The following is a 60,948-nucleotide window of genomic DNA, read 5'->3' as shown; positions in this document are numbered from 1 at the left end:
GGCTCTGACCCCTCCCAGGCTGGAGGCGGCCTTGAGTGGCGGGACCCGTGGGAGGGCGGGGGGCTCGGCCCAGGACCTGCGTGCGCACATGTGTGCTCTTCATCCTGCCTTTCCGGGGCGCGCGGGACGCCCCATTCCAGCCCCCAGCCCACGGCACTGAGCTGTGGACGAAGCACTGTGTCCACCTTCAGGGGGCTCAGGTCTCCCTAGGCACTGGCGAGTCCAGAAGGGGTCTTGTGTGTTCGGCACATTGGCAAGGGGCTGTGGGAGACAGGAACCCCTTCCCCTAAGAGCCCCTGGGCAGAACTGGGCAACATCAAGAAGGAGCGGGCGCAGAGCCCCGGAGTCACACAGGGCGGGCATGAGCTAGGAGGTGAGCCCACCAGCTGTGCCACGGCCAGGGGTCTCACCCAGCTTCCTGCCTCTGCCTCCCTTGGCCCGCCTGGCTTCCCTCACCCCTACGGGCTCACAGGGTAGGGGCGCCAGTCACTCCGAGCTCCCAGTCTGGCACCATGCCCAGCTGCAGAAAGTAACCCAAAAGGCAGGAAGGTGAGCAAAAAGGGAGCTGGGAGGGGGCGGGCCTGCTGGGGGACGACTGTGGGCAGCGGAGGGGCAGGTCCTGGACCCTGCAGGTGCCCAGGCTGCCAGGAGCACAGCCGGGGATGGCGCTGCAGGCCTGGCCTGGGCTCTCATCACCCCTGTTCCTGCCCTGCAGGATGCCTGGACTGTTGCCCTCCAGCTCCCCGTCGCCAGCACCCAGGGCTAAGTGCCCCCTTCCCCAAGAGCAAATGCCTTTGCTTCCTGCCCTGGGCAGGTGTTCTGAACTTTAACAAGCTCAAAGCTTCTTTTAAAAGAAAAAAATACATAAATAAGCACCCAGAGGGAGGCTGAGCTCTGCCGGAACTGGGTCCCAACAGCCGGCGAGGAGGAGGGGGAGGGGGCCTGGGGCCGCTGTGGGAGGCAGGAGGCGTTCGTGGCTCTCCGCTCCAGGCTGGGTCCAGGCTGGGTGTGAGCAGGTGGTGGGCAGGCTCCGTGCATCTTTGTCATTAAAATTAAATCGCCTTGGAAACCAGAGGCCCTTTTTGCACACATTTAGGGGAAGACAGCTTGCTGGCCTGCTGGGCAACAACGCCCCCCATCCCAGCCACAGCTCCGCATGGCGGCCGGAGGCGTGGAGCCGGCCACGGCGTTGCCCACGGGAGCCCTACCACAGCAGCATCATGTGCTTGGCAGCTTTTTCTGCTGCCACGATGCGAGAGGGCTCCGTGCTCTGTTCATGGTGGCTGTGACCCCGGAGCGTCCCACAAGACTGCCTGCACCATGCCACACGTGCTGTACCCCCATCCTGGACCACACTGCCAGCTGCACCCACAGGCTAAGCACCCTGCCAGACCTGGCTCAGATCTGATCCTCATGGGCTAACCAGCCGCCAAGGCTTCCGGGGCCCACCTGCCCGAAGGGTCCACAGCAGGGGCGGGGGAGACAGGATCCTCCCCACCGTGTCGCCCAGGGCCTGCCTGTGAGCTCAGACAGGCTGCTCGGAGTTTCTCATGGTGAGATCGGGCCTTTGCTCCACCCTCCATGGAGGGCAGCAGGCCTGTCCTCTGCTGGGTCAACACGCTGGGGAGCTCAGGAGGCGAGGCCACAGCAGGGGCGGCCTGGTGAGCCCATGAACACCCCGGGAAAGGGCATCCCTCGTGCCAGCCTCCCCAGCCCCACTGGACCAAGCACACCCCAGGGGGTCCCTGCCCCTCACGGAACTCTGATGGCCTCTCCTGGCCGGCCAGCCACTCCTGGTCCTTTGCAATGAGCAGTGGCTGGGGTCTCAGAGGGAAAAGTGGAGGAAGAGGCTCAGCACAGTGGTCACTCAGGCCGTGTGGCAGAGCCTGGTTCCTGTTCCAGCTCCCCCCACTCCCATGTCCCTGCTGGTGCACCTGCCCTCAGACCTTCCAGCCATGTGCGAGGCCTGTGTGAAGCACTGAGCCCCTGGCTCCGGCCGGCCCGGCCGTGCTGTCACAGGCTTTGGGGGGCAGCAGAGCAAGGCTAGAGGATGGGTGCAGTCAGCTGGCTGCTACAAGGAGCTGTTCGGGAGCTGCCCCTGCAGCCACTGGGAGCCTGCCGGGCCCAAGACGCCTCAGCTTGGGAGCCCTGTCTGGGCCTGGGTGGACCCTGAAGGACACAGCCCTGCTGCCACTGGGAGCCGGCCGGGCCCAAGACGCCCCAGCTTGGGGGCCCTGTCTGGGCCTGGGTGGACCCTGCAGGACGCAGCTCCGCGTGGGACATGGGGTCTGTACAGGGCTTTCCTTGCCCTCCTCCTCCCAGCTGGCAGGGTGGTGGGGCCTGCTGCTAGGTCCCGGGACGCAGCCCAGTCCTTGTGAAGCTCCTGTAGGACCAGGCGCAATATTGGTCCCTGCTCTCCTGGGGCCGCCGTTCCCAAGCACGAATGAGGCTGACAGTGAAGACACAGCAGGTATGCCGGGAAGGCCATGGGTGGGGCGTCGAGCAGCTCTAGGCTGGAGAACTGCAAGGATCCTCCCCTGTCCCTGGGACCACCACAGCAGGGACCAGGCGGAGGAACATGGCAGACACCAGGCTTCCAGCTACGCAGGGGGGGAGCCTCCACACCCAGCCAGCTGCCTGCAGAGCCACTGCCTGCTCCCCAGCAGACTCCTACAGAGCTGCACGTGGGACTGGGGCGGAGGAAGAGGGTGTGTGTGTGTGTGTATCCGGTGTGTGTGTGTGTGTGTCTGGGGTGTGCCTGTGTGGTGTGTGTGTGTGTCTGTGTGTGTTTGGAGGGATAGCAGCACATCAGGCCACAGACGCAACCAGGGGGAGGGAGCAGCCACAGGGTCTGAGTCAGCCGGGCCCCATCACGCCTTACCAGCAGGTGTCTCCCACCTACCCAGGACAAGCAGGAGGAAGGGCTGCCAGGATCCCAGGCTGCTGCTCCTGCCAACCAAGCACTCTGACCAGGAGCACGTGGGCAGTGGTGTGCACGGCTGTGAGGCCAACTTTCCCGTGTGAGTCACTCAGGAGTGCGCTCCAGGGCCTGCCAGCGCAGCCCCCCTTCCCTGCCAGCACAGCCAGAGCTCGCCTGACCCACGAGCCCACACACACCCTCCAGGCCCCCGGGCCTCCTCTGATGCCAGTCAATTTGAAGGGAGAAAAAAACCAGAGCTGCTGCCATCTGCAGAATTCGCCCCAAGCCGTGTTAGCTGGAGCTAATTAAATGACTCACTTTGCCGTGAATGAAGGCAAATCGGCCCTTTCACACTGAGTTAATCCTGTTCCTTCCACAGTGGCGGGCTGCAGGGCAGGTGGGGCGGGAGGCAGGTGCATTGCCCAGGTGTTTCGTGGGTGAGCCATGTCCCCCAGCAGACGTCCTTGGCTTCACAGGGGGCTGCGACCCACCTGGCCTTCAGCCCACCACATACCCAATTTCTGTTCTTAATTGACCCCAGACATCTGCTGCATCCCATAATAGGCATTTCCTGGATTCCTCCTGTGGGCCACTGGGGCTCACCATGGAGAACTGAGCACCAGGAGAGGGGTGAGCAGAGGTCACCTCCCAGGACACGGGCTGGGGACAGGAGGACCTTATCAGGATGGAGGCCAGGCTGGGCGGGGCAGGAGGGCAGGCCGGGCGGGGCAGGAGGGCAGGCCAGCCGGGCAGGAGGGCAGGTCAGGCAGGGTGGGAGAGCGGCCTGCAGGGACGTCTTCCGGGCAGCACAAGGATCAGCCTGGACCTGGGCAGTCCCTTGCCAGCAAGCGAAGGCAGATGAAGAGTAAGGGGCAGGAAAGCCAGGGAGAGATTCGTGGTCAGCAAAGCAGAGACCCGGAACCCCGAGCAGGGCACACCTGTAGGAGGACCAGCCCTGGACTGCTGTCACGGTGCTCGCACAGCCCACAACAGCCCTGGCTGCTGGGGTCCCCACAGGCCAGGACAGGAGCTGGACATAATCGACAAGCATGCTAGATCCGGGGTCAAGCCCCAAGGCAAGCTGCCCACCGCTGCGTGGCCTGCAGGACCTGCGTGGGAGGAGCTTGTACCATGCCGCCGTGCCAACCACACAGAGGAAGAGTCCAGGAGCAGTGGGCGTGGCTGTCCCTGCAGGGAACTCGCCCAGCTGTGCTGAGCCCCCAGGGACCCTGTCCCCGTAAGTAGAGCGTCCTGGGCCTCAGGACCATGCCCAGGGCACAGGGGGATGGGCCTGGTGGTCACCTGCAGGGCTTCTGGAATGGCCACCTGAAACCTGGAACCATGACCTTGTTTGGGAGAAGCAGGTCCGCTCTCAGGGTGAGCCTTGCCCAGCTGGTGCAAGAGTGTGGGCCCTGTAACCTGTGGCAGGTACCCTTCTGAAAGACAGGCAGGGGGACCCCGGGAAGGGGAGCCCTGTCCGCTCTCGGCTGTCCATGCCCTGGCCTCTGGGACATGACCTTTGGGTGGATGTCTCCAGCCCCCCCGACACACACACGCGCACACACACTGTGTGTGCAGTCCTGTCCTTGCAGCCCCAGAACCCCCCATCATGCAGTGGCCCGGGGCAGGGACCAGCGTCCCCGTGCACCTGCCAGGCAGCCAGGACTCCCGGTCCGCCGGGGAGGTGGGGCGGCTGCAGACATGCCTTCCCTGGGGGACGCATTGCGTCGTGACACGCTTTGAAACCGCCACGAGATTTATTCGATTAAATAACCATCGACTGCAGTTTTTAATCCACACATCCACGGAAACTTGCAAAGCTCCCGACTTATTATTACATCAGAGAAATGAAGTCAGGCCTGCAGTCCGCCGCTCCCCCACCCCACCCCCACCCCAATTACACACAGGCTGGACATGAATATTTCATGGGGCATTGGCCTCTAAGTGATTTTTCTGTTTACGGACCTAGCTCGTACATAAAATATGACGGTCGTTAATCAAACATGGAACAGCTGCAAATTACGCTAGATAAATAGTGTGACCAAATCAATATTCTAGCGATGGCTCACACACGCAAACACGCACAGATGCCTCTAAGTCACACCGAGTGTCCCCGTGCGAGCCCCCTGTGCGACAGCGTCCATGTGTTTGCTCGTGGCTTAAAAATGTTTAAATATGCTGTGGGGGCCGGCCTATGGCCAGGGGGACCACAGTGACTGGGTGTGAGCTGCCTGCTCCAGCTCCCCGCTAAGGGGCACCGTGGTGAGCCGCAGGCAGCGGCTCAAGCACGTGTCTCCCCACGGCCTCTGTGGGAGGCCCGGCTTGTGCGCTTAGCTCCCAGGTTTGTATCTGAGGGAGTGAACTCACAGACGAAGGGTCTCTCCCTCTATGTCTGCAACTCCACCTGCGGAAGCGCTGGACGCGCTGGCCGTCTGCGGGGACAGGCGCTTTTCCCGTTGCTACATCTCTTGGGTTTCTGCAAAGACATGTCATCGCCCTTCAAGAAGCTGAAAGGGGTGGTGGGCTCGCAGCATGGTGGTGTGGCCGGTTAGGTGCTTGTCTGAGTCCTGCCTGCTGCACTTCTGGCCCAGCTCCCCGTGAAGGGAAGGGCCCACCTGCTGGGGCCGCTGCGCCCACGTAGTAGACCTCCAAGAAGTTCCTGGCTGCTGGCTTCCACCTAGCCCAGTCCTGAATGTTGCAGCCACGAGGGGATGAACCAGCAAATGGAAGCGCGCTCTAACTCTGCCTTTCAAAACTTTTTTTTTTTTAACGAAACTGAAAGGGCTTCCCTCTTGTGTCCCTCCAGCTGCAGGGGTTCCCCCACCAAACCAGGCCGCGTCTGAGGATGGTTTCGGTGCCAGGACTTCTGCTTGTACCCAGTGGAGACGGGCCGGAGCTGCTGCAGAGTACAGAAACACCTGCTTCTAAAACATCCCCAGTGCCCACACAACAAACCCGGCCCAGGCCAACATCTGGTGCCCATACAAACACAAGGCCTCTAAACCTACAGGGCGGCTTCTCCCAGCCTCCCAGCCCTGCGCACCTGCTGCTGCCACGGCATGAAGAGCTCTCCCTCACAGCTCCTTCTGAACAAGCGCCCTCTTCACACACGGCCTCAGCCTCCCCCTCAGGCCCAGCCTCCCCACGCCCTCCCCAGAGCCTGTGTCACCAGCTCCCCCAGGTCCTGGGGCTCCACACCCACTTGCCAGTTGGGCTACCCAGGGGCAGGAAGTCCAGGGACACACGGACTCCTCCTGGTCTATTGCCCTTATCTCAGAAATAAGAACAGAGTCCAGAGACATTTGCTCTGTGGCTGACCTGGTTAGCAGATGGGGATGTGGATGGATATTTAAGTGGTTTGATGGATAGCAGTGGGGATGGATGGATAATGACAGATGAATGGCTACCCGGGTGGGTATGCTGATAGAGAAACCAAGGGAGGGAGGGCAGTGGGGAAGTTGGGGGTCTGTCTGCACACCTCGCCCACACTCGCTGGCCAAGTAGCCCCACTCCATTCCGTGGTGGCAACTGTCTGTCAGGTGACTTAGAGGGGACTGGGCTTGTGTCCAGCACAGTGAGGCTTCCGACAGCTCTGAGCAGGTGACTGGGAGCTGAACTGGGCCGGTGGTTGGGAACTGCCCTGGGCAAGGGCCGGGGGCTACACTGGGCCGGTAGCTGGGGGCTGTGCTGGGCAGATGGCTGGGCGCTGTGCTGGGCAGGGGTCTGGGGGCTGCACTGGGCAGGGGGCTGGAGGCTGTGCTGGGCAGGTGGCTGGGGGCTGAACTAGGCAGCTGGCTGGGGGGCTGTGCTGGGCAGGGGGCAGGGGGCTGTGCTGGGCAGGGGGCTGGGGGCTGTGCTGGGCAGGTGGCTGGGGGCTGTGCTGGGCAGGTGGCTGGGGGCTGCGCTGGGCAGGTGGCTGGGGGCTGAGCTAGGCAGGTGGCTGGGGGCTGTGCTGGGCAGGGGGCTGGGGGCTGGGGGCTGCGCTGGGCCACTGGCTGGGGGCTGCACTGGGCAGGGCTGGGTGCTGCGCTGGGCCATTGGCTGGGGGCTGCACTGGGCCATTGGCTGGGGGCTGTGCTGGGCAGGTGGCTGGGGGCTGTGCTGGGCAGGGGGCTGGGGGCTGCACTGGGCCACTGGCTGGGGTCTGTGCTGGGGGTTGTGTCGGATGCTGCGAAGTTTCCTGGTAGAATATTGGGCTCCCAGTTCCATCTGAATTTCAGTAGAACTGCAGGAGCTTCTTCCATGTGAGTGTGCCCTGAATACTCAGGCGACATGAGCCATGGCAGTACGGGCTGTTTGCCTGCGTCTTAGCTTGCGTTGGAAATGTTATGTACTCAGCCTGTGCCCCCAGTGGAGGAGGGAGAGGACGGAGCCTCGTTGTGTGAGGCCCCCGTGCACAGCTGGGGCACTGCTGGCAGGAAAGCTTCGAGGTCCCCCGTTGCAGCCTGGGGTCCTAAAAGCCTTTAGCGCAGGCAGCAGGCCACAGCCCACCGACCCCTACCCCCTCCGTCAGCCTGCTGGCCCCATTTCCAGGCCTGCCCACCTTGTCCCTCCATAGTTCCCGCTACCCTCTCTCTTGTGGCTTCACGGCCACAAGGTGCCCTGCGGCTTCTGGGGACAGCTCCAGGCCTGGCTCTGCACGGGGCTGACGGTCATTAAGTACAAAGCAAACAGCACAAAGCACTTGACGCAGTCTCGCCTGGTCTGTGGACTTCCACCACCCAGGAAAGCAACCGTGAACGCCCTGCCAGCAGTTCCTGCTGGAGGGTGGAGGGGGTGACCGCCTCAGCTTGCCCCAAGGTGGCCACCTGCCCCAGGGACTGTGAGGCCAGCGCAGAGGCACAACGACCCCCTGCCCGACTCTCTCCAGCGGGGCGTCCGGCCTCAAGGTGATCTGACAGCGCGTGTGCCCGCTGCCAGACCCTGATCGCAGGGTCCAGAGCTTTGTCGGGGTCTCCGCTGAGGAAAGGTGACAGTCCCCCGCTGGAGCTGCGCGAGGAAGCACTTGACATGGGAGTCGGGGTGCTCAGGGCCGAGCTGCCCAGGGAGGGGTCTTGCCGTCCAGGTCCTCAGGTGGAGGAGGGGCTGTGGTTCCGGCCGGCAGCAGGGAGCTCTGGGAGAAGGACACCTCAGCCTGCAGGTGCCCCGGGAGGCTGGCAGCCACAGGAGACACTGCCCTTCTGCCCCGTGAGCTGGGGGGCACAGGGTCCATGCAGGACACAGCAGGTAGCCAGAGCGTGGAAGAGGCCACCCAGCCGCAGGTGAGGGTCACCTGGTGTGCCCCAGCCAGGCGCACCTTGACTCGGGCGTAGGACCCAGCATTGGCCACTTCCAAAGCCCACGAGGGTAAGGGCCCCCTGAGGCCCCACCAGGCCTCCCGGCTAAGCCCCCAGCCTGCCCTGGCTGAGCTCTGCCCACACCAGGGCCAGTCAAGGTGACCGTCACCGCAGGCGGCCCCGGGGCCGGCTGCAGATGCTCGCTGCGTGGGGCCAGTCCCCGCGCCGCCTCCAGCACTTGCAGATGGAAGGCAGCTGTCGCTGTCCGCCTGTTTCTGGCCCTGCTCTCTATTCCGGGACTTCACGGCGACCCGCTGAGCCACGGGTAATGGGAATTGAACCTGACATTGGTGAGCGTCTTTTCTCAAATAGATAAGTCAGCTTGAGCCCTGTGAGCTTCTAAGTGCGCGGGGCGGGCAGGGACAGGAGTCAGTTCCTATCACTGATGGCTGAGGTGGGGCCAACAGCCCAGGAAAGTCTCCCAAAATAGCCACAGTGGCAGATGCGGTGTGCCGTTAGGGATCGTCAAAATCCCTCCTCACGGGGATATTTTTCACTTGACTGAAAACGACCTCCCCTGCAGTGTGGAGACGGGGCCTCAGGACCCGGGGTAGGTGAGAGGTGTCTGCGACCAGGGTGGCCTTCCGTGTGGTCCCCCGGCCCCGCCCCAAGCACGTGCCGGGATGGGGTTGGGTGAGGCCGGCCAGAGCCATCAAGTGCTCACCCCAAGCTGCAGCCCCTGCTTGTCTCCCTCCTGTAGGCACCAGGGGAGCTAGAACTGCCCAAGCCAGACTAGGGACAAGGCGGGGGTGGGGGGTTGCCAGGTGGGAGGGAAAAGACACACCGTCCAGGACAGAGGCTGGGAGTGTGCTGGTGGGGCAAGGCTCAGGTGTGACCTCCACCACCTGAAATCGGGGTTAACAGTGTCCCCCGCCATGGGTGGGGTCACCCTCGGCCCTGGCACCTGCAGGTGTGGTGTCTGCCCTGAACAGAGTCTTTGATGACAAGAGCCATGCTCATGACGTCACTGGAGCAGGAGCTCCTGCAGGACAGAGAGGCCAGGACACAGGCAGGTGGCCGTATGACAGCCGAGGCAGGGCTGGAAGGACCCCAGCAGCCACCAGGAGCCAGGAGCCAGGAGCGAGGCATGTACGGGCCCTCCCTGTGGGCCTACATGAGCCCCATGCCCGACAGCCGCTGTCTGAGGCGCTACCTGCCCAGAGCCCCCAGGCTGAGGGTGCCTGGCCTCCGGCCGCTCAGTTGGGGCCCACTGATGGGCCTCCCCCTGCTTCTCCAGGGACTTCTGTGGGCAGGGAGGGCCCCAGGGCGCGTGCACAGGTCCCAGACATGAAGGCCTCAGCTGAGCCCAGGAGTGGAAACACGAGGTGGTGCAACTGTACTTGTGACATGGGAAGCCCCGTGGACCCCGACTGCCCAAGCTAGCCAGCAGGTGCTGCACGGCCAGCACCCACATGGCTGCCCAGGGTCGCTGTTCTCCAGCGAGGTGACACCGCTGACTGCTCCCTGTGCCCGCTGGGAGCACGCAGGTTACCACTTCTGTCCCAAGGAGGCTGCGGGCCATCCTCCAGGTGGACCCAGGACCTGGCCTGCAGCCAGCTGTGCGCTGGGAGCTGAAGGGACACAGCATGAGCACGTCATACCCTTGGGGGCTCACAGCTGAGAAGTCACCGTGCCCAGATGGCAGACAAGACACCCAGGGCCCAGCAGGCGCCCTGTCAAGTGGGCGGGCCGCATCCAGGGAGCGGGGAGCCAGGGGAGGCAGGCTGGGACCCCTGAAGGCGGGCCGACTGATTCAGCACCCTGAAGCACGTGTCGTTAAGCTCACTCACGTTAAGGAGAAATCCAAGGTGTGCTTGGACACGCGTGTGTCCCGAGAAGGTGTCGGATGACGGCGAACAAGCAAGACTGACGAATCAAAAAGAAATATCAAGAGATTAGGCTGCCATCCACCAAGACTCACACCACACAGGGCACACCCAGCACCGCACGGGAGGCCAAGGTTAGCACCGGCCTGAGTCACTTCACACCTGCTGGGGAGTTTTGTGGGAGACAGGCATGGGCTGGCCTGTTGCAGCTACTGGGGACACTGCCACATGGCCTGGCCCCGGGAGAGAACCCAGGAGGAGCTGGGCACGTTCTGAAGACATCGCGAGAAGACAAAGGCTGTGACGTGGGGCATCACCCCATGGGGCGTCACCCCCGTGGGCCAGGCAGGAGGTCTGGGGGAGCCCAGCCCTGGCACCGAGCTTCACCTGTGTTTGTCCGCTTGATGGGCAGTGGGGTGGCACCAGGCACAGCGGGTGCCGAGGGTGATGGGTGGTCAGCGTTTGCCAGCCAGGTATGGTCACTCGCGCTTGCTGAAAGCCTCTGCACGCCACCCCGCCTCTCCAGGTGCTGTCGGGAGGCACAGTGGCAGCCCACCGTCACCCTCTGTGAGCAGCCTGGCCTGGCCTTCTCCGCACCGGGTCCCAGAGCTCTAGCCCAGCCTAGAGGCCTCCTGGGGCGTCAGCGAGAGCCCCAGAGGCAGCCACGTGCCACAGCCACCATGTCTGGGGACCGTGCGGGAGCAGGCCAGAAGGAAAAGTGGCGGTCAGGCCTGGGTCAGGAGCAGCCTGGTCCCTGCCCCCAAGCCTGAGGCTCCTCATCACGGCAGCCCGTCCCCCTCCCCCTGCCTGGCAGGCCACACCTTCTGTGCCCCTTTGTGCCCCCAGCCTTCACCGCTGTCAGGGCCCCCTGCGGAGGGCAAAGGCAAGTCCTGACCGCACCCCCCATGCCCTGAAGCCTACCCCCGTCTTGGTGGCATCTGTCCCAGAGGACTGCAACCCCCACCCTCCTGTAGGCTGCAAAAGCCAGCTCAGACCCCTGAGCAGACCCAGGTCCAGCTCTCACCGACTTCGGTGGTCTTCCAGAAGCTTCTAGAAGATTCCAAGCAGTATCCAAGACCACATCCTCTTGCAGGAGCCTGTTGGTCCCAGAAGCAATACCTGCTGGGGGGGCAGGCAATGCATGGACCCCTTGGGCACTGCTCTAACTCCCTGCCCGAGTCAGCCAGGGCAACCCTGTGGCAGTGGTCAACGTGGGAAACAGCAGGGTGGCGGCTCCTCAAGGGCCGAGGGGGTGGGTGAGGGAGAGAGCAGGCGCCTCACTTCCTGGGGTGAAATGAGTGCCCTAAAGGGCAGAGGGCAGGCTCCCAGGGGACCTGCTGGCGTCTCCCTGAAAGCCACTGTGGGTATCAGCTTGGTGGGCAACCCTCCCTGCCCCCACACAGGTGCCCACCCCATTCTACACAAATGGCCTCTGTCCTGCCGTGATGACAACGTGGCTGAGGGCAGGCGGGTTCTCCCAGAACCTGGAACACGGCGTGGCCAGGCTGGGCATCCCTGCGTGGCTGAGCTGGGCATCCCTGCGTGGCCGAGCTGGGCGTCCCTGCACAGCTGGGCTGGGCGTCCCTGTGTGGCTGGGCTGGGCATCCCTGCGTGGCCGGGCTGCGTGTCCCTGCACAGCTGGGCTGGGCGTCCCTCACACGCAGACGGAAAGCCAGGGCCCAGGAGAGGTGTCTCGACACAGCCCAACTCACCACGCTCTCACCAGGCTCCTTGTTCAAGGGCACCTGTGTGAGACCACACCTGGGGTTTCCAGGGGACTCTGGGCAGCAGCCTGTGTCCCCTGCCTGCACCGTGAGTCCCAGTCGGCTGGCTCACACCCCACAGGATGCAAAGGCCAGGCTGAATCCCTGAACCAGCAGCTCGGCCCATGTGTCCACAGGCTCTGCTCCAGAGCCAGGGCTGCCCCAGCTTGCACGGCAGCTCCGGTCAGTACGTGACGACATAGACCAGGGTCTGCAGCCCACTTGTTTTCCAGCTGTGGGACACACATGGCCCGGCCACACCCTGTTGACCGTCAGTGTCACCCTCCTGCTGGGCCCTGACCAGACAGGCGTGTAGGCAGGGCCCAGGGCGGGTGGGGTACCATCGTGAGGGGGCAGGGGTTGGAGTGCGTACTCCCCATCCCTCGAGCAGGCTGTACACTCAAGGTCTCACACACACACACCTGTCCCCACCCTGTGGGACAAGGTGGCTTCCAGAAGTGAATGCCCAGGGCACACGGCACGTGGATGGCCTCAGCTCCTGCTCGCAGCCATCTGGCCAAGGGCGCCCCTGGCCCTCCCATCTGGGCTGCGTCCCCAGGAGCTGTCTCACGGCCCGGGACTGCATGAGAAGGGGCAGAGGACAGCTAACTCGAGGGTGGGGACCTTCCACCTGCTCCAGCAGGAGGGGGTGTAAAGAACCTCCCACCGGCCACCTCAGTCCCCGCGTGTAAACATGTGTGCACACACAAACACACATGGGTGGGCGGCGCATGAGCGTGCACACAGGAACACACACGCCCACACGGTGCGTACACACTCAGGCAGTGCGTCACATACGCATAGGTGTGCATGCAGCCCCCTGAGTCCCCACCCGCACCCCGACATGCCCACAGACTGCACCCACAGGCCCAGGCATGCACGTGACCCCTGCGTGGAGGGTGGCTGGAACCCTAGCTGAGCACCTCCAGGCGCCCCCACCCCCTGGGCCTGGTCACTGGGGCCGGCCAGGACACTGACAGCCAGGGTGCCACCGCCACTTCCAGTCCCAGGGTAGGCCCCGCCGGGCACCCACCCTCGGGCACCCTGAGCCAAGTGTCTGGGCAGGGCTGGGGCCTCCGGCAACCCTCCCCTGCCTGGGACTCAGCTGAGGCCAGCCCCGTGTGTGGGGCCGGGCCCTGAGGATCCACCAGTGGAGAAGTAACATCCGTTCAATGCAAACTTTGCTTCAAAGTTTTCAGAACTCAGGGAGGTGCAGCCTGATGAGGTGCCAGGTGCCAACAGTTTAGGGCAGAGAGCTGGGCACATGGTCAACCCACAGGCTGCACCACCAGCTGCCCCCACACCAGACCACCAGCCAGCATGCGCAGGGTTCATGTTTGCCATCAGCAGCGTTTCTAGATGTTTCTCTGACGCTCAGTCTAAAGCTGAGTCTGACCCTGTGGTCTCCACCAGCAAGATTCATGCCCAGCGGAGGCATCGGCACCTTCACATCCTGTGGCTCAGATGTCCCCACGGCTGTGCCCAGTTCCGTCTCCACGGCAGTGCCCAGCCCTGCAGCTGAGCTGTTCCCACAGCAGTGTCCAGCCCCTGTTCCCATGACCATGCCCAGCTCCATCCCCACGGCTGTGCCCAGTTCCGTCTCCACGGCAGTGCCCACCCCTGCAGCTGAGCTGTTCCCACAGCAGTGCCCAGCCCGTCCCCATGGCAGTGCCCACGTCACACTCACAGCGCACTCTCTTCCCAGACAGCAGATTCCGCGGGCTGCTCCATCACAGTTCTCAGACTGAACCGCCATGTCCCTCAAACTCAGGTACCAACCTCTAGAAGCTACAGAGGCCCCGGGCCATTGAAAGGACAGGCTGCAGTGTGTGGTCAGCTCAGCCAAGGACACGGGGAGGGTGAGGAGCCCCAGCATCTGGCTGTGAGCACGTGGGCCACACACCACGAGCGACCAGGGAGGCCGAGCGAGCCACCGGGCTGCCCTGGTTTTGTTGCCAGGGTCCTTGCTGTAAGCAGAAATTGTGGGTGCCGCTGAGTCACAACTGCCTGCAGCTTCTCACCTCTGGTGGGGGACAGGCCACCACCAACGCCAGCTGGGGGTCCTTCCCCTCCCGGGCCACAAATCTGAAGCTTCCAGCCACGTGTCGAGAGCCCAGAGCCTGGGGCCCGGCAGCCATGCCCCTCCCGGCCACCAGCTCCCTCCAGCACTGCGCTTCTATCCAGAACCCCCTCCGGGAAGGCAGAGAGCCGACCAGGGCACACAGGGCCACGTGCACTCAGACGTGAGGCTGCACAGCGGCAGCCCATGTCGCCTGGCAGGCGCCCCTGTGGGCGGGGGCCCAGAGGCAGCGTGACGTGGGAGCTGGTGGCAGGATTCCTGTACACGTGAGGAGGCCTGCTGGCACACTATTCTATTTTAAGTCTGGTGGGGAAAAAATCAAGGAGAGAAATGGGTTTAAAATTCTGTTTCCCGCACGGACACATCACGCAACAACAGGAGGACAAACGACAAGAGCAGTCAACAAGCAGGATTCATACGGGGATCTTGCAAACAGCCATCTTGCCACACAGCCATGGGCGGGGTGCTCACTCCCCACGGGGAAGCTTGCTCATATCACCACACAGCCATGGACAGGGGGCTCACTCCCCACGGGGAAACTCACCTACAGGTCAGTCTGAATTACTGCACACAGGGCTGTTCCAGGCCCACCTGACCCTCCTAGCTCTGTCCCTGTGCCCACTGCCCACGCACAGCACTCAGCAGGGCTGTCCCTGTGCCCACTGCCCACTGGGCACAGACAAGGCCTCAAGTACTGCAACCATCCTCCACTGCTTTTCCAGGCCACATGCAGGGCCCTGAATGTGCAGTAAGGAAGCTGGGATCCAAACCAGCACCCAAATGGGATTTCGGTACTTACAAAATGAGATTCAGCCATTGAACCACAGCATCGGGCCCCAAATAATAAAGAAATACAGAAATCGCCCAATTTGAAGGAGAAACGGCTGTGTCCATGAATAACGCCCCCCCACCCCCGGGACAGGGCAGAGCTGATGCCTGCAGCGCCCGCGTCCCACGTGGGGGCCGGACTGAGTCCTCGCTGCTCCACTTCCCATCCAGCTCCCTGCCGATGGCCTGCGGAGGCCGGGGAAGACAGACCAAGTGCCTGGGCCCCTGCACCCATGGGTGGACCCGGATGGAGCTCCTGGCACCTGGCTGCAGACTGGGCCAGCCCTGGCCATCGTGGCCATTAGGGGAATGAACTACCAAATGCAGGCTCTCTCTCTCTCTCTCTCAATCCTGTATCTCTGTCTTTCAAATGCATAAATACGTCTTTCAAAAAAGATACTACAACTGGCAAAATCTTAGCAAAACTGACTGAGAAATGAGTATAATTACAAATCACCCACGTAAAGAATGAAATACTGGCTCCGATAACAGACCTTAACACACACACACACACACACACACACACACACACACACACCAAGGCCTACTACACCAAGATGTGAGCAACAGTGTGTGCGCAGAGCGACACCAGAGGGTAGGAGAACAGGGTGGTACCGCGACGCCAACACACTTGCCAACTTGGACAAATTCCTTGAAAACTGCGTCACAGCCAAAGCTACACAGGGCAGCAGGACAACCTGGCTCCTCCCTCAGCCATCCGCAAAGCACCATGAAGAAACACACCTGCCCTTCAGAACACATTCCAGGCCAGCGGCTTCCCTGGTGGCTTCCGGCTGATGTTCCGCAAAGTCCTCACACGGAGCCGCGAAAGACCCAGAATGTGCAGGGACAGCGCGGTGCATCCTGGACCACGGACAGACAGGGACATGGCCGGACAGGCCAGCGGCCAGGAACAGGGACACATGCCACTGACGGCAAAGCCTGGGGAGAAGCAACCTGAGAGGGAGCACAGGCCAGTGCTAGGGAGCACACCCTCGGGGGGAGCACTGACCTACAGGAGGAGGAGAGGCACAGACCAAGGGAGGAGGAGGAGGAGCACACACCTGAGGAGGAGGAGGAGCACACACCTGAGGAGGAGGAGCACACACCTGAGGAGGAGGAGCACACACCTGAGGAGGAGGAGGAGCACACACCTGAGGAGGAGGAGGAGCACACACCTGAGGAGGAGGAGGAGCACACACCTGAGGAGGAGGAGGAGCACACACCTGAGGAGGAGGAGGAGCACACACCTGAGGAGGAGGAGGAGCACACACCTGAGGAGGAGGAGGAGCACACACCTGAGGAGGAGGAGGAGCACACACCTGAGGAGGAGGAAGAGCACACACCTGAGGAGGAGGAGGAGCACACACCTGAGGAGGAGGAGGAGCACACACCTGAGGAGGAGGAGCACACACCTGAGGAGGAGGAGGAGCACACACCTGAGGAGGAGGAGGAGCACACACCTGAGGAGGAGGAGGAGCAACACACACCTGAGGAGGAGGAGGAGGAGCACACACCTGAGGAGGAGGAGGAGCACACACCTGAGGAAGAGGAGGAGCACACACCTGAGGAGGAGGAAGAGCACACACCTGAGGAGGAGGAGGAGCACACACCTGAGGAGGAGGAGCACACACCTGAGGAGGAGGAGGAGCACACACCTGAGGAGGAGGAGAACTCCTATTTCTGGAGCATACGTCTCTCTGGAACACAAGATTTGGGAGACAGCGTGTATTTGGGGTGTGTTTGTACGGATGGAACACTGGGAGCTGCTTGAGGCCTCGGGCCCCCCGAAGCATGGAGGAAGCCCTCATTGTTGCTTCGCACAGATGGAGAGAAGCCATTTGCCTAGACTAATGAGTTGATCCCAGCAATCATTTGGGAAGCAGCAGTGTGCAGTGGGGCGGAGTGGGGTCGGCCTGAGGGGTTCCTGACGCAGGGGGCGGGGGAACAGGGCTCCTGCCCACCCCTACCCTGCAGAGCAGATGAAGGAAAAAGCCGATGTGGCTGGAAAGCTGTGACCCACACAGTGTTGATGAATAACATGATCACTGTATTTTAAAAATATGCCGCTGGCATGTGTCCACGAGCCTAGCCAGGTCGGGGGCCCCAAGGACACAGAGACCAATCAGGCTTACAGATCAGCCGCTGACCGGAGCGTGGTGTCCCCAACATCCTGCCTGCAACAGCACATGGGTCCCCAATAAAACAAAGACAGCTGGAAAGCCGCAGTCCCCCTTCCCCGGGAGCCCCAGAGCGCAGCGGGCAGGGAGCGAGAGAGAGCTCGGGGGCCAGGGGAACCCAGCCCGAGGTGGCGGCAGAGCCCTCCCTGAACCCCTGCCAACCCACTGCCTTTGGGAAGGCCTCTCCTAGGATGCTCTCCCCCCGCCCCGCCCAGCTTTAGGATCCTTTCCCCAGACCCACGTCCTCACGTGCCATCCACAACACATCCCTTCGCTCCCTGTCTGTCCCCACTTTCAGCCCCTGCACCTGGACTTGACTGGTGACCGTGACTGTACACAGAACAAGCCGAGGCCCGGGATCCCCCACCCCCGACACCCGGGCAACCTGCAGGAGTAAGCTTCCTCTCCACCGTAAGGGATGGGCAGGGAGCCGGGCAGGCCCCAGGGACAAGTGGTGAGGCTGGGCTGAGGGCTTCTAGGCACGGCTCAGGATGGGCACGCAGCCCCTGCCAGGGACCACCTGTGACCCCAGAAGCCCGGGCGACAGGAAGGGATCTTTCCCAAAGCATCCAAAGGCACACGGCCCTGCTGACCAACCCCTCCTGAGCCCAGACTTGAGAAGCCACCTGGGGTGAGGAAGGCCACGCTGGCCACCGCAGGACCCTCCTGGTGTCAGCTCAGGGAGCCGCGTCGATGACAGTCTGCACACGGCACCTGTTCCCAGCAGGTACACAACAAGCACCTCTCACTGGATCCCGGTGGACTAGGAGCACGCAGCCCAGCAAGGGGGCAGGCACAAGGGCCCCCAGGGGAGAGCGAGGGAGTGCTGTCTACGGGCCAGCTCCCCTGGGTCCTGAAGGCACCCAGCACAGTGCCCGTGTGGGCTCCAGGGGGGCACAGCACCGTGTGGGCTCCAGGTGGGCACAGCACCGTGTGGGCACCAGGGGGGCCAGCACCATGTGGGTTCCAGGTGGGCCAGCACCATGTGGGTTCCAGGTGGGCACAGCACCGTGTGGGCTCCAGGCCCCATTTTCCAGGACATTTGCAGAGGATGGGAGAGGCAGTGCTGTTGCCTTGGCGACGCTGTCACCTTGTAATGAGGCCCTGCGGGAGGAGTAGGCTTGTTTAAAGGAACACAGAGCTCATCGATTTGCTGGTTCCAGAGGAGTGACCTCAGCAGGAGGGAGCTCTGGGCTCCTGTTCCGTCCAGAGGCATGTCAGGGGTGGGGGACATATGGCCGGTCCAGGGTATGCCCAGGGTAGCATGAGCCTCAGGGTCTCTTCCTGTCTCCCCCTGCAGCTGCAGCCAGGAAGCTGGAGATGCAAAGTGAGGCCACGAACCGTGACAGTGTCAGGGAGGGGCTGCGGCCACCCTGCAAGGTGGTGTCGGGGGGCTGCGGCCACCCCGCTTGGTGGTGTCGGGGTGGGGCATTGGCCACCCGGCATGGTGGTGTTGAGGGGCTGCGGCCACCTCACATGATGGTGTCAGGGAGGGGCTATGGCCGCCCAGCATGGTAAGCAGGGGCTGTGGCCACCCTACATGGGGGTGTCGGGGCTATGGCCACACTGCATGGAGGAGTCGGGGCTGTGGCCACCCTACATGGGGGTGTCGGGGCTATGGCCACCCTGCATGGCGGTGTCGGGGCTGTGGCCACCCTACATGGGGGTGTCGGGGCTGTGGCCACCCTGCATGGGGGTGTTGGGGCTGTGGCCACCCTGCATGGGGGTGTCAGCAGCTGTGGCCACACTGCATGGGGGTGTCGGGGCTGTGGCCACCCTGCATGGGGGTGTCAACAGCTGTGGCCACCCGGCATGGGGGTGTCGGGGCTGCGGCCACCCTACATGGGGGTGTCGGGGCTGTGGCCACCCTGCATGGGGGTGTCGGGGCTGTGGCCACCCTGCATGGGGGTGTCGGGGCTGTGGCCACCCTCCATGGGGGTGTCAGCACCTGTGGCCACCCTGCATAGGGGTGTCAGGGCTGTGGCCACCCTGCATGGCGGTGTCGGGGCTGTGGCCACCCTGCATGGGGGTGTCAGCACCTGTGGCCACCCTGCATAGGGGTGTCAGGGCTGTGGCCACCCTGCATGGCGGTGTCGGGGCTGTGGCCACCCTGCATGGGGTGTCAGCAGCTGTGGCCACCCTGCATGGCGGTGTCGGGGCTGTGGCCACCCTGCATGGGGGTGTTGGGGCTGTGGCCACCCTGCATGGCGGTGTCGGGGCTGTGGCCACCCTGCATGGGGGTGTCAGCAGCTGTGGCCACCCTGCATGGGGGTGTTGGGGCTGTGGCCACCCTGCATACAGGCAGGCTCCACAGGGCCCAGCAGGGAGGAGCCAGTGGGTGGGCAGGGCTTTGAGGAACAAACTCTCCAACTCCGTTAAGGTAAAGTTAGTGCAAGAAGGGTTGACCTCAGGCTTGGCAGCGTGGCCTAGTGGCTAAGGTCCTCGCCTTGATCCCATATGGCTGCTGGTTCTAATCCCGGCAGCTCCACTTCCTCTCTATCTCTCCTCCTCTCAGTATATCTGACTTTGTAATAAAAATAAAATAAATCTTTAAAAAAAAAAAAAGAAGGGTTGACCTCATGATGCAATAAACTAGGCCTCCATCAGAAGCAACGGCATCCTATATGGGCATCAGTCTCAGCCGCCCCGCTTCCCAGCCAGCTCCTTGCCCACACAGCCAGGAAAGCAGTGGAGGACAGCTCGGGTCCTTGAGACCCTGCACCCACGTGAGAGACTTGGAAGAGGCTCCTGCCTTCGGACTGGCTCAGCTCCAACTACTGTGACCATCTGAACCAGCAGACGGAAGATTTCTGTCTCTCCTTTCTGTAACTACATTTCAAATAAAAAGTTTAAGAAATGAATGCAAGCAATGTAAATTCTGAAGAGGAGGTACCTGACCCTGCCCAGCCTCTCCACACAGCAGGTGGTCCACACGGACAGACCCGGATGAGGACCCGCGCTGCAGGCCAGAGCCTGTCCACACGGTGACAGGGGGACAGTAGCTGCTTGAGGATACCGGCGCTCCTTCCCTAGATTCAGAACATGGTGCCCACCCTGTGAGTGCCACATCCCCACAACAGGTTAGAGGGTGGGAGGGCATAACGGCTCACAACGAGACAGGTTTTTCCCATGGTTATTGCCTGACACGATGGCACAGCAGCTGGCAGCATGGCCTCTCCCCGACCGCACGCAGCAGTCACACACAAACACCACACCACCTTCCGCAAGGGCCTCGGCACCCACGGGGCCCGGACCTAGCAGGGGCACCTGGCACCCACACTCGCTCGGGGAACCTGGGGCTGCAACATCTCTGCACTCTCAGGGCCTCCAGGTGTGGCCACTTGCCCACACAGCCCTGGGATCCACACTCCAAGTCCCTCACCCTTGGCAGACTGCCGGGCACCGAGGAAGGGCCGACACCAGCCATTCTCTGGAGGTGAGCGGCAGGCAGCAAGTGCGCCTGCTGGCAGCTCCCCAGTGGCAGCGCTGGACTCAGTCTGGCCCACTTGACCTTGGAGCCTCCAGCCTGCCTGGCACTTTGCCACTTTGCTTCCTCAAACCACACGCCCGCCTGTCCTGGCACCAGGTCCACCTGCTGCTCTCGGCACTAGCTCTTGTTACTAAAATTATCTTGGTCCTTCCTTCTTTCTTTCTCTCTTTCTCTCTTTTCTTTCTGAGTTGTCTATTTTAAAGAGTTACAGACAGAAACACAAAGAGAAAAACAGAGATCTCCCATCCACGGGTTCACTCCCCAAGTGGCTGCAATGGCTGGAGCCGAGCTGATCCGAAGCCAGGAGCCAGGAGCTTCTTCCAGATCTCCCATGCTGGTGCAGGGTCCCAAGGACCTGAACTGTCCTCTGCTGCTTTCCCAGGCTATGAGCTGGGAGCTGGAGAGAAAGTGGAGCAGCCAGGACACAAACTGGAGCCCACACAGTAAGCCGACACCAGGGGCAGAGGCTTAGGCTGGCACACCGCGATGCCAGCCCCAGTTCTGACTGCGTTTCGTTCCCAGCCCGGGGCATCGGCTTCCATCAGTGTCCTGTACGCACTCAGGGTGCTCTGCCCCGAAGGCTGCTCAGGACTCAAACATCACCTTGCAGCTGTGTCTGCTCCCAGCGCCCCATCAACCCCTGCCCAGCCCCAGTGAGCACCAAGTGTCTGGGGCTGCAGGTCCCCAGCCAGCTCTCCTGGAGGCCCCTGGGCTCCGTGCCCCATGGCCGCCCCTCCCCCTGGGTTGCCCTTCTCCCTGCTCAGCCCCTCCCCTGTGGCCACCCCTCCCTCTGGGCTACCCTTCCCCCAGGCTGGCCTCTACCCCTGGTCAGCCCCTCCTCCTGGGCCACTCCTCCCCTGAGCGGTCCCTCCTCCCAGTCCCCCAGCCCCCAGTTCCTGCACAGGTGCGCGGTGATCTCTGTCTGGCCCTGGCTCTGCAGTTCCCAGGAGACACCCAGACACAGACTTTCTGGGCCATACGGTTACATAACCTGAACGACAAAAACAAATCATGTGAAAACTGGGCGGCGGCGGCCAGTCCACCCAGGAACTCGGCTCCTTCCACAGCCCATTCTGACCGTGGGGACTCTGCCTGGGTGGTGGGTGCCAGGCTTGTGGACGGCTCCAGAGCTCTCCTGCCTCCGTGACATGCCCGAGCCCATGCCTGCGTGATCCCTGCGTGGAGTCATCCCTCCAAGTCAGCGCGAGACTCACCAGCATCCCCTGTGAGCGCTGGTTCAGGCCCGGCTGCTTGGCTTCCCACCCAGCTCCCTGCTCGTGCACCTGGGAAAGCAGTGGAGGACGGCTCCAGGGCCTGGGCCCCTGCACCCCGTGGGAGACACCAAGGAAGTTTCTGCTTCCTGGCTTCGGCTGCCGCAGTCACTGGGGGAGTGTCCTGGCCCAGAGCTCTGGCTGCTGGGGACAAATGCTGCCCCCCCCCGCCGCCTTGCTCCAGCTTCCCAAGGTGCACACGCCCAGCACCCAGGAACGCCCCACGGCTGCGGAGAGGGCAGGTGGTCCTGACTCAAGCACCCTAGGTGACCTGTGCAAGCCAGCCTCCCCCCCACCACCACGCGCCCACCAGGCCCAGCTCCAGGCCCCCAGGAGGCCCCTGCCGTCACACTGTTTCGAACAAGAGTTAAATTTTCCAAGTGGAAACATTCAGCATCAGCAGACAGCTGAGCACCGGTAACCATCCCTCCCAGAACATGGGTGCCCCAAAGTGGAGAATTTAGGTGGAAAACGTGCCTTCTCCCACACCCCCACCCCCGCATTAGTTTTAGTACCTGCCAGGGCAGAAGGATTAGCCCAGCTCTGAAAGCTCACGGCCCTTCCCAGCCCCAATCTGGAGCCCAACCCAGGCTCCAGGCCCAGGCAGGGCGTCTAGGACTGGCAGAGGGCCAGGGACCTGGGCACAGTGCAGACCCACACACCTCTGGACACAGGGACACACCTCATCTACTGCCAGCCTGGGATGGACCCAGCCCTGCTGGCCACCCAGGCAAACGTGGCTTCTCGCCTCAGCTCTATTCCTGGCCCGGAGCCACTAACACGACCTCCTGTGGCCACCAAGGGCCGGGTCCCCCACGTCTTCCCACCCTCTTGGAGTCCTCAGCTTTTGTACTCTGGCCGCAACTCCGCAGTCCTGGAGCCCTCTGTACGTCCTTTGGCCAGGATGAAGTTTCTGTCCCAGTTCAATTTTCCCCGCCTTGTTGATGTCACATCCTGTCCCGGCCTGCCTGCCTCCCTGCTGGCCGCCGCCCCCTCCCCGCGCGGTCCAGGCACGCGGGTCCCTCTGCGCCACCCCCGCGCCCGTCCATCGCCCGCAAACTTTTGGCACCCAGCGCCACCGCCGCCGAGCGCGCGTTCGTGCGCCGCAGGGCGCGCCTCCTCCGCCGAGCCGTGCGCGCGGGGAGAGGAGGGCGCAGCCCCCGCCCAGCCCAGCCCCTGCCCAGCCCGGGAGGCAGCCGCGCCGGAACCGGGACGCGATAAATATGCAGAGCGGAGGCTCCTCGCAGCAGAGCCCGCGCGCCGCCTGCTCCGGGTGCTGAGCCGAACGCGCGGAACGCGAGCCGGGCCGAGCCGGGAGCGCGTCCGCGTCCACGCAGCCGCCGGCCGGCAGCACCCAGGGCCCGCACGCCAGGACGTCGGAGGTGGCCGGGAGACATGCCACCGGCCCGGAAGCTGCTCAGCCTCCTCTTCCTCATCCTGATGGGCACCGAACTCACTCAAGTAGGTGCATCCAACGCCATTTTCCTCCGTGCCAGGCGCTGGTCCGGCCGAGGGTCCCCGCAAAGTAGGGGAGCGCGCGCCCGAGCCCCACCCCCAGGGGGTTGGGGAGGGGGCCGGAGGGAGGGAGGGGGAGGCTGGAAGCCCAGCCCTGGCCAGGCAGGCGGGACGCCCCGTAGCAGGGCCCTCCCCCTCTCCGTGATGAGAAGTTCAAAGGGTTGCCTTGGGCAGCTATTGTCCTGCGGGATGGCGTTTGGGGGGTCCGGGTTCTTACTCCTCCTCCCCTACACACCCTGCTGTGGCCCAGCCTTCCCTTTGGGGCTTCTGGAACCCCCAGGCCTGGGGGACAGATGGCGTGGGGGGGGGCTTCTTGGGAAGGGGGTTGGGGGCTGTGGCCTCCTGTGCCCGGCGGGCGGCGCGTGGCAGCCAGGCACTCCCAGAGGGCTTGCCTCCTGCGAGCATTGTCTCAGCACACGTCCGTGGTGGTCCATGTGGTCGATGCTGTCCATTTTAAAATGCATCTTGGAGCCGGCAGGTCTGGGTGGAGAAGGAGGAGGGGCCGTGTGTGGACGCTGGGCGGCCGGGCACCCAGCTGGTGGGTGGGAGTGTGCCAGGCTTGGGCTGCTTGGGGGTGACATTAAAATGCCCTTTGCCACGGTGCCACGCTCTGGGCTGGGAGACTGGCCCTTCCGAGTCACCAGTCTGAAGCCAGTGGGAGCGGGCACCTTGGCCCCAGCAGCCCGGGCCGTGGTCGCCCCTTCCCTCTCCCCCTTCCTCCCTAAGAATTGAGACAAAGAAGGGGGGTAACAGGAGGCAGGCGCAGGAGGACTCTGGCACATGCGTGCACACTCAGGACTCGTACCCGCTCCCCGCCCGACAGGGGACTGCCGCTCCACACGTCCCTGCCGGCCCCTGTGCACCCTTGCCCGTGGCCCAGCAGAGGTCCTGCGTGGCCTCCTGGAGGGAAGTTTTCTTGGTCCCCCTCACCAGATCTGGCCACTGTGTTGTGGATAGACACACGCAAGCACACACATGCACACGCACACACGTGCTCACACACATGCACACACGTGTGCACCCACGTGCGGGGAAGGGCAGAGCAGGCCCCGAGCAGCTGCCAGCAGCCCTGTGTGCAGCCAGACCTGAGCGTGTTGGCAGAGAATGGCCCTACAAGTCCCTGGGTCCGAGGACCACACAAGCCCTGGTGACCTCCTTACTTTTGGACACCCCAAGCCCCCACTGCAGGCACGTGATGCTTCTCCCTTTTGTGTTTTCCCAAAGACCCCCTTACTGGGGAGGATCTCCACCGTAAGGCGGAAGCCCCTCGCTCTGGGTGGGGCTGGGGGGCAGTGGGTGGCTGAGCCCTTATCGCTGCCTCCAGCCTCCTGGTCCAGCACCACCTGCCTTCAGCACCCTGGACAGCTCCAGCGCGTCGGGTGCGAGCTTGTTTTCTTAGCTTGCCTGGGAGGTTTCTTTCTTGGAGCTGGGGGCATCTCTCAGTGGCCTCCATCTCAGACGGGAGGTGCCCTCACACCCCCACTGCGCCCCTGCTCTCCCTGGCCGACTTGCAGGACCTGGGGTGGGGACCTTTATCTCCGACTGTGGCAGAGGCTGGCTGGTTCCAACCCACCCACCCCCACCACCGTTTCATGGCTGTGAACATGTCGGGGAGTGGCTCCCCGTTTTAACAGTGGCCTCGAAGATGGAGCGTGGGTGGGGAGTGGGTGTGGGTGCAGGGCTGGGTAGCTGTGACTTCCATCCATAAGTGGAGCATGGCCAGGTGTCTTGGGTGGAGAGTGAGGGCCGGCACTCCCTGGCACCTGCCTTCCCACCCTCACCCTGCAGTTGGGTTCCTCCCTGGATACCCACAGACCCGGGAGCCCAGAGCCGCTGTGTTCCTGGCTTGTAATGAGGGGGACAGGTTGGCTTTACATGGGCTGAGTCAACATGGCTTGTGGGATTCAGGCAGACACGTGGGGTACCTGGCCAGGCCCTCTGGGCTCCTGCCAGCCCGCTCACAGAGAAGCACCAGCTGTGCGCCGACTGGAAGCTGTGGGTGCCCCTGCACTTGTCATCAGATAGAGGGACACTTCAGTCATTCTGTGACCCTGGAAAGAGTGACAGAATCACAGATGCTGAGGAGCCGGCACCTCCCTGGCCCTGGGAGAGGGGGCCTTCCCACCCAGGACTGCCTTCCCTGCAGCCAGCAGCGTGTGCTGTGTGACGGCAGGGAAGGCTCTGAGGGTGAGGACTTGGCCCAAGTGCCCTTCCACACTCCAGAGGGGCCCAGCTGGCAGTGCCTGGCACATCCTTTCTGTGTGCTCACCTCCTGCCTTGGTGGTGGTACAGAGGGGACCATCTGCACTGAGTGTGGAGGGGCGTGGAGCCATGAATCCCACCTTGAAACTGAGAAAGCTTTGGGGAGGGGCCCACCTTGAAGCCGGGTCCCTGGCCCACATGGGAGCCCGAGGGTCGGGGGAGGATGGCAGGGGCGCAGGGGGCAGCAACGAAGGCCCGGGACCCCGGCTCTGCCACCAGAGCTTGCTGAGTGTGTGTGCGGGATGCTCGTTCGTTTGGGTCTGAAGTTGGCGTCTCGGGGTTAGCCGTGCACCCCTGCCACAGGGTGTCCTGAACGCTCCTCTGCGGTCCCAGAAGTGGGCACAGCGTGTCGTGGGTGTACATGCTGTTTCCCTGCCAGCTTTATGGAGCGACTGCCGTGTGTTTGGTCCCGGAGTCCATGCGGCTGGTCTGGAGTGTCTCTGCCCAGCATTGGGGAAGTATGGCCAAGGGCAGGCAGAGGGACCGGGTGGGTGACATTCCCACAGTGTCTGTCGTCTCTCATTGCCCATCCAGCCCTTTCTGGAGCAGAAGGTTCCACACCACTGCCCTGAGCCGTCAGCAGGTGGGGACTCCAGGACACGGGCCTGAGTGGAGCTTCCAACCCCTTGCCACGAGGCAGCACTTCCTGTCCCCTCCGCATGGACAGGAAGGGGGACTTCTGCTTCCACATTCCAGGCCCCATGGTCCTCACGTTAGCACCGCCAGGGAAACCAAGACAAAGTTGCTAGCTCAGACAGCTATGGGGCACTGTGAGCTCGGCCCAGTTCCCAGCTCCGTGGGCCCCTCCGTCACACAGGAGCCTGGAGGCCTGAAGTCGCAACCCTGGGCAGGGCCTGCCCCCGCAAGTTGGTACAGGACTGAAAGCTGCACAGAGGTGTGGAGGGGGAGCCCAGGTGGAGGAGGAAAGAGAAAGAGAAACGGTGCATTTTCACAGAGCAGCGGAGCGCACGCTGAGTGAGCCAGCAGCCAGGGCTGCTTCTGGCCGCACCGTGCGTGTGCGCAGTCCTGGGCCAGGCGCACCTCGTTTCCAGGGCACGGGTCCCAGCCTCGACCTGGGAGCGGGCACACGGGGGCATGAGAGGGTCAAGGCCCATGCCCAGAGATCCAGGAAGGATCTGGTGACACCTGGGGTGCCCGAGTTCAAGTTCTTTTCAAGATCCAAAGGGGGGGAAGCAGAAAATGGGGCAGCTCAATGTTCCTGAGCCCCAAGCACTCAGAGGAACAGAGAGACACCTGAAGTTGTCCACCAGGGACCCAGTGGCCACATCCAGGGGCGTCAGAGTGGCGGGTCCCTCAGGCTTGCGAACCCTGTAGCCACAGTGGCTGACCATGACCCCTGGCTTAAGAGGGCCGGCCTGGGCACGGTGCACTGCCGGAGTCCAGCTCCAGCCGAGGTTCGGAGCTCGGGAAGGGTGCGTGGATGAGGCGTGTAGAGAGAAAGAAGGAGACGGACCACCAGATTCCTTGATCGTAGTGGACAAAGCGAGAAAGCTGTCCGCTTTATTTATACAGAAGCAGTACAAAGTTTTTTCTTAGGGGCATATTGACACAGCTTCAGGGGGACACAATTTACAACTTCCTGAGAAATGATTGAGGAAGGATTCCACATTCCTTGCTTATCTTGGCTTGCCAGTCTTCATCTGCTCTCCTCAGGTCTGGGCTATAACCTAGGCGCCATCTGCATCAACCAGACCCCTATCTTGTATGAGTTAAAAGGACTGGGGCCTTGTTCTATGGGGATCAGGATTATTGACATTAGTTGGCCATAGGTCTGTAAGCTCACAGTTTGTTAACCAAACAAGTAAAGCAAGGGTAAAAACGGCGGAAAGAATTGCAGTTAGCAATGAGCTAAGTTACTCTATTTAAGTTTCAACTCTACAATGGATGAGTGAGTGTTTCCAAAGACAATTCTACAAATTGTTTCAGTATTAGACAAGGCATTATCCATTCCAACGTTGCAACCAAGAGTTTCTCAGTAGACAACACATCTTATGCAGTAATACACTCCTAATACAATTCTTATTCAACTTATCTATCACTAAATGGGAGAAATACATCAAGAGAGAAAAAACATGAAGATCTAAGACAAAAAGTTATAAACATTACATTCCTCTACAACTGCAGGCTCTACAACTTCATAAGTGATCAAACAATAATCAAAAATATCTCTTTATGATGTTAGTGAAAGCACCCTATATTTCCTTTAGCTAAAAATTTATGAAAACAACTAAAACAGCTACATTTTCTATATTCTAAAGAATTGCAAGGACAGGCTAACCTTTAAGACCACAGTAACTATATTTTTTGCCTTAGCAGGATAGGCTTCAGGGTTACAGTAGCTATATTCTTCGTCATAGCAGTATGGCCTTTAGGGTCATAGTAACTATATTCTTTGTCATAGCAGAATGACCTTTAGGGTCACAGTAACAGGATAACTTTTAGGGTTCCTCTTATCAAGCCATTCCCCAGAAAGCATGATAAATATCTGGGCCAGATTTTCTGGCAATGGGTAAACAGCACAGACTTAATTATACTCCTGTGTGTAGTTAAAGGCCCACTCACCAGGACATCCTCAGTAACATTAACTCTTAAGCTCACATTGGTTGTAAAAGCCATCTCACAGGGGCAGACAATGCCTCAATAGATTACATAGTGGGGTGGTTGAGTGGCCATGCGAAGGGGAGTGAAAACTGCGTCAAGGTGGTCAGAGATGAATCCACTTAGCCCTGCTAAGCAGCTGGTAGCTCCCCGGGCCCTGCCAGTCAGGGAGCTGTTCTCTTCACACCTTCGTGTTATACACACCTACTGCATGGCCTGCATCATTTCCCCCTTTCTTATTAAAATTAAGCTGAAGGATGCGCAGTTCTCTGCGAGTGGCTTGAATCATGAAGCTCAAACGTCGGAAGATGACTGGGCCAAGAAACAACACAAAAAGGAGAACAATTAGCGTGATACCCAAATTAGTAAAGAATGAAGAAAATGTCTTATCAGAAATAAAAGATGAAAGAGATTGTAAAAATTGATTAGTAACGCCTCCTGCAGAGAGAGCCTGAAGGTGAGAGTGAGAGATGGCAGAAATCTGGGCATGTAATTCCTGGATGCTAAGGCTGGTAGATGTGTCATTCCAAACACCTTGGAGATGAGTTTTAACATCACTCCAAGAGATATGCGAGGCATTATAAGGAAGAGGAGTGACACAGATCCACTTATAAATATTATGGCAAGAGGTACCAAATCTGGTTTTTAGGTGTTGAATTTCATTGCCAATATAAATCACTGCCTCTTTTAATGCATTTATTTTAGCTTCTAGATCTGTCAATACTCCCCTATGAACTTATTGCACCAGCTGTAAGAGGTCCAATAAGGGTAACAAATGCAGTGAAACCAAAAGATAACCCACAAAGCATGGACAAAGTTGTTGAATACAATTCCAAAGTATAAACAGTAGCAGCATCATACCATAGTTCAGGCAAATTTACAGCTAACATTACATATGAGGACTTTCTCAAGACACCAAAAGTACCAGGCATCAAGTAACAATTAAGACAGTTGGTAACAATGCACTAGTACAAATTACAGTGTATACAGAACCATCTTCAGGAAAGCTGGAAGGAGCTTAAGGCTCCATCTGTAAGGGAGAAATATCACTTATCAACAGTCCTTTTGGAAGTGGCTTGAGTTCTGTGCAGAGATGTCTTCCGTGGTAGAAGGTAGTCAGCAGATGTACGCATGATGTGTCCTCATGGCAGGTGTTGATCTTCAGACTCAGCCTTTAAAACAGTTCCGGGTGGAAGTGTCTGTGGATCCCAGCAAGCGTAGCACGGAGGCTAGAGAAGCTCTTTCTATTGTTATGGCCACAGGGAGGCAAGAAGGAGAGATAGCACCCTGGTACCTAGCTTGCTATTCTTCCTCTGGGCCTCTGGGAAAGTGGGCTGTAGAGGCAATCCTTGGGATTTCAGGTCCATAAGTTAGCCACACCTATATAAACTCTGGAGATCTAACTGTATATTCTGAGAGGCCCTTTGGAGTTTTTGGAGAGGAAGTATAAGAGAACTGAAGGAAAAGTTAAAATAATTAAAAATAATTATATAAATCACTCTCAGTAACAATATCAGGTGAAAACCATCAAAAAACAGCCTTAGAAAATATTTGCCCAAAGGTCCAATGTTTGCTATAATTTTAAAATAAAGGCGCATACCCAAGTAACACATTGAAAAAGGCAATGAGAGTATAACATGAGAAACCTGGCCATAAGTGAACTTAAGCAAAAGCATATGGCTGACTAAAAAACATTGTCAATGATAGTCTGAGATTTAAATTAAGTGAGCCAAAAAACAATATTAGCTTAGAACAATAAAGTAGCTTCAATAATGATCTAAGAGCTTTAGACATTTAAATTTATAAATTGGTTAGAATTACCCCGTTGTTTGTAGTAAAATAAGTTTGCATGGTCATTAGATGGTTTACAAATATAGAATAGGAAATGGATTATAGTAAAGATTTTACTAAGATGTCTTAGGGAACATATATCAGACAAGTATATCTGTTCTTTAAATAATTTTTGTTACAAAACCTTTAAGAGTTAGTTAAAATATAGTATTTCCCAACTAGCAAATGCAACAATGTATAATAACAATCAAGAACTGTTTTGTAATAACTGTAGCTGGGAAAAATGGAATAAAACTTAGATCTATCATGTACCCATTTCTCATCTGATCTCAAGGAACATTGAAGACAAACAATAAAACAAACACACACACACACATATACATTCTCCCTCTTTTTTTTTTTCCTATTCTCCCTCTTTTTTTTTTTTTTTTTTTTTTTTAACTATAGAGGAGTATAAGAGTAAAATTTCAAACAATTTTAACAAAAAGATGTACAGCAAGACAGACATATGTGGCCACCACACTCATTCAATTTTAAATAGCTAATGAGCCATGACTTCTCATATGGATCGTGACTCAAGAAGTTGTGTTGCATCCAGTCCTCTCAAGTCCCAGATGAGTATTCAAGACAAGCAAATTTGGATGATGAGGTACCTGTATATAGGCAGAGGTCAGTGCAAATCCTGCGAGCCAGGAAGCCAGGACTGGCAGTGGGGCCGTGTTAATCATCACGGTGGCCTCCCCAGACTACCGAGTCAGGCTCTAGAACTCAGGATGGCTACTACCTTCTGACTGAGGCCTTCAAAATGTTACAAAGTGTACAAGAGATCATGTTAGATAAATTTAGGATTTATTAAGGCGCCTTTATAAACCAAGCTTGGTGATAGCAGTTCCCATTAGAAAATTACTAAGTGATAAGTCAATAATGATAACTCAGTCTAAACTGAAACCCTGAGAGGAAAAAATTGGTCATTACTGAAGACCCTGATTTTAGTTATCTGAGCAATATAAATTAGCCTAAGAGATAAGCAGTCAACAGCCTAGACATTTTTATAAAACCGTAAACATTTATCCTTTTCTGGCTTTTTTGTTGTTAAACATTACCTGTCCTGGAACTCTTGGAAATACAGAAATTTGAATTAACTTCTGTAAAAAAAATTGTTTTATAGTAGTATATTGATATGACAAAATTTTGCCCCACTTGGCATCTGGCAGCATCTTTAATACAATCCAAATGCTTACTCAGTTGCATCTATTAAATAAAACTTTTGAATTTTTAAAATGCATATTAAGGATGTCAAGATCTATAACATCTAGTTGAAACAGAATCTTTATATAACACAATATAGATTAGATGTAATTATTGACATTAAGTGATCTCTTTAAATACCTATAAAATAAGTACATAACTTTTGTCAATCTTAAGCAATGTGAGCATACTGAAAGGCAGAAAACACAAAGATTGCTTCAATATAGAATCTTATCATATTCTGAGACGTTTCAGCAAAGTCAGATCTGGAGTTCACTGGAGCTGACTAGAAAAATTTAATCATTAATTATATAAAAACAATTAAGAAGATGTTATAATATTTGGTTAACTTTGTTGTTATAACAGAATCAGATTGTAATTCCATGAATCAATGATGAACGTATTAAAAAACGCTGCAAACAGTATGTTAAAGACTATATCTATAAAGACTAGCAGATAAAAGCATGGGTACATCCCATACCTGGAAAAAATTTAACAGTGAATTAAATGTTACTTTTATATTCAGTTACAGTTTATATTTGGTGTAAATGTTACACTTTCAAAGCAATGCCTTAATACCTCAAGAGTTACATTCGTAAAATTCAAAAATTCAATATAAAAATTTAATAGAGTTAAAAAAGACGTTAATTATGAAAAAACATTATTTATGAAGTACAAGAGGCTAGGTGTTCTTCTGGGGACCCAGTTTAGTTTATCTCCTATCACTCTTCTCTTGGTTAAAAAGGGTTGGAGGTAGGAGGCTTCACAAAGGAAAAAAAAGGTAAAGCGTGCTGGAGAAACTGCACTAGTGAGACAAAGAGAAGCAGGAGGGGGTCAGGAGTGAGCGTACCTGCTGGGGAGAAGAGAATTTAACCCTGAAGTTGCTGGGCAGGAGGAGGAACTTCTGTAGAGGATGCTTGCTGTGAAATGGCAGGGGGGTGGAAATGTAAATTGGATAAGATCTAGAGCCCTAGTCAGCAAGTCCACGCTCTGTGGAAAAAGAAAGCATTCCCTCCTCCAAAAGTTACGAGGAAACCACGTCCTTCCCATTGGCCTGTAAGGATGTTTTCAAAATCTATGATTAAAGAAGTTGTTGTTATATGACCATCTGTAAAGACTAAAGAAGCAGTCTGAGGAAACAAAAGGGGTTAAAAACAAAGGAGTTAAGGAACAAATCTTTTGAAATATAATCAAATGACTTTTAACAAAATGTAAAATGGGATTTTCAGCTAACTGGTTTGAAATTGAAATTACAAGGGTTAAGAGTGCTATTTATCTTATGTCAACCTCAGATATTAAAAAAAATAAGCTGTTTAGAGCTATAAGGAATAATTATTTACATCTTTGCCAAAAAAGCTCCTTATTCTTATGACATCTCTTTGTAATTAAGGTGGAGCTCAAAGCACAATAAGGAGTAATAACTTCTTTTTATACATGGAGAGGAGATATAGCCACTCTGAAGACCCTTGTCACAGCATCCAGTTGGGGTATGAACAGTAGGTAGTATAATTAATTGCAAAGGAAAATGCAAACTTTTAATTATCATTTTCACAATTAATATCAGGTTTTAAGTCTATTACTCTTCTATAGGCACAGCTTGGGTAAGATAATGCTGTCTTTTAAACCTCTGATTGTTCAAGGCCCAAGACTGGCCCCGCCACGAGTTTCCTGACCACAGGCGCTGGCCATTATGATCAATTTTAGATTTACATTTACATACTTTTGCCCAATGTATACCTCTATGACATTTAGGACTTATCTTAGGGCATTGATCCTTAGCAGTATCGGTGCCACATTTTTGAGCTAAAAGAGATGCTGTTCGGCATTCTTTTGGAAGGTGGCTGGGTTTCCCACAATTAAAACTTTTGGCATTCATTTGCTTCTGAATAACAGTGGCTTGAAACCCTGCAAGGTGAGCAGGATGCCTGAAACGCCCCCTGCTACCACAGGCCTTTAGATAACCCACAACTTGTTCACCAGACTTCTGGGCGTTTGATTTCCTACAATCCTTCCACGTATGTCCCAATTTGCCACAATTATGACATTTAAATCTATTTTGCTTTAACCCATTGCTTAATGCAGCACTCAACATTTTAGTTTTGTACCTTTCAGAGACAATATCCATACATGACCCTATTACTTGGGGGGCCCAGGACTGGGCCCTCCCGCTTCCCTGCTTCTGACCCTGTACAGACTGATTACTCAATTTAGATTGACTGAGAGGCAATAGAACTGTTCCATTCTTGTGGAATTTAGACTGACAAGCCTTCTGCCAATGAAATCCCTTCTCACACCGTGGACAGACAGTGCGAGGAATATTTAAATTGGGTCTAGCAATGTCCCTATAAGTTTCTTCCTGTTTGAAATTTTGAGATGAGTTTCTGGCAGGACAACTGTGGCTAAAATGCCCTACTCCACCACAAGAATAGCAATTGTTTCTTTTTTTTACGTCTTTGATTGCCTCTTATGTTCTTTAAAATCTGAATCGCAGTTTGACCTTGAAGAGCTGCAGCAATAGTTAACCCTTGAATGTAAGATGGAGTTACCTCGGCACAAGCTCTAACATAATCTGACAAGTCTCCTGTCCTTCTTATTGGTTGAAGTAAAGTTTGGCAAGTTGGAGTAGCATTTTCAAAAGCTAACTGTTTAACTATAAGATCTGTAGCTGTACTGTTAATTACTGTCCGGCTCACTGCCTCGGTGAGTCTAGCTACAAACTCTTCAAAAGGCTCCTCAGGCTTCTGTTTAACATTTACAAAACCTGAAGACTTCTGATCCGGAGACAGCAGGCGTTTCCATGCTCCCAATGCCAGGGAGGAGATAAGCTGTAGAGTCTCCTTCGGCAGAGTAAGTTGTTCTGAAACGCCAAGATGAGTGCCCTGTCCTAGAAGCATGTCTAAGGTAAAAGAAGGTTTGCCACGCCTCACAGATCCCTGAGACTTTACTTCTGCCTTAGCTAGTTCCTCATATTCCATTTTCCACACAAGGAAGTCTCCTCCTGTGAGGCAAGCCTTGGCAGTCTGAAACCAATCATATGGAGTCATCCACTTTGCTCCCAAGCTTTCCACCATTGCCCTAGTGTACGGGGAGTTTGGCCCGTAGTCTGAGACAGCATGCTTTAGTTCTTTAATAAGCTTATAAGGCAACGGTTCCCATTCAGGTTCATCCCATTCATAGACAACAGGAAAACAGAAAAAATCACCTTCCTTATGTGCTTGCTGCATTGCCCCTCTAAAGCCAATCTTTGCTGGATCTGGTCTAGCTAGAAAGGACTCACAAGGCTTAGCAGAATACCTTGAAGGCTTATCATTAACAGCAGGAGACCTTTTATCATGTAATTCAGCCATTTGTCTCTTTTCACAGTCTCTAACTACTAATCTAAATATTTCTGGGTTTAAAAAATCTTCATCTGTTAAACTTTCGTGATCATTGTTACAAAATTTTACATTATTTTCAGGATGGACACTTTCCACTGAGCCATAACTAAAGCTTAAGCCTCCCTTCTCAGGATCAATAAGGGGAGTATGTTCTCTCTGCTGAGTTGAAGGAGCAGGATAATGCTCAGGTCCCACATCTAGTGCCTGCCGTAAAACATTCCAAATGGCATATGCGGAGGATGGCATGCCCACTCTTCCATTACTCCGATACCACCTTTTCATATCATTCCCTACCTGATCCCATGTGTGTAAGTCTAAAGTGCCCTGCTCAATAAACCACGGGCTAACTTTTTGTACAAATTGTAAAAATTCTAATAGTTGCTTTCTGCTAACTTTAATGCTCTTCCTATGTAAGGTATGTTTAATAATATCAGCATATAAACTTCTTTCACTAGAATCACTCTGGCCCATTTTTACAGCACAGAGGGTACACGACTTCTCAATATAAGTTCTGACTATTCACCCCTCCTAACCTGACCTTCTGTCAGGGGGCCTGCAGCACCCTGGGTGAAGTCCTATCCACGCCGCAAAGAGAAAGAAAAGAACTACCTTCGTCGAGTCAGTCACGTTGGGCGCCACTTGCCGGAGTCCAGCTCCAGCCGAGGTTCGGAGCTCGGGAAGGGTGCGTGGATGAGGCGTGTAGAGAGAAAGAAGGAGACGGACCACCAGATTCCTTGATCGTAGTGGACAAAGCGAGAAAGCTGTCCGCTTTATTTATACAGAAGCAGTACAAAGTTTTTTCTTAGGGGCATATTGACACAGCTTCAGGGGGACACAATTTACAACTTCCTGAGAAATGATTGAGGAAGGATTCCACATTCCTTGCTTATCTTGGCTTGCCAGTCTTCATCTGCTCTCCTCAGGTCTGGGCTATAACCTAGGCGCCATCTGCATCAACCAGACCCCTATCTTGTATGAGTTAAAAGGACTGGGGCCTTGTTCTATGGGGATCAGGATTATTGACATTAGTTGGCCATAGGTCTGTAAGCTCACAGTTTGTTAACCAAACAAGTAAAGCAAGGGTAAAAACGGCGGAAAGAATTGCAGTTAGCAATGAGCTAAGTTACTCTATTTAAGTTTCAACTCTACAATGGATGAGTGAGTGTTTCCAAAGACAATTCTACAAATTGTTTCAGTATTAGACAAGGCATTATCCATTCCAACGTTGCAACCAAGAGTTTCTCAGTAGACAACACATCTTATGCAGTAATACACTCCTAATACAATTCTTATTCAACTTATCTATCACTAAATGGGAGAAATACATCAAGAGAGAAAAAACATGAAGATCTAAGACAAAAAGTTATAAACATTACATTCCTCTACAACTGCAGGCTCTACAACTTCATAAGTGATCAAACAATAATCAAAAATATCTCTTTATGATGTTAGTGAAAGCACCCTATATTTCCTTTAGCTAAAAATTTATGAAAACAACTAAAACAGCTACATTTTCTATATTCTAAAGAATTGCAAGGACAGGCTAACCTTTAAGACCACAGTAACTATATTTTTTGCCTTAGCAGGATAGGCTTCAGGGTTACAGTAGCTATATTCTTCGTCATAGCAGTATGGCCTTTAGGGTCATAGTAACTATATTCTTTGTCATAGCAGAATGACCTTTAGGGTCACAGTAACAGGATAACTTTTAGGGTTCCTCTTATCAAGCCATTCCCCAGAAAGCATGATAAATATCTGGGCCAGATTTTCTGGCAATGGGTAAACAGCACAGACTTAATTATACTCCTGTGTGTAGTTAAAGGCCCACTCACCAGGACATCCTCAGTAACATTAACTCTTAAGCTCACATTGGTTGTAAAAGCCATCTCACAGGGGCAGACAATGCCTCAATAGATTACATAGTGGGGTGGTTGAGTGGCCATGCGAAGGGGAGTGAAAACTGCGTCAAGGTGGTCAGAGATGAATCCACTTAGCCCTGCTAAGCAGCTGGTAGCTCCCCGGGCCCTGCCAGTCAGGGAGCTGTTCTCTTCACACCTTCGTGTTATACACACCTACTGCATGGCCTGCATCAGTGCACTACCAGGAGGCAAGCAATGGCCTGCAGCGGCCCCTGCACTCCACAAGGCCGAGGGTGTTAGGCAGAGGCTTAGCAAGTTGCCACCCAGCCGTGCCCTGGCCGCCCCAGCTCCAGCCTGGTGACTTGAGCTCCAGGAGGCAGGGAGCTGAGGGGACACCACGTGTGTGCACACAGGGGAGCATCTGAGGTCGCGGGTCTCAGGTTCCGCCGGGCGTCGGTCTGCAGCAGCGTGGAGCAGGGCATGAGCCGTCGTCCCTCCGCGGCCTGCCCCCACCCCGCTCACACTGCCGCAGCCTTCCAACCCGCTGCTTCCATCCTGGGTCACACAAAGCCCGCGACCACTGCCCAGCTGCCGGCTGCGGCTGCTGGTGGCTGCTTTGGTCTCAAATGAGAACCGGCCCGCCTGCTGTTCCTCCAGAGAGCTGTCTCTGTTCTCCGCGGTGGGGTTCAGCCGCATCCTCCTCGCGCACGTGAACCGGTGACATGGACAATCCGCAGAGGCAGCAGCGGCCTCGGAGTGGGGAGCAGTGAGGGCCTGGGCAGTGCTGGAGCAGCCCTCACCGAGGAGACAGTCGCCCCAAGCAACCCACACCCACGTGCCTTTGCCCCCAGGACTTGGAGGCTGTGCTGGGGTTTCCCCAGTGTGCACAGGAAGGCCTCAGGGGAGCCCAGGCCCCGTGCACAAGCGAAGAACAGAGCGGAGTGGCACACACCACCCAGTGCTCCCCAGGGGCTGGAGGACACAGCCATCTGCCAGCAGCCCAGCCCACAGCTGCGAGTCCCTGGGCCTCGTCCACCCACCAGGGATCCCAGAGGGCAGTGCCTGGGCGAGGTCACCTGACCTCCATGCCAACATGGGGAACCAGGGCGCAACAAGGGGGACAGGAAGAAGCAGCCAGAGAGATGTTGCTAAGAAAGATCCCAAGGCCACATCCAGGCCCAACAGAAAGGTGCCCGGTCATCAGAGGGCCGTGACCCCATGCAGGAGCCACGTGCCCTGGGTACACTTAGCCACTGGAACCTGCTGGTACCCATGGCCTCGGCAATACAGACATGGCGTCCCTGGTGCTCTCAGGCACGCGGTAGGACCCAGGGTGGCTGCTAGCATTATGCCCCCTTATTTGTGGCTTGTTTTTGAAGATGTGTTCAAACCTATGTGTTTGAAAGGCAGAGTAACAGAGAGACAGAGGAAGATCCACCTGCTGGTTCACTCCCCAAGCGGTGGCGACAGGCAGAGCTGCGCCAGCCCGACCTGAGGCCGGGCGCTCCCTCGGCATTGCCCATGCGGGTGCAGGGGCCATGTCCTTGAGCCTCCCAGGGTCTGCTCAGAGCTGGAGCTGGCACAGGCCCCAAGATCCTGGGGACGTAGGTATGAGCACCCACTGCAGACGCCACCGTGGTCACTGTCTCGGCCGACACTGGGCCAGGCTACCTTCTCGGGTCACAGCCCTGCACATCCCTTCCATGACCACCAGGAGCTCAGCCCAGTGGGGAGGAGGGTGGTGTCTGCGGAATGAGCTCCTTTTTTCTGCACAGCAGCCTCCCTAGAAATCCATCCCTGCCCACTCTGGCAGCTGAGAGCGCAGAGCTGCGGCTTCCTCAGGGTGGGCCGCGCCCGGGGTAGGGCAGCTTTCGCTTGCCTTGTGGGCAAGGCTGCGTTCCCGCCCATGCCACAGGCTCCCGCCGTGTGCCTGCCCATCTTGGAGGGTCCCAAGGACGGGAGTACCCAGTTCTGTGTTTACGAGGGCAATGGCCAGGACCAAGCCAGGACCAGGCTGGCCCTCTCACCTCCCACCGGCCAAAAAGGCAGATCACACGGCCAGGTCCCAGCCTGGCAGGGTCCATGAGACCCCAGGCCCCTGGGAGGCAGGCAAGGTGGAGGGAGGCTGGTCTGGGCTAAAGGAAGGACAGTGAGGGAGGAAGGTGGAGGCCTGAAGAGGACTGCCCCTGGTTCCCTGTGGCTTCCGGGAGGGGTGCCCAAGGCCTCCAGGCTCCTGCTGGCTGTAGGCCACCTCCTGGGCCCAAGCAAATACGCGTTTCATCCACAAGAGGACACCCCACTTCATGCTTTGGGGTGTCCCTTTGCCAGCGAGTGGCCGGGACAGCTGCTGCTCTCACAGTGCCCCTTGCCCAGCTCTGGGGCGGCCAGGCCTCGTGACGTCACCCAGGGACACGACAACACTCAGGCACCTGCTCCCGAGGGATGGCAGCAAAGGCTCAGGCGAGTCTCCTTCCCGTGTGGTGTCTGCAGGGCTGCTGCAAGCCAGGGCCGGGCTGCATCCTGGTGCTGAGCGTTGATTCGTGTGGCTTACCAAGGTCGGAGACCACGAGGGGCTGGCTGCCCGCCACCCGGCAGGGCGCTCAGAGATCACTCAGGGCGGGGCAGTCACGCGTCCTTCCTGAGTGCCTAGCAGCCAGGGCCTAGGAATGCCTTCTGGGGGGCACGGGGACTGGGGGGCCGTGCAGGGAGCTGGCACGTCCATCCTTCCACTCCTGGGAGGCAGGGATGTCACTGCTGGGGACGGGCTTGGCCTGGGATCGACTTCCTTGCCACGTGACCTTGGGCAGCATTCCTAGCTGACGCAGCCATGTCAGCAGAAGCTCCGCCTACCCCCGGCTTCAGCGAGGATTCAGTGACGTCGGGCGAGGCTCCGCATCCCTGGAGCAGCCTGGGCACAGCACCTGCCCCATCAGTGCCATTCCCTTGCTCCCATGGAAGCCATGTGGGATAGAGATGTGAGCTGTCCACCATGGCTGCGTGCGCCCAACAGCCTTCGCTGCAGAACCCGCAGCCACAGGGTGCCCTGGACACACCGAGGGCTGCGTCTCCTGGCTCATGGTTCACACGCTCGGCAGGTGCTCGCCGGGTGTGACTAACTGAACCACACAGCTGCAAGAGCAGGAGGGGTGCCGGTGTGGGGGTGCAGGTGTGCGCAGCTGGGGTACAGGTGTGGGGGTGCAGGTGTGGGCAGCTGGGGTGCAGGTATGCGGGTGCAGGTGTGGGCAGCAGGGTGCGGGGGTGCAGGGTGCAGGTATGAGGGTGCAGGTGTGGGCAGCAGGGTGCAGGTGTGGTGGTGCAGGTGTGGGCAGCAGGGTGCAGGTGTGCGCAGCTGGGGTGCAGGTATGAGGGTGCAGGTGTGGGCAGCAGGGTGCAGGTGTGGGCAGCTGGGGTGCAGGTGTGGGGGTGCAGGTGTGGGGGTGCAGGGTGCAGGTGTGGGTAGGTGTAGGCAGCTGGGGTGCAGGTATGCGGGTGCAGGTGTGGGCAGCAGGGTGCAGGTGTGGGGGTGCAGGGTGCAGGTATGAGGGTGCAGGTGTGGGCAGCAGGGTGCAGGTGTGGGGGTGCAGGTGTGGGCAGCAGGGTGCAGGTGTGCGCAGCTGGGGTGCAGGTATGAGGGTGCAGGTGTGGGCAGCAGGGTGCAGGTGTGGGCAGCTGGGGTACAGGTGTGGGGGTGCAGGTGTGCGCAGCTGGGGTGCAGGTGTGGGGGTACAGTGTGGGCAGCAGGGTGCAGGTGTGGGCATCTGGGGTGCAGGTATGAGGGTGCAGGTGTGGGCAGCAGGGTGCAGGTGTGGGAAGCTGGGGTGCAGGTGTGGGGGTACAGCTGGGGTGCAGGTGTGGGCAGCAGGGTGCAGGTGTGGGGGTGCCGGTGTCGGGGACAGTACCCAGGGTCTGAGCTGTAACTGCTACACCACGCTACCTGTCACTCGTCCCGCGAGGGCTTGGCCAGAGCCGCGTGTGTCTGCCAGGGTCCTAGTGATGGGGGAGGGGAGGGCCTAGAGGTGTTGGGGGATGGTGGGAGGCAGTACTCGCAGCCTCTGCCTTCCCAGGCGTCCTCGGCATCTCACGGCCCAGACTCACATTTGGCAAGCTCCAGACCCATCGCTCAGAGACCGGACTTTCAAAGGGCTGCTCCCCAGACCCTCCGAAGCACCGGTGGGCAGGGCGAGGGGGCACTTGCAGCTCCGCAGGCCCTGCTCTGTCGCTGGGCAGGCTCCCTCCACCCAGGGTCAAGGCTGTGCTCCGCTGGGGTGACAAGTACTGCCACTTCCCGAGGTGCAGCTTGCTCTGTACCGCCATGCTCTGGAGGGGACCGTCCTGCAGGTGGGGACATCCGAGTCCCGAGTGACTCCTGAGCCGGGCACAGCGGTCCCAGCCAGTGGTGGAAGGGACAGGTCTAAGGCGCACGTCCAGGCAGCTCCTCCTCAGGGGACAGCTGAGCTCACAGGGCCTGGCTGTGCAGAGGTTCTCGGAGTCGCCGCTGCTGTTGTCTGAGCGTGGCTTGCGTCTTGGGGCTCTCACAGGCTGTACCCGGCATTTGCATTCAGCAGGTGCAAAATGTTCGTGAGCTCCGAGTTTGTGGACTGGCTGGGGTTGCTTCAAGTTGTTCCCACAAAGTGTGCAGTGGGGAGCAGGTGTGGACGGCCTGGGCAGGCAGGCGCGTGCGTCCCTGGGTCCCCAGGGACTAAGCCAAGGGATGAGGTGGGGGTCCATGGGCGGTGACTGGACTGCAGTGCCAGCTGGCTCGGGGAGGTGGCGCCCTTCCCCAGCGCTGGACCTGACTGGCCAGCAGTCCAGGCCCAGAGCGACTCCAGCTTCCCGTGTCTTCAGGGTCAGGGTGAGCTTGACTGGAGCTGGACTGGGGGGCCTGAACAGACCAGCCAGGTCCCAGGGGCTGTCAGGGAGGCGGGGCTTTCTGTCCCGGCCGCCTTTCAAACCCAGAGAGGAGCTGAGAGGGGAGGGGCGTGGGGTTGGACACGACTGTTGGGGGAATTTTTCATCCCCAACAAATCCAAAAATCCCAAACGGAGTTTGACCCAGTCAGGCCTGCTTTCCGGCGAAGCTCACCCGGGCCCCCGGCTGGGAACAGGGCGCCAGGGCGGTACACACACCTGCCCCGCAAACCCTGCACGCAATCTGGGGCCCCAAACCTCCCGCAGCTGCGCCCGCGCGCTGGCCTGCCGCCGCTCCAGGCGCACAGCTGCGCTCACCAAGCCGCCGTCTTGCTCAGCGCCGCCACCTGCCAGCTGACCCCTGTGGCCGCCCTGGCTGGCAAGCGGCCTTCCCTTGGCACCAAGCCCCCTCCCCTGCTCCGGCGCTAGACACTGAAGCCGCTCAGAGCGCCCCTCGTTAGTGTGTCGGGATGGGCGACTGCGTGCGGATGCCAGGCGGGCTGGGGCAGCGACGCCCGAGTGGAGCGGCCCCTCCGACCCGGAGCGCGCACGGGGCCTTGGAGAGGGGTTTCGCCGTGCCCGGGGACCGGTCGGTCTCTGTCTGGGTCTCTGCGCCCGGTCGCCCTTGCTCCCAACTCCACCGCCGGCTGCGGCGTGCACACCTCGCCGCCTGCAGCCAGGGGGCGGCGGGGAGCCGGAGCGCGCAGGAAAAATCCACCCATTTCCTGGGCAGATTGCGTCGGCCGCCGCCCGGCAGTGTCCCCGCCTCCCGGCCGCGGCCCCCGCGCGCTGCCCGCGGCCAGCTCAGAACCGGGCGGGCGGCCGTTCCCGGCGGAGGGCGCAGGGCGCGGCGCGCGGAGCTCCTTCCCTCCTCGGCTTCCTGCGCGCCTCGCTCCCCTGCGCCCGGGGGGCAGCGCGGCGATGGCCCGGGCGCGCGGGGCGGCGGCGGCGGGCGCGGGGCGGCGGCGGCGGTCGGAGGGGGCGCGGGGACGCGGCCGGGCGCCCCTGCCCGCCGCGGTGCCCGCCGCCTGAAGCCGCCCCGGGCGCGGAGCCGGCGCCAGCGAGGCGCGGGCTCGGGGACGAGGCGCGATGTCGGTGCCGCTGCTCAAGATCGGGGTTGTGCTCAGCACCATGGCTATGATCACCAACTGGATGTCGCAGACGCTGCCCTCCCTGGCGGGCCTCAACACGACCAGGCTGTCGGCCGCCCGCGGCGGGACGCTGGACCGCAGCACCGGCGTAAGTGCGCCCGCCGCGCCCTCCTCCCTACGCGTCGGCGCCGGGGCCGGGAGGGACTCTGCGCGCGCCGCGGTGGCTACCCGGGTCCCTGCTCTGCACCCAGCGAGGGCGCTTTGAGGGTTGCTTGCTCGTGTGGGGCCGGGGCTTAGCTTGCTCGGGGACTGGAAGGTCTCCAGGCTCCTCAGCCTGAGACCAAGTGCCTCGTGGAAAGGGTTGGAAAACTGAAGCTGGCCACTTGGGGGACTTAGCCAAGGTCACGGGGCTTGTAGGAGGTGAGGACGCCTCCCAGACCCCAGTCCGGGCTCGATCTTCCCGAGACTCGCCCTAGTTTGAAAAAGCCGAACGGAGCCCAGCCTCTGTCCCCAAGGACCCCCGGCCCCGAGCACCCTTCTCTCCCCTCTGCACCAGGCGGTGCGTTGGGGTGCGCTCCGAGGAGGGCTGGGGCGGGCGGAGCCCGGGAGCTCCCGCGGCTTCGCCTTCTGCCACCTCGCCTCCTCGCCCTTCTGGGGCCTGGGGGTAGGGGAGTGACGGCCGGAGCCGCCTGTGGGTAGAGCTGATTTGGCTGGTGGCTGGGTCTTACACCGGCGAGGGGCCCGCCCTCCCGGCTGTGCTGAGAGAGGTGGAGGTGGAGTCGCCTAGTGGTTCCTGGGCTGGGTCCGGGGGACATGATGGAGTGAGCGTCGCTCCCCCCCCCCCCCCCGCCCCCAAGCCCGCCGTGCAGGGGGAGCTGCCCAGCGAGTCCTTCGATGTGATTTTGTCCTCTGCATTGGTGCTGGACTCCTGACTCCGAGAAATGAATGAAATTAAATATATCCTACTCCAGGCTCCCTGGGTCCGAGCTAAGAATAGCAGGCGGCCTGCACGGCCAGCGGAGGGTGCCAGCCGGGCAGACTCGGGCCCCGGGGGGTCCTGTGCCCCCCACAGGCCTGGTCACTGGGACAGCTGAGCTGCAGGGGAAGGGGCAGTTTTGGTTTCCTCCATGGTCCGCTGGGTGTGAACTGCCTGATGGCTGCTGGGTCAGCCTGCACCGAGCTGGGTTCCCACAGCTTCAGCAGGCTGCCCGCAGGATGATGGCCAGGGCTGGGGTCACTGCGGCCCCTGCTAATGGCAGCTGGCTCCAGGACTCTCGCGAGGGTGCCTGGCTGGACCAGCCGCCCTGCTGGTCTCCTGTGGGGGGGAGGGGAGGAGGGCTGTCGTTTCTGGGTTGCCTTCCACCCTCCCACGGTGAGTCACAGCCCTGCCCTGCTGCGTGCCCGGCCGGGGGCACTTGATGGCTCTAGCCCATCTGTCCGGTCACAAGCAGGAGCTCCAGGCATCCTTTGGTTGAGCCTAGATTTTGAAGCATTTTTGTTTTAAACAGTAGCGCCCTGTAGCTTTGCTTCTGGCCCCAGCAGCCTCCCCCTGCTCCGGGTCCGAACCGGGCTGAGTGGGTGATCTCCCCTCGCTGGCCTGTGCCCTGCCTCACCAACTCTCCCCTGCTCTCTGCAGGTGTTGCCCACCAACCCTGAGGAGAGCTGGCAGGTGTACAGCTCTGCCCAGGACAGCGAGGGCAGGTGCATCTGCACTGTGGTTGCCCCCCAGCAGACCATGTGCTCCCGGGATGCGCGCACCAAACAGCTGAGGCAGCTGCTGGAGAAGGTGAGTGTGTGTGCAGGCACGTGTGTGCTGGCTAGCCTGCAGGGCCATCCTGCCACGCTCCTGGCCCGGCCCCACTAGACATACTCGTGAATGGGTGAATGGTGTGTGGGTGAGCGGATGAAGATGCCCCAACATCTGGAGGGGGGAGCCGCCCCCAGAAGTGCCTGTGGGCTGCACAGTCCCCTTCCTTGATTGGCAGCTCCTTTGGGGCTGGAATGTGGAACCTGGGGTCCTCTGAGAGGAGCCCTCTCTCCCTGCCTGTGTGAGGCTGGCCTTGACAGGGGCAGGTGTTCACCCCAAGTGGGCCTGTGTGGCACAGCTGGCTGGTACCCTCTGCGGCCCACAGGGGTCCCCTGTGTCACAAACCCGCCACCCCCCATGGATTCGATGAGCTGGGCTGAGTTGGGGGTGGGTGGGGAGATGCCTTCCAACCCGGGCCCAGGTCCCTGCCCACCAGATGCTCACACAGCTGGCCACACACATACACACACAGACGCACACACAGACGCCACCCCCAGAGGCTCTGCTTGCACACTCCCAGCACTCGGAACCCTCCCCACCCAGAGCGTACCACCTGCATGGCACCCACGCCACCCTCTTTCCTGCAGGTTGGGCTGCACTGTGCTAAGTGGGCGCCAGTCCGAGTCACTCTCCTCCCCTCCCACCGACAGGCAAAGCATGCCCTTTGTTACCTGGGGAAAGGCTGGGCCGTGAACTCTGGGTGACTGCCTGTCCTGAGCCCAGCTGGAGGGGTGTGGTCAGACCCCTGCTCCTGGGGGCAGCTGAGTGGTGCTGCTGGGGTCTCCCCGGCCCCCCAGAACTCCCCCTGAGCCAGCCTCCTTGGAAGCCCTGCCCCCTGGAAGGCTTGAGAGCAAAAGCAAGTGGCCCGGGCAGTGGAGGCCGCCTCGGGGAGGGCTGTGAGCCCCAGCTGTAGCTGACCGGCCATGTTTCAGGGGCACAGCTGGCTGGTCCCCTCAGCGGCTCTCTGTTGGGAGGTGGTATTCCCCTGGAAGACTGGGTGAAGAGCAAAGCAGGTTGCCCAGAACGTGCCCGCCCTGGCCCCTCGTGCCTGCTATGCCCCCTAGGGTGGGTGGCCTCATCACAGGGACCGGGAGCCCTCAGCACACCCATGGCCTCCTGAGACACGCCCTGCGGGCCGGAGAAGCCACCAGGAGCCTCTTGGGGGCCGGCTGGGGCGGAGGGACCGTGAACGTGGGAGCCTGGCTCTGGAAGGGCCCTGTGCTGGGCTATGACTGAAGTCTGTGAATCAGGGTCTGATCTTGGAGGAGGTCAGATTTACTAGAAATCTGAAGTTTTCTGGGAAAGCAGGCAGTCGTGTCCCGGGCCTGTGCCCTGCAGGAGAGAGTGGGCAGAGGGGCCGTCCTGCCAGCCTCGTGTCTGCAGGCTTGCACACTCAGCTGTGCCACCCTGTGCTCAGCGAACAGGACCTGGTCCTGGCCTTCTGGGAGAGTCACCTTCTCAGCCACTGGCCGGTCCAGGGCTGTGGCTTGCCCCTGTGCTGGCTGCCGGGAGGAGGCTGTGTCCAGGCTGGGCCTGGAAGGTGGAATTTTCAAAAATAACCAACATTATTGCTTTTCTCCCAGAAGTGCTGCAGGGACTTGCGGTGGCAGGGAGCAAGCAGGGGGCGCGGGCGGCGGGGCTCCCCATGCTGTAGAGCCGCAGGACGGGAAAGCAGATACTGCTCGCTGCCTGCACTCGGCCCTGAGGGCTGCTGAGCTCAGCAGGCCAGGGAGCTGCAGGGGCTGCGGCCACGCCCTCCCCGCTGGGTTTCTTACCCTGGAACAGAGAGAAGTTTTCAATTTGACTAAAATCAGTAGCTCAGAAGTGCAGGTTGCTGTCTGGGATGGGGCGTCAGTGCAGAGGCAGGCTCCCAAGCCCCCACCCTGCCTGCCTGGCCTCGCTGCCCCGCCCTGTCCGCCTGCCTGGCCTCGCTGCCCCGCCCTGTCCGCCTGCCTGGCCTCACTGCCCCGCCCTGCCCGCCTGCCTGGCCTCACTGCCCCGCCCTGTCCGCCTGCCTGGCCTCACTGCCCCGCCCTGTCCGCCTGCCTGGCCTCACTGCCCCGCCCTGCCCACCTGCCTGGCCTCGCTGTCCTGCCTGGCTTCGCTGCCCCACCTGCCTGCCTGGCCTCGCTGTCCCGCCCTGCCCACCTGACCTTGCTGCCCCGCCCGCCTGCCTGGCCTCACTGCCCCCATTGTCCCAGCTGGCAGTGGCCGCAGAGAACTCGCTGGTTCCCTGAAGTCGCCTGGAGTTGTGCCGGTGACATTCCGAAGCCTCTCCAGTGTGCGCAGGTTGGCAGGGCAGGGGTCTTGCCGATGCTGTGGATGGAGGAGGACATGGAAGCAGGTGGGGGGTGCCTGTTGATGTCCTCCCACCTGCCCTTGGGCTGCAGCCTTCTTGGGGACAGTGCTGGGTAGTGGAAGGAGCCATTATACCTGGGGCCACCTAGCCCATTACACCTGTACCACGGGGACCAGGAAGGACCCCTACCCCCTAGGGAGGAATCAAGATGAATCCTGGGGTCCTACGCACCCAATTCCAGGACTGGACTCTGGGAAATGGCAGAGGACATCGCTTGCCAAACCAATTTGCCCGGCACAGGCTGCGGAGGGGGGCGGCGGAGGTGTGTTCAGGGCCTCTAGCAACCCAGACGCCGACAGCAACCTCGTAAATAATGCATAGGCCCCTTGGGGCTGCCGGAGTGCGGGCCACCGCATGCGGAAGGTCAGGGCTGTGAGCGTGTGTCTTGGCCCTGCCTGAAGCCTGCTCCCCCCTTGGCAGGTGCAGAACATGTCACAGTCCATCGAGGTGCTCGACCGGCGGACCCAGAGGGACCTGCAGTACGTGGAGAAGATGGAGAACCAGATGAAGGGGCTGGAGACCAAGTTCAAGCAGGTGGAGGAGAGCCACAGACAGCACCTGGCCAGACAGTTCAAGGTACACACGCCCCACGCCCATCCTGCCGTCCCGCTGTTGTCCTTCCTGCAGACAGCGACTGGAGGCCCCTGGGGCGGGGTGGAAGGGATGGCCCAGGCCCGCTGTTGCTGCCAGAGCAGAGCCTCAGCCAGGCCCCCGAAAGGGGCAGGCTTAAGTGGCATCTCCTTTCGGAGTGCCCCGGCTTGTGCACTGCCACTGCCAAACCACTGGTCAGCCGGGAGGGCGGGAGCCCCCCTTGCCATCACATAGCGCCACAAGTGTCACACCAACCAAGGACTCGTTAAGTTGACCAGAGCTGCTACTGGGCAGGGGTCTCTCGGGGCAGTCTGTCACATCTGAGCTAATTAGCTACAACAAAAGGCACACTGCCGACTTGTTGGGGGAGACCTGGACCCCACGCACCTCGTGGTAGAGGCTCCCGGCTCCCATAACTCTGGGCGTTAACGCTGGAACCCGGTTGACTTAAGACAGTAGATGTGTGTGTGCCCGTATATGCATGTGCGCCTGCCGACTGCTCGGCTTCCAGACGGTTCGATGGAGAAGTGACGTGCAGGCCCAATTAAGGTGCCCATGCATGCTGATGAGCGGTGCGGCCCGCGTGCGAGATGAAGGGTCGGCTCCCCAGCCTGGCTGCCGCTGCCCGCCGCCCCGCCCCACTCCTGTCCTTTCTATGCTAATGTTTCTCTTTGATGTGCCCCCTGCATGCAGCAAGAACTAATTTTCTTTTAAAAGCCAGACATTAGACAGACGAAACGGCAACCAAGTCGCACATCTGTGTTGTGCCTCAGACGCCAGGCAGCCTCGTGCTGTGGAGTGGCAGTGGCCGGGGGCGCCTCTGGCCCCTCCACGCTGCCCCCCAGCTCCTTCTGGGTGCCCCCCAGGGCTTGAGGGGCCGGCCCTCCCTGCCCTGTGGCCAGCAGGCCCCTTGAGTCCTGGGCTGTCATTGGCCACACGCAAGGGCGTCCTGCTGCCCCAGGCCAGAGCGGGGGCGTTGCCCCGGGGCAGACCCTGGCCTGTCGCTGTTGAATTTGCATGCAGACAGGCAGGCAGGCAGGAGGTGGTGTGTTTTGACTAACTCCAGCGTGAACCGTGTGGCTCTTTTTACGTGACTGTGGAAGTACTTGTCTCTGAGGCTGTCTGTGCGGGCAGGCCGGTGAGCCAGCTCCTGAACGCTCTTTCGTTTTCTTGCTTGCAGGGCTAACCTTAGAGTGTTTTTCCTGCCGTAGTGACTGAAGAAGCAGCCCAGTCCCTGCGACTGAAAAGCCAGAGAGCTTTTTGCACCTTGTGTTTTTACTCTAATTTTCCAATACGTAGCGCCAACCCTATCAGTAAGCAAGCCTGAACACAAGCAGAGCCCTCCCTTGCATGCGACTAGACACGTTTCACGGACAGTCTGAACCCTTGTCGCTGCATTTTTTGAAAAAGGAAGAAAAAAAAGCGAATTTTGTGTATGTGACCTATGGCATGTAACCCTCAGATGTTTCCTTCTGACAATAAAGAGCTTTCCCAAGTATGCCGGTGTCCTGAGGACTGTTTCTGCTCTTCTGACTCACGGGGACCCCACCAAGCGAGGGGCGGGGTGCACCTGCCCGCCGCACAGGGAGAGGCCAGGCCGGGGCAGGCGCTCGGAGGGGCAGCAGGCGTTCTTGCGTGCGTTGCACTGAACCCGGCTTATTTTAACCTTGCAGGCAATTAAAGCGAAAATGGATGATCTTAGGCCCTTGATCCCTGTGTTGGAAGAGTACAAGGCCGATGCCAAATTGGTATTGCAGTTTAAGGAGGAGGTCCAGAATGTGTCGTCAGTGCTTAACGAGCTGCAAGAGGAGACTGGCGCCTATGACTACGATGAACTACAGAGCAGAGTGTCCAATCTTGAAGAAAGGCTGCGTGCATGCATGCAGAAACTAGGTAGGCCCAGACGCCCGGGGTGCGGCGCCGCTGCCCGCCCCGGCACACGCACAGGCTCAGGCGCCCGCACACGCCAGGGCTGCCGCTGCCTGCGGCCACCTTAGCGTGACAGAAGCAGGATCCATGCCAGGCCACCGTCCCGCACGGACTTGCGCCTCTGGCGGACATAGGGTGAAGGTAGCCGTTTTCATGTGGTGTGTGTGTATGCGTGTGTGCGCGTGTGTAAGGCTCAAGGTTCACAGGACAGGAAACACACCTCGGGCCCCTCCAGATAGACTCACACAGTGTGGGCGACAGAGGCAGGTGCACCGTGGTAGACAGGCTCCTCCTCCGTCCAGGCCCTGGCCTGTTTCCCGGGGCCTAGCCCAGGCTGGCGGCCTCACTTGAAGGCATCCTTGTGATTGGCTGCCCAAGCATTGCGGCCACCAGTCTCAGCAGCTCAGCGTCCTGGTCCGCGTGCATGGCCGCCTCTCCCCCAGTGTTGTAGGGTTCGCTGTGTCTCCAGAGGACACAGGCTCTGCCCATGTGTGTTTTCTGCCAGCTCTGCCTGGGGCCCACACTTGGCTGCCTTCTGGTCCTCACTGCCCCGCCCCCTGTGCACCTGCCCCAGGAGGATGACAGGGTCAGCCCGCTGTGCGCCCTGGGGTTTCAGTGGAGGCAGCTGAATAGGAATCCAGTGTGAGAAGTTACAGCTGCGAGAAGAGGGCCGCACCAGGCCTCTCGTCAGGAGACGTTTCCTGCCGGCTTGATCACAGGCCCTGGGGTCTCGCTCCTGGCACACCTCACGCTGCCGATGCCCGTTGGTCTGGGAGTGGTGGGAGAGGGCAGCAGCCCCACCCCGGAGTGCAACTCTGCACCTTCCCTTCTGCCTGTAAATTCGTCGGAAGGGTCACGGGATGCAGACAGACACGTGGTGGGGGTTTAGCCACGGCGAGCTGACCCTGAGGGGCAGCACTTCGCGCCCCTGCCCTGGTAGAACAGCGTACGGGGGCAGGGGGGTTGCACCTAGTTTGTGGTCCCCCCGGGGCCTTGTGCATCTTAGGAGGTCCCAGGCCCTAGGCTTGCTGGGAGAGTTCATAGCAATGATCTTGTTTAAAAGATTTGTTCATCCATTGAAAGGCGGAATTACAGAGAGAGGGGTGTTCCATCTGCTGGCTCATTTCCCAGATGGCCGTGATGGCTAGAGCTGGGCTGATCAGAAGCCAGGAGCCAGGAGTGCCCTCCAGGTCTCACACATGGGTGCAGGGCCCAAGCACTTGTCCGTCCTCTGCTGCTTTCCCAGGCACAGGAGCAGGGAGCTGGGTCAGAAATGCAGCCACCGGGACTTGAACCAGTGCCTATACGAGATGCCAGCATCTCGGGCGGCAGCTTTACCCACTATGCCATGGCACTGACCCCCACTGGCGAGATTGCTGCACCCTGGGGCCCAGGGGTGTCATTCCTGTCGGGCACGGAGCAGGGGCTGATAGGAGGGGCAGGTGGCTGGTTAAGGCTTTGTGGGAGGATGGCTTGAAGCTGCAGTGGGTGACTGGTTAGCTGGTCGGTGGGTAGCAGTGTCTGATGAAGATGGCCACATGATTTGTCAGCAGGTGTTAGCTGATTTAGCTGCTTCTCCGCCCTCCCCTCCAAGCTGGGGGGAAACTGAGTGGCGTCTGCGGAAGGGGCGGGGCTCCAGTGTGGGGTTCCAGGGCGGGGTTCCAGGGCGGGGCTCCAGGGCGGGGCTCCAGGGCGGGGCTCCAGGGCGGGGCTCCAGGGCAGGGCTCAGTGTGGGGCTCCAGGGCGGGGCTCCAGTGTGGGGCTCCAGGGCGGGGCTCCAGTGCGGGGTTCCAGGGCGGGGCTCCAGGGCGGGGCTCCAGGGCAGGGCTCAGTGTGGGGTTCCAGGGCGGGGCTCCAGGGCGGGGTTCCAGGGCGGGGCTCCAGTGTGGGGCTCCAGGGCGGGGCTCCAGTGTGGGGTTCCAGGGGGGTTCCAGGGGGGCTCTGGGCAGCTCAGCTTCTGTGTCCCTCCTGCCCTCTCACTTCCCCACCCCTGGTCCCTTCTCTGCCTGCTGTCAGCCTGATGGAGGCCCCAGCGCTTCCCAGGGTCACAGCAGGACACAAGGCACACACTTTCCAGCCCCGCTGTGGGCAGGAGTGGAAACCCGAGCCGGAGCTCACTCCTGGGCTCGTCCCAGGTGGCAAAAGGCGCAGCTCTAGCCGTGAGCCGGACACAGCCTGGGGCTAGGAGAGCCGAGCCCAGCAGGGTGGGCTTACACTGAGAACCCAGAGCCGGCTGCCCCCTGGCCTGCCTGCCCGCCCCAGGGATGGTTACAGTCCCACTGCATGCCTCAGCTCTCCCCAGGGGCAGTCACACCCCAAAATCCTGCTTGCTCCCCTCAAGACCTCCAGAGGCTCAGCTGCCAAGGCCTGAGGCCGTGCAGCGGAGGACAGAGCCCTGGAGGCCTCCCACTGCGAGGCAGGAAAGCAAGGTGGCCTTGCCTGCACTAGTGCTGTATGGGACAGCACCCTGGTGGGGCCCAGTCCTCCCAGCTCTCCCCAGCAAGGGCTCCTGGGGCTTCAGGTTGAAAGGAGAGCCTGTGACTGCCCCCCAACCCAGGCAGGGGGCAGCTTGGTGGCCCACCCAGTTCATCTCCATCCTGGACAGGTGTTTGTCCAAGCCCCAGCCACATGAACAGCTCCCTGCGGTCAAGTCTCGGATCCAAGAGAAGATGTGGGGCACGGGCTGGTGGCTTGGGGCAGGCGCCTGCTAGGCTGTGTGGAGATCCTAGAGGCCCTGCCCCGGCATGCTGCTCCTACCCAACATAGGAGGCGGTGGGTTCCACCCCAGGGTGTGGCTGGCGTGGGCTCCCTCCAGACTCCTGCCCTGGGGCACGCTGCTCCCGGTACTCGGCCACTTCCAGGCTCGTGGCCCAGGAACCCCCTCCTCGCCTGTCCCCTCTCCGCCTGCAGGTGCCTCGGTCCTGCACTGCCTGGGTCAAGAGCCTGCTCAAGCTCTGCCGTGGGCTCTTTAGAGCCTGTCCGTACACGAGGTCTTGGCAGAGCCAGTCTGGACCGAGAACCAAAAATAACTCCCTGAACCGAGCAGAGCAGCCGCATCTAGCCCCACGGGCCTCGGGCGCCTGGCCTGCAGCCAGCAGCTGGCAGAGCCGGGTGCCCAGGCCGCTCACTCCCTCCCTTCCATCCCCCCCGAGCCAGGGCTGCAAGCGGCTGGCCTCTACGGGACACCGTTTGTGGCTACAGAGGCCCAGGCCCCTGGGGCGAGCGTGGCCAGTGGTCCATGGAGGACAGGGTGGGCAGGACTTGAGGGAGACCGGAGCCTCCCCCCTCGCCGCTCCGGGTCTGAATCCAGGGCGTGGATAGCTAGCGTGCCAGCGCGGCACCCGTGGCCCTGGCCGACACGCGGCTCCGGCTGACGCACCCCTGATCACGTGCCCCTCCCTGTGGCCCCCTCCCTGAAGGGACCATTCATTCATTCATTCATTCACTTTTCGGGGAGAAAGTGCAGGAGGTGTCTTGTCTGGCTGAAAAGCGGGGCTGAGGGCGGGTTCAGCCTTGGAGGCCAGGTGGAAGGCCTGGCCGATGCCCCTGGGCAGGACTCAGGGCGGCGTGGGCGCTGGCCGCACTCCGACGGGTGCTCCTGCTCCCCCAGCACCCGTTCAGGATGATGCCCTGGTGGCCCTAGTCCCTGAGGGGAGAGCCAAACAGCTGAGCCGGACCAGCAGGGAACCCAAGGTCTCAGGACCCGCCCCTACCACTATGTTCTTTGTTTTAGACCCTGTATCCCTCCCGCTACGTCTTCTCCCAGGTGGGGGCTGGGGCAGGGCAAGGTTCCGGGTCACAGTGATCAGTCAGCACTGGCCAACACACCTGCCCTGCTGCCGGGAGGCCTCAGCCAGGGCGCCCTGAGCTTATATGGGGAGCACACGCTTTCCCTTCCACAGGGAAGGCAGGGTTACACAGAGAGAGACAAGAGAGATCTTCCACCTGCTGGCTCACTCCCACAGTGGCCACAATGGTCATAGCTGAGCCGATCTGAAGCCAGGAGCCAGGAGCTTCTTCCGGGTCTCCCACGCAGGTGCAGGGTCCCAGGGCTTTGGGCTGTCCTCCACTGCTTTCCCAGGCCACAAGCAGGGAACTGGACAGGAAGTGGGCAGCCGGGACACGAACCAGAGCTCCAATGTAGGGTGCTGGCATAGCTTAACCCTGTACACACCAGCCCTGGCACCACCCTTCCTGACGTGGGCACAGGAAGGCATAGGCAAGAAGGACAGAGATGCCAGCCCCGGGAGCTGGGCTGTGTGTGCTTGGGCAGGCTTGGGTGCAGAGCTGTTTTAACTTCTTCTTGCTGTGGGAGCTGAGCAGCTGGGAGAGGTCCCTCCTTGTCCTTGTGGCTCTGCTGCTGGCCATGCACCCTCAGGGACAACGTTGGAGGCACTGGGGCATGGGCAGGGCTGCCCCCTTCTCGGGCATCAGCCTGGCTAAGCCTAGGTTCCCGAGTGAGTCAGACAATCTCCGCTGAGCATGGCTAGTGCGGTTGCATGCCGGGAGGTCACACGCAGGCCTCACCTGCGGCCGTGGGGAGGGAGCAGAAGGTACCCGGCCACCAGGGGCAGGAGGCAGCAGAGAGCTACCCCAAGGCTCAGTGGTGCTTTGGCCTTGCTCTACCTGGCCCAGCACCTCGTGGGGAGCCTGCCTGCCCACCCCTGCCTCAGCAGCCCAAGGCGGGGCTGAGCTACTCCTGTTCCCATTGCCCAGATGGGAACACCAAGTCCCGGAGCGGCTAGTACCCTGTCCTTATGCTGACCCGCCCAGCCCTTCCAGGAGGCAGAGACGCAGCAGTGTGTCCACTCATGCTGTCTGGACCTCTGTGGCTCTGCTGGGGGACGGGGTGGCTCCCCTGGCCCCTGGGCATTCGGGGCATCCCTGGGGACCAGGCCATGTGAGCTGCTGTCCAACACTCAGGACCCTGTGGGTCGATCGGGGCAGGAGGTGCCAGATGGCCCGTGGGCAGTGGGCCCCATGCTGACCCTGTGCTCCCCTCCCCCACCAGCCTGTGGCAAGCTGACTGGCATCAGCGACCCTGTGACCATCAAGACCTCCGGCTCGAGGTTTGGGTCCTGGATGACTGACCCCCTGGCCCCAGAAGGCGATAACAGGGTAAGTGTGTCAGGTCGCCTGGGCGCTGCTGTGGGACACTGGGCAGGCTGGGGGATGTGGTGCTGGCTCCGGGTGAGACTGGTTCTCCACAGTCCTGGGCTGGCTGCCCGCAGGGCCTCCCTGCTGCCTGGACCACAAAGCCACAAGCATTTTCCATTCCTTTCATGACTGATGGAGGCTCCTATTCCTTTAGATTTGGGAAAAATTCCTCTTCCACCCCCCAACCATCCTTTATTCTCAGCTTCTCCACACCCCAGGGTCCTCCCACACCCCACCAACCTCCCACACCCCACCAACCTCCCACACCTCACCAACCTCCCACACCCCATCAACCTCCCACACCCCACCAACCTCCCACACCCCATCAACCTCCCACACCCCACCAACCTCCCACACCCCACCAACCTCCCACAGCCCAGGGTCCTCTGCCCATGTCCCGCCTACAGTCCTGTCAGTACACTGAGGGCACCCGGCCAGGCCAGGCTGTGTGAGCTGGGCAGCAGGCACACCTCTGCCAGGCTGTGCCTTCCCTGGCCCCCGCGGGCACTGGCCCCAGCATTGGCTGTCCAGGTGCTGAGGGCTCAGGGCTCATAGACACCCAGCTGTGTCCTCCCACACACACTGGGCTCCCCAAGCTTCCAGGGTGTAAGATTAGCTCTTGGTGATCAACCTCTCACCTCCCGGGGAGGGGCTCTGGAGTGGGCAGGACGTGCTGAGAAGGAATCAGGGAGCTGGCAGCAGTGCGGGCGGGGAGGAGGCGGGTGCCAGGGCCAGCAGGGGTGCCCCGATGCCCGCTCTGCACTCTGCTCCGCACCTGCTAAGTGGCCCATGGCCAGGGCAGCGGTGTGGCCCTGCCTCTGCTCTTTTGCAAGCTCCAGTCTGGTTTGGCTCACACCCACACGCAGGAGACCAACAACTCGCTAAAAAAAGAGGAAAGCAGCGTGAGCCGAGGAAAGCACAGGCCACATGGAGGTGCTATGAGAGGGGCGGGCTGGCGGGCCAGGCACGGTGGCCCTGGGCACCCAGTGCTGAAACCGGCCACAGAGCTCTGCCCAGATCCTGCTTGGTAGGGCCTGGCTGCCTTTGCCCTGCGCCGTTGGCACACAGGAGGCCTGGCATGCCTTGCACAGCCCCTCCCGGCTCACAGGAGAAGCGCCAGGTGCTGGGCTGGGGCCCTGGGCTCTCTCCCTGTTTGCCCAGTGTCCAGGGCAGGCCACCCCACGCATCCCCTGCCCTCAGGCCAGACTCCTCTCTTCACCAACTCCCCGTGCACAGACCTCTTGCCAAATTGCGCCCCCACTCCCAGGAGCCCACAGGAACTCCGGGGACCCAATGGCCCTCACAGCCCGAGGCCTGCCAAAGGGGTGGTGTCTCCAAGAAGACACGGCAGGGCCCTGAGTGTCACAGGAGCCTCTGTCCTGTACTGGCCCCCAAGGCAGAGGCCCCGGCCCTCGCCTTCCCTGGGCGTGCCGACGGCTGGGCAGACAGGCGCGGCTGGCCACAGTGGGGTGACGCCGGCCTTCTCTCTGGGCCACGCTGTGGAGTAGCCGCAGGGTCTCCTCTGTCCGGGGGTCTACTCTGTGACGCCTGGCATCCTCGGCTGGCAGGTCTCTCCACTTGTCCTCTTGTGGCCATCCTCGGCCCAAGTCGCCCCCTCACTGTACTTTGAGGATCTTGACACTGGGCCTCAGCCCTTCTCCAGAGAGGGTGCCATCCTCTGGGGCAGGCTGTGGGCCGCCACAGGGCTTGGCACCTGCCTGCTGGGAGATGCCCCAGCCCCACACGAGAGGCACGCCTGGGCTGGGCTGTGTGTGGCAGGTGCTTGTCCAAGGCGCAGACGTGGAACACGTGCAGGTAAGGAACTGGAAAATGCTTCCATGGATGGCATTCCAGAAGGTTCCGTAGTGGCTGCTTCTGGGGTGGGGGGTGACGGAGCTGCTCCGCTGGACCCAGGCGCTGGAGGAGTTGAGTCGCTGCTGCCCAGGAAGTCCCTGTTTGGAAGCCGCGTGGCCTGGGCCTAGGGACCCCTAAGCCGGGGACAGCCTCAGGGTGACTGTCCCCCTCCCCCAGTCTGCAAAGGAAGGGCTGAGGCCCCACGGAGCAGTGGACGTCTCCCTGCTCAGGGCCGGGTCCTCTGCTGGACCTGGGCACATGCTACCCAGCCCTGTCCCAGGCAGGAAATGGCCCCTTGGGTCACTCCCCAGCAGGGGCTACAGGTGTCTGCTGGAATTTGAACTGGCACCCATATGGGTGCCAGTGTGATAGGCAAGGGCTTTACTACGCCCGATGCTGGCCCCGAGCCTTTTCTAACGGGTCCTGCGTCATGGGGGAGGCCTGTGCACAGGTGGGGCAGGGGCCACTGTGGCAGCCGCAGGGCTCTGGGTGCCTGGCCCTGCCACCTCCACCCTCCCCCAGCTCTAATCCACGACCCACGTGGATTACGGGGCTGGGTCATAGATGATCGGCGAGGCCAAGTTCTTTCTGAAAGTTTCATTAGACCCAAAAGGGCATCTGCCTCTAAGCCCCTGAAGCAGGATGTGGGGACAGGGCTGTCACTTCGCTGGCCCCTCGGCCTCTGACACGGGCAGACAGCACAGCTTTGACGGGACCTGCGGCTGCCTGCCGACAAACACAGCATGGGCAGGTGCACACACAGCAACCCCTGCAGGTCACACACACACACACACACAGAGCATCCCCACATCTCACACACACACACAGAGCATCCCCACATCTCACACACACACACACACAGCATCCCCACATCACACACACACACACACACACACAGAGCATCCCCATATCACATACACACACACACACACACACACACACACAACACCCGTATGGGCACTGCCTGGGGGACTAGACTGAGCTGCCGGATGAAAGACCTGGACAGGTGTTGGGAGGCTCTCAGATTGCCCATTCTCCCAGACCCAGAGCTGGCAAGGAGGACTCGCCAGGAGGACAGGTGCCAGGCCCCTGCAAGTGACCCCTGTTTATTCCCTGGGACGGGCTCCATGGCTTTGGAGCAGGGCTGGTGACTCTCGGTGCTTTCTGGCTGCCCACCCCGGTGCCCTATACCTGCTGAGAGTGCCCTGCACCCATCCCAGCACCCTGTGCGCACCTTGGCACCCTGTGCGCACCTTGGTGCCCTGTACCCACCGTGGCACCCTGTACCCACCCTGGCACCCTGTACCCACCCTGGTGCCCTGCACCCGCTGACGGCACCCTGCACTCACCGTGGTGCCCTGCAGCTGCTGACAGCACCGTGTGCCCAGCCTGGCACCCTGCACCCAGTGACGGCACCTTGCTCCCACTGTTGGTGCCCTGCGCCCAGTCCAGCACCCTGGTGCCCACTGACGGCGCCACTGTCTCCCGGCAGGTCTGGTACATGGATGGTTACCACAATAACCGCTTCGTGCGAGAGTACAAGTCCATGGCCGACTTCATGAACACGGACAACTTCACCTCGCACCGGCTGCCCCACCCCTGGTCGGGCACGGGCCAGGTCGTGTACAACGGCTCCATCTACTTCAACAAGTTCCAGAGCCACATCATCATCCGCTTTGACCTGAAGGCCGAGACCATCCTCAAGACGCGCAGCCTGGACTACGCTGGCTACAACAACATGTACCACTACGCCTGGGGCGGCCACTCGGACATTGACCTCATGGTGGATGAGAGCGGGCTCTGGGCCGTCTATGCCACCAACCAGAACGCCGGCAACATTGTCATCAGCAAGCTGGACCCCGTGTCCCTGCAGGTGCTGCAGAGCTGGAACACCAGCTACCCCAAGCGCAGCGCTGGCGAGTCCTTCATCATCTGCGGGACGCTCTACGTCACCAACGGCTACTCGGGGGGCACCAAGGTGCACTACGCCTACCAGACCAACGCCTCCACCTATGAGTACATCGACATCCCCTTCCAGAACAAATACTCCCACCTCTCCATGTTGGACTACAACCCCAAGGCCCGCGCGCTGTATGCCTGGAACAACGGCCACCAGGTCCTTTACAACGTCACCCTCTTCCACGTCATCCGCTCCGATGAGCTGTAGCCCCACCCGACCCCATAAGCCATGGGCCCAGGCCTCGCCCCCCAGGAGACCCGTTTGCAGAGAGGGAGAGGAGGCGGCCAGTGAGTGGGTCCCCACGCCCCCTCCCGAGCTCTCTCCTCCCCCACCCCAGATCCCGACCGTGCAGGTGCCTGGCGGGGTCACAGGCTCCGGATGAAAGCCCCGTCCTAGCAGCTGGAACTGCAGCCCCAGGCGCCCCGGCCCTCCCGCCCCGCGTCCCTCTCGGTCGCTAACACGCTGCAGAGAGAAGGCGATGACTGTTGGCCAATTCTCCCCCCACCCCCGCCCCAGAAGACCCTTGGCGTTCCTTTAGGTTGTGGGAGGTGCCAGCCATGGGGGTGGCTGCCCAGGCCACGCCCCTTGCTCTGTGCCCGGCGCCCGTAGCTCGTGGCCCCGTGTCTAGTGCTTCCAGAGCGGCGCTCGGAGCGAGTGGGCTGAGGCCGAGCACCGTGTCGCGCGAGCCCGCGGTCCCCGTAGATGTGTCGTGCGCTGTCCGTCGTTAGTCCCTCCAGGTGGTCACTGTCCGGTTCGTGCCCTGAGTGCCCGTGACTGCTATGCCGTAGTTTGGATTGACAGTGGGTGGTTTTTTGTTTGTTTGTGTGTTTTGTTTCTAAAATGAAAAACAAGAAAAGTCACTGTTCACCCTTCTAGAGACATAGTCAAGTTCATGTTGATAATACTCAAAGGAATGACTCCTCTTCTTGTTCAGTTATCTGTCAGCGCGATGGGAAGGGCTCATCTGAGTGCACTCAGATGGCCACGCGTGTCGTGAGGGCAACAGTGGGTGGAAAGGACATTTTTTAAGATTAAAAAAATAAAGAGGAACACTTTGTACTGTCCAGTTACCCAAGGACAATAAAACGCTAGGAGGCGGCTCTGCTTCGCGTCATCTGTTTGTTTTGTAAGATTTTTTTTTTTAGAAAGGCAGATTTACAGAGAAGGGAGGAGGGAGGTATCGTCCGTCCATTGGTTCACTCCCCAAATGGCCATAATGGCTAGAGCCAAGCCAGTCTGAAGCCAGGAGCTTTTTCCAGGTCTCCCACGTGGGTGCAGGGGCCGAAGCACTTGGGCTATCCTCCTCTGCTTGCCCAAGAGCGTTAGCAAGGAGCTGGATGGAAAGTGGAATGCCAGACTCGAACAGGTGCCCACGTGGGATGCCAGACTCAAACAGGTGCCCATGTGGGATGCCAGTGCTGCAAGTGGAGGGTTGGCTTACACTGTAGCACCAGAACCTTCATTTGTTGTTTGTGAGGGTCTCAGATCCTGCATAGGATTCCAGTACTTGGGGAGCCCTTCCCTATAAGACACAGGGGAACACTCCTCCCTGTGACACCTGTCACCCCAAAGCACCAGGGAGCTAACCGGAGTGATCCTCCCCCCAGGGGTCCCAGGAACTGTGCAGGCTCTCAGGCTGTCCAGGGGCTCCCACTCACACCCCTGCCTATACCCATGCAGCCATGGGGAGTGTGATGCTTACCGCACAAGAGACTTAGCAGAGAGCGGGCCAAGGAGTGCACCGTGTAACCAGCTCCCACCCCTAGGCTGTGGCAGGTCCAGGGAGTGAGTGGCCACCCCCGGGGAACCTGGAGCTGGGGGACCGCATGCATGGCTCAGCTCAGGAGTCCACAGTGCCGGCAAAGGCCACCCCGGACAGGCCTCCTCTCAGCATCCCTGCTGCCTGGAGTCCAGGGCTGCAGTGTCACCGGAGAAGAGGCACTGCCGGTGACTGTTCTACAGGATGGCACCACAGCCTCAGCCTTGCTGGCCACACATCTGAGTTCCCAGACAGACATGGATGGTAGGAGCCCCTCCCCCAGGCCTCTGTCCCAGGACCCTTGAAGGAGCAGCAAGATGAGGAATGGGCTTAGGTGAGAGGCAGTGGTGGGCGGAGCTGTCTGCAGTGAGGGTGGAGTTGTCCGCAGTGAGGGCGGAGCTTTCTACAGTGAACACAGCTGTCTGCAGTGAGGGGCGGAGCTGTCTGCAGTGAGGGTGTAGCTGTCTGTAGTGAGGGCAGAGCTGTCTGCAGTGAGGGTGGAGCTCTCTACAGTGAACCCAGAGCTGTCTGCAGTGAGGGTGTAGCTGTCTGTAGTGAGGGTGATGCTGTCTGCAGTGAGGGGTGGAGCTGTCTGCAGAGAGAGGAGGAGCTCTGTTCAGCCAAGAGAGGCAGCAACGGAGACCCCAAGATGCAGTAACAATGGCAGGCTGCGTTTCCCTACTGCAGTTCCACGGAAGCCCAGGCCCAGCCACCTCTGTTGTGCTGAAGTAGAGGTTAGCACTGCAAGCTGCTCCTCTCCCCGAATTTCCCTCTATGGTGACACGGGGAGAACAGAAACACACCCCTGCGCCATGAGTCACCGGAGGACACAGAGATGACCCCAGAGGTCCAGGACAGAGTGCTGTCTCTGGAGGGTATTTGCTAGGAAAAATATTCCCATGGGATGCTCCCCAGGCATGGAAAATGTTTCCATCCAGAGAGCAAGTAAGACAGCCTCGTGTCGCTAAACCTCCTGGGTGCCAATAACAGAAGATACTGGGCGATGGTGCAACAGCTGGGGATGAATTTTTAGAATTTCAGTGTGGCCCAGAATCAAAAACTGCCTGTTGCCCAGGGCAGCTGGAGGCCGGGGCGCAGGATGCACAGCTCTGGCGGCGGCTGGACCCCGGCCTTCCCTGAAGCCACAGGAGGATGGGGCAGGGAATGGA

The 60,948-nt window shown here is 59.7% G+C and overlaps 1 protein-coding gene across 3 annotated transcripts; it reads left to right on the top strand.

Moving 5' to 3' along the window:
* The first annotated feature begins 22,687 nt into the window (after positions 1 to 22,687).
* On the top strand, positions 22,688 to 58,326 carry OLFM1 (olfactomedin 1). Of its 3 annotated transcripts, none has more exons than XM_004593445.4 (6): positions 22,688 to 23,155; positions 44,000 to 44,149; positions 46,950 to 47,105; positions 48,794 to 49,013; positions 54,061 to 54,167; positions 57,553 to 58,326. In XM_004593445.4, the coding sequence occupies exons 1-6, from the start codon at positions 23,090 to 23,092 to the stop codon at positions 58,225 to 58,227; spliced, it is 1,374 nt and encodes a 457-aa protein (XP_004593502.1). In that variant the 5' UTR covers positions 22,688 to 23,089; the 3' UTR covers positions 58,228 to 58,326. The 3 variants fall into 3 exon arrangements, with proteins under 3 accessions (XP_004593502.1, XP_004593501.1, XP_058528685.1); XM_004593444.3 differs by lacking the exon at positions 22,688 to 23,155 and adding an exon at positions 42,067 to 42,511; XM_058672702.1 differs by lacking the exons at positions 22,688 to 23,155; positions 48,794 to 49,013; positions 54,061 to 54,167; positions 57,553 to 58,326 and adding exons at positions 42,067 to 42,511; positions 48,301 to 48,355.
* Positions 58,327 to 60,948: the final 2,622 nt, after the last annotated feature.

Source organism: Ochotona princeps, chromosome 14, assembly GCF_030435755.1.
Source record: "Ochotona princeps isolate mOchPri1 chromosome 14, mOchPri1.hap1, whole genome shotgun sequence".
Classification (NCBI taxonomy): Eukaryota; Metazoa; Chordata; class Mammalia; order Lagomorpha; family Ochotonidae; genus Ochotona; species Ochotona princeps.
Note: the sequence above shows the minus strand (reverse complement) of the source record. Positions and strands in the feature narration are given on the sequence as shown.

What these genes read in the sequence shown, in the direction of transcription:
- OLFM1 (XM_004593444.3), top strand. Translation starts at nt 42,362, where the DNA reads ATGTCGGTGCCGCTGCTCAAGATCGGGGTTGTGCTCAGCACCATGGCT. An exon ending in TGCATGCATGCAGAAACTAG is followed by an intron (nt 49,014 to 54,060) that starts GTAGGCCCAGAC and finishes CTCCCCCACCAG; the next exon opens with CCTGTGGCAAGCTGACTGGC. An exon ending in CCCCAGAAGGCGATAACAGG is followed by an intron (nt 54,168 to 57,552) that starts GTAAGTGTGTCA and finishes GTCTCCCGGCAG; the next exon opens with GTCTGGTACATGGATGGTTA.